Source organism: Eucalyptus grandis, chromosome 4 (genome assembly GCF_016545825.1).
Source record: "Eucalyptus grandis isolate ANBG69807.140 chromosome 4, ASM1654582v1, whole genome shotgun sequence".
Lineage (NCBI taxonomy): Eukaryota > Viridiplantae > Streptophyta > Magnoliopsida > Myrtales > Myrtaceae > Eucalyptus > Eucalyptus grandis.
Window position 1 is genome coordinate 13,582,118 of NC_052615.1, and position 66,661 is coordinate 13,648,778.

At 37.1% G+C, this 66,661-nt stretch overlaps 3 protein-coding genes and 1 non-coding gene across 5 annotated transcripts; all 4 read right to left on the reverse strand.

Moving 5' to 3' along the window:
• Nucleotides 1-36,055: 36,055 nt before the first annotated feature.
• LOC120292919 (disease resistance protein TAO1-like) lies at nucleotides 36,056-38,862 on the reverse strand. 2 transcript variants are annotated; one of them, XR_005550542.1, is made up of 3 exons: nucleotides 38,581-38,862; nucleotides 37,787-38,211; nucleotides 36,056-36,610 (listed from the first exon to the last, which is right to left on the reverse strand). XR_005550542.1 is itself a non-coding variant. In XM_039311476.1 (2 exons), exons 1-2 carry the CDS (start codon nucleotides 37,907-37,909, stop codon nucleotides 36,317-36,319), a joined length of 417 nt encoding a protein of 138 aa, XP_039167410.1. In that variant the 5' UTR covers nucleotides 37,910-38,312; the 3' UTR covers nucleotides 36,056-36,316. The 2 variants fall into 2 exon arrangements, 1 of the variants encoding a protein (XP_039167410.1); XM_039311476.1 differs by lacking the exon at nucleotides 38,581-38,862 and having other exon boundaries at nucleotides 37,787-38,312.
• A 2,018-nt stretch (nucleotides 38,863-40,880) lies between these two features.
• LOC120292500 (disease resistance protein TAO1-like) lies at nucleotides 40,881-43,668 on the reverse strand. The gene is made up of 2 exons (XM_039310715.1): nucleotides 42,566-43,668; nucleotides 40,881-41,393 (listed from the first exon to the last, which is right to left on the reverse strand). The coding sequence occupies exons 1-2, from the start codon at nucleotides 42,710-42,712 to the stop codon at nucleotides 40,881-40,883; spliced, it is 660 nt and encodes a 219-aa protein (XP_039166649.1). The 5' UTR covers nucleotides 42,713-43,668.
• A 1,210-nt stretch (nucleotides 43,669-44,878) lies between these two features.
• Nucleotides 44,879-47,723, reverse strand: LOC104431351 (disease resistance protein RPV1-like). Its single transcript, XM_039310716.1, has 3 exons — nucleotides 47,344-47,723; nucleotides 46,547-46,970; nucleotides 44,879-45,379 (listed from the first exon to the last, which is right to left on the reverse strand). The coding sequence occupies exons 2-3, from the start codon at nucleotides 46,691-46,693 to the stop codon at nucleotides 44,879-44,881; spliced, it is 648 nt and encodes a 215-aa protein (XP_039166650.1). The 5' UTR covers nucleotides 46,694-46,970; nucleotides 47,344-47,723.
• Nucleotides 47,724-49,430: 1,707 nt separating this feature from the next.
• On the reverse strand, nucleotides 49,431-55,658 carry LOC104441098. Its single transcript, XR_005550543.1, has 5 exons — nucleotides 55,583-55,658; nucleotides 53,518-54,045; nucleotides 52,076-53,171; nucleotides 51,664-51,950; nucleotides 49,431-50,148 (listed from the first exon to the last, which is right to left on the reverse strand). It is a non-coding gene; the product is annotated as an uncharacterized LOC104441098 (transcript).
• Between the last annotated feature and the right edge of the window lie 11,003 nt (nucleotides 55,659-66,661).

Sequence of the window (66,661 nt, forward strand, 5' to 3'; positions counted from 1 at the left end):
TGAACCTCAAGCCAACCTTCATGGGTCCTTATGGCTTGGGGTGCATCACCTTGACTTTTGAATTTTTCTAAACCGTTTTTGAGTTAAATGAAAAATTAAGAAAAATAATTAGATGAAAATTTTTAATCTATTGTGAGAATAACAATATATTCTAAAAATAAAAACTAAATAATAAATAATTATAGATGATTGTAGACTCTACCCCTTCGAGAATTTGTGACTTTCAATAAGCTGTCAAAATTATGTGCATACTGAACAGTGGGCATTTGTAAGGCTATTGGTTCATTAACATTATTGTGAAGTGTCTCGGGCCGGCCCTCATGAGCCCAGTGGCTCGTAGATGCATTGAGGCATCTTGGCCTTTGCTTGGGGTCGTGTGCCGTGCAATATGAGGTCCGTAGCCTGCCGTTCAGACCATACAAGTGGCTGGACAGCGAACTTTCAACAGTTTTCTGTTGGATAACATTTTTCTCATTTTATGATGTTTAGATCATCTAGGCAGATGAGATAATGCACTATCATTTCATAGTCAGCAATAGGCCTATACCTTGCGTTCAGGAAAATGATTTTTTTTTTTTAAATCAGAAAATATTGGCTTTTCATAAATTTTCATTTTCCTTTCTGGAATCGGCCAGGAGCAAGCTGCATGCCCATCTTAGTTTATTCTTGTGGTAGAGGAAAAATTAGAAAGAAGCGAAAGTCGAGAGGTAAAAGTAGAGGAATAAAACACAATAACCTTCCTCATTGCAGTTGAGAATTTGGAATCAAGAACCAACAGGAAATATCAAATACTTCCAACTGCAGAAACATGAATTTCTTGGTCGGTCGTGTGCTTGAAAGCACTTCACTTGTTCCAGGCTGACCTAGAAAATCACAAATGATCCCCATCAACGGCTTCATCAAATCAAGCATGGATATTTTCTTGAGCCGTCACTAGAGCGATACCACGTCGAACTTCTCATTGTTGACTTGGTGCCCGTGGCATGGGTGTATTCGATAGGATGCTTTTGAACAAAGCATGTGCATGAGAGGGGAGATACATTGGGACTTCATATCTCGATCCCAACACAGCAACGAACGTAAGTCCTTCGTATACCTTGATCCAACCTCCGAGCTGATCAGAAACCAAAGAGTCTTGTTTCTGTTTAACGTGAATTACTGCACGAAAGCTTTTCTCCAGCTTGATTTGAAATTGCGCTTACCAGATTGTTTTGGTACCAAGGGTACCATTTATCCTGTAGTTTGAGCTTTAGGGCTTTAACGTTGCGCCAAGCCGTTGACAAAGGAATGGCTATATCTGTAGTCCCACTGCTCAAAAAGAAAAAAATTGATCTGTGAAAGTAAATATTTGGTACTATTAATGTCTAAAACCAAAAAAGACATCTTGATGATGAATGAATATATAACTTCCATTATGGTCAATTAATGTTTATGCACTAATTCTACCAATTGTAATACAATCATGATTATATCTCAAATTAATCAAATGTTGTAAACTCAAGATTAAATGCATTGGACCTTACCAAAAAAGAAAGAAAGATTAAATGCATTGGCATGATTTTCTTCTTGTTTCTAACATCTAATACGCCTTACCTATATATCCAAATGAACAATTGGGTCTGTATGAGTTCTTTTAGAATCTGCAACATCGATGATTCTGTGTCGCTTTCTACGTAGTGTTCTGTCGAACCAGGTCACTATTTAAGTGAAACCGCATGATTTATCATTCCCTAGGGATTTTCCATGCCCTTGATTTGAGTCAAGTTCTTGAATCATGAACAATTCCTGGCTATAGTTCACTGGAATATACGAAGGGTCGATGTGGAAAGCTTCCTGCACCTCTTTCCTTCTCAAAGTGACTACTAGTGTCATCATCCGACTAATGTCCAAACCCATCTCTGTCAATCAAATCCTACTTGCAGAGAAAAACTGAGGATTGAGTATCAAAGTGCTGTCAGGCTTTCTTACCGCTCATTTTCCAGCCTCTAAGAATAAATTTAGGAGCTATCTCACCTGTATGGGGCTCGTAGATGGTCTCATAAATAGGTTAAAATTGTCGACGTCTCCAAATTCATTCATTTATGCTTCATCCCAGGCTTTGTTGCAGCCATCAGACTGTCTATTGACAGCGCAAAAGTTCTGTATGTTTCGGTATGTAGTGTCTGAGATCAACCCATGATTCCACAGGTAATCAGCAATACCCGGTTCTCCAGTTTCGTCGTCAAGGAGGGTTTCCTGGCTAGGAAATTTTTACCCAAGAAAAGAGCACTAACTTGGTCCAGTTTAATAGCGGAAATGGATGTGCTTCGACATGCAGATTCGACACTAGTCATCTCACCAATATTCTCTTCAGATTGATGATTGGTAGCACGATCCCCATGTGGCACCCCTCGATGGCCCCTGAACCATTAGGGTCGCCACAGTTCGATTACCATTCTCTTACTTGACCTGAAGGTCTATCAATCCTGGGGTTTATATATTTTAGATTGGTCCTTGCGCAATTTATATGGCGGAAGCACATCCATCAATTCCCCTTTCATTGATTAAACGATGCACACCAACTCAACACATTTATAGGTAATAAGCTGAACACTTTTATCCACATAAAACTAGATGGACATCTTTAGTCGATACACCAAAATACCGTAGTCTTCTATACTCGACTATACTTCAAAAGATGACCGACATCTTTTCCAACAGTCGTATACTTAAAGTCCATTGATCAGTGTCGGCATCCAAAAGTTCCTTCCTCTGTTGTCCTCCTCCTCCTTGTCATATTCAATCACTTAGTCCATCTACTGGTGGCGGTGGTAGCAGAGGTATCTTGACTTAGTCTGAAATGTTAGTCTCCAAACGGGGTGAGTACAACCACTCAGCAACAAAAGATTCAACAAGCTATATCGAGCATAACAATCAGCCTCTAATTTCATACAAGATAGACAAAGCAGGAAATCAAGGGATAAATGGATATCAATATCATGGAATTCTTCAATATTAAAGCAATTGCAATTCTATAAGAATCATATGCTGCATAATCAGATCACCATCATGAAACCCTTCAATGTGATGACAACATATCCAAGATAAAAAATTTCAATAATAGGGCCAAACTGAAATATCATGTTCCGTTCATACACTCAGTCTTATATCCAGACCCCACACATTTATAGTCGAATCATTCATTTTATCATTCATGCATCCAAGCATAACTTACCTTGCAGCCATGCATATGTCATCATACCATATGTGCATACACCATCATGCACTCATCATCAAGTATTCATGCATATACCATCATGCCATAGGTGCATATACAACCATACACTCATCATTAAGCATTCATGCATATCCATGCCGTATGTGCACTTACCACCATGCACTTATCCATATTATATCATACATCCATGCATACATGTTACCATACCATGCATGATTCAATTTCAACTTTTATCTTTCAATTGGGTCACCACATTTTTCTTTCCCGGGACCAGTAATTTGCATCCCACATTTTATCGCTCAAACCCAACCTGGCGTCACGAGGAACCTCTAGCACACACCTCCGGGCATCTCGTACCCCAACTAGCATCACGAGGTATCCCCTGGCACACACCTCCGAGGCTTCCGGCACCCCCACATTCCGGGCATCCCGAAACTCCCGAGGACATCCGGCACACACCTCTGGGCATCCGGCACCCACCTCCGGGCATCCCGACACTCCTAGGGCATCGTCAGCTCACACCTCCGACGGCATCATTAACCCGAGGGTTCAATGGGTAACAAATCGCATTTTAATTCATAAATGCATCATCATATATCAAACAAGATATCTCATGAACCTTTTATCAATCACAATATCCCACCATCAGCATCATCAAGTCACATAGCAATTCGAAACTACACTTCTTATAGAACAATCTCGTAGAAATTTCGAAGCAACAGTTTAATTTCTACAATTGTGCAGTTTTGGTAACAATTCCGAATCAATTACTAAACGGGCTCAGAAAATTATGAAATTTTGACACGTTATCAATGAGACCTAGAGGAAAAAATCTCAAGAATAACACCAAGTCAGATTCTTTGCGTACCGAGGAAAATATCTCGATTTTTCCTAACTATCATTCTGTAAAATTTCCAGATTTGATATTTTCATAGGAAAATTATTTCGATGGTCATAACTTGTTCTTTTTCTGTGAATTTTTGATATGTTGTTCATGAGAATGTGCCCTAAAACTTTTGCTAAGAAGTCAAAGTCGGATTACGGCTAGATAATTACAGAAAAAATTAAAAAAGGTCGTCAGGGTCGCACTGTTTTTCACAAGGCAGTTCACAAACCAAGCAAGAACTCTTCCTATACCTTAAATTTCGACCTCCAACAATTATATCCAGTGTATATACATACACTTCACCACACCACAGCATGATTATCACCGAAACTCCTCATGGTCAGATCTCAAATTAATTTGATTTCACTTGCAAGTTCAAAATCCAGCACTCACACTTCATGAAATTCGAAATCCAGCACATGCACCTCATCCACAACCAGTTTTCTTGATCTAACACCCTCCTACATATCAAAGACTCCACATGCAGCTCAAGTACTCCATTCTCCTCACCTATTTCACTTCTTTTCTAGGCATGACAGCATGCAACAACATAGATGGAAGAACATTTGCTTGCCTTAAACTCTCTCACTCGGTGGCTGTCCGAAAATGGAGGTTCGGGGATCACGGCTTGGCCGGTCGGTGACAGGAACCGGTGGCATCGACGGCGGCTGCACGGACATGGCGAGAGGCGGCCCTTCCTTCTCTTTCCCTCACTACTCGCACACACGCACGAACTCTCCTTCTCTCTCTGCTCAGTTTCACTCTCAAACTCTCTCTCGGTCTCCCTCCTCTCCGTGCAAGCCCCCTCCCCCTTTGTTTAGTTCTTTTATTAATTAATTATCTCCATTTTGCATGTAGGAAATTGAACAAAGGACAAGTGGTCAAAGAGGAAGGACAAGCGTAGGTACAACAAGGACAAGTGTTGGTGGTGAAAGGCATGCTCTCCCCCTCCCCTTTTGGTTCGTGCGACACCCTTGGAGTGTTTCTTGGGCTTGCTTGGGCCCGAAATATTGGGCCCAAGAGTTATTAAAATAAGGCCTAATCCCTTTTAAATAGCGACGCTGAGGATAGAAAATCCAGCTCCAACAACCACAAGATGTTATTATTCAGTCTTCATCTTAAATATGGATTTCTTAGTGATGACTTATTGTTTATGAGTTTTAAAAATGTAATCCAAATATAAAGACAAAAATGGATCATTTAGTCTGCCATCATGAAAGAGCCGTTACTTTGGTCTGAAGTTATACCATATAACGAGTTAAAAGGGTAAAGCTAACCGACAGATATAATGAAATTGTTGAGTCTCCATACTACAATCTATACACTAATTATGTCACTATTTAAACTTGGAACATTTTTTTGACAAAAAAAAAAAAACTTGGCACCTTCTCAATTGTGTTTCTTCTTAGAGAGAGGCGGGCCTAAAGTTTCTTGAGTTTGACTTTCCCTGATCAATAAAACCAAATAGCAAGTCACATAAGGTAATAGCCATTCGAGACATTCAACGAACGAGTCTTAATCGAGATTTAATACACAAAGCGTGGCTGAAACAAAATTACCAGTGTTCCAAGCAAATTGTCTTTAAAAAGCTTCCCGTCGGGCAAGATCTGGAAGGGTCCAATCTCTCGAAAGGCTCCGTACCCGATTGTCGAGGCGCTGGGTCCTCCATTGAGCCATAGAAGAAGAGGTTTAGACTCTGCATCCGATGACGTTTCAACCAGCCAATGGAACAGCTTCTTTTTTCGTTTATGGTCACATGTCCCGAATACTCAGCAAAACTCACGTCCATAGGTTGTCCAGGTAACGCCGTAATCTTGGCATTTGTTGCTTCATCTACTGAAGGTCTAGCAGCGATGGTCGACACCATTAAGTTCAATAACAGAAGGCGAACGATATTCGATGATGCTTGTTTCGCTATGTTTCAGTTGTCTTTTGGTGGGGCTTCTTCTTGATGTTCTTGGTATCCTTTTCCTCTTATGTAAGTGTATACGTTGTGGTGTTAACCATCGACTGAAGATATAAAGTCGTTTGCATGGTTGTGGGTAAATAACAGTATTTTGTTATCTATTGTTAGTAATAGAGGTGAGCAATTTCAGATTCTGTATAGGTTTCATTTGAAACCTAGAACCTACCCATTGAAACATATTCCTCATTTTTTAGAACTTGGCACTTGCCCTACATACCCTAAACCCTGAAATCTACCCTGTCACAAGTTATAGGGTTACATAGGTTCCACTTATATTATTAATTAAACGATTGCAGTGAATTAAAACCTTTAATGACCTCCACTTACTGCTATAATTCATTGACCATAACTTATATTTAGTCATACGAAAAATATGAACATTAAAGAGGTAAAATTCTCAGTCACAAAATGAAAGCTTAGATTATTACTTCCAGATTATACATTCATCATCAAGCAGCATGGAAAATTGGAGGATCACGCAAAGATATAGACCAATAAAAATATTAAAACTTATTCTAGGTTCCAGGTTTCTTCAATCAAGAACCTTGAATCTACCCATTCGAACAAATATCGCATTTTTTGGAACTTGTAGCCTATTCTGCATACATTGGAACCTAGAATCTACAAGTTCCCATCGGTCCGATTCTCAAGTTTTAGGTTCTACTCTAAAACCATGCTCACCCCAATTAGCAACAATATATCATTCTTCTAGAGTTTTAGAAGTTTATAAGTAAGATATTTGTTTTGGCAATCTTGAGCTTTTCTAAGTTGTAAGCACAAGGAATGGTTGAACTAGGATTGTTCCAATGAAGGGCAATTAGTCTTAAGACTACAATGCAGAATATATTACCAGTGAAAGAAAACAAAAAGGAAAAGAAGGAAAAGAGAAGAAAAGAAAAATGGAAAGAAAAAAGAAGAGAAAATAATAATGATAATAAATTCAAAAAAAAATTCACGTTAGTGTCGGCTGGTGTCCACGTTAGCGATTTCTAGCCAAAATTAGCTGGATGAACTCTATTGTCAAATTATCAAAAGGTTTATGACTAATGATAAAATTGAGAGGTTTAGAATTGAATTGACACAAGTGCAATAACTTTAGTAATTTTCTCAGTTATTTTGACGTCGCTAAATCTTAATAGGAAATAGGTGGCTGGTTATATAAATCTGAGCAATCCACTTAGCTATGACAAATCTATTAGCATCACGCCTAATTGAGTTTTGTGAAGCCATTGCCAAGAGATCTAGTGAGATTACTATTCTTGATCTGCAGAGAAAGAAAAAAAAATTGAGTAGAAAAATTTCTCTTCAAACTCATATTTCTTGACCGTATTTGTGCATTAGAATAAGTAAAACATATCTCCTGTGTCCTGACTTTCATTTTTGTCAAGAAAAGACATATGTCCTTATTTCATATTTTGATAAGCAATTGAGGAGAACATGCAGCAGGACGGGATAAAAAAGGGGAACAGGGAAGGAGAAGTTGAGAGTAATAATTAATTAATCACTATACGCTTCACTTATTCTTTTCATAGTACTGAAATATCTTAGAATATTTTTATGATATAACTAGGATGGACAGAGATATGAAAATAATGGTAGCGGGATTTAGTCGGGCAACAATGCAATATTAATAGTACGAAAGCAATATGCTAGAAGACCGATTTGGTCCTCTTATGTCAAAACAAATAGCCAAAATGAAAGCCAGCTCCCTTAATAAACTCTCCTCAATAAAGACCGAGTTTAAAATTAGCAAATTTGAGAACTTCTTCTCATTGTATAATTGATTGGACGATTACAGTTTTAAAAGGTACAAGAACCAGACTTAATAATGAATCAAAACTAAAATCTGACGGCACAAACTTAAATCAAAGTCAAGTGTGAAAGCCTGACAAAAGAAAAGAAACATAAACTTTGATCGAATAAGCTAAATCTGACAGTTTGGTTGAGTGTGTGCTGTTCTTCTTTCATCCATTTATAATCATAAGGTTGTAGGATTTCACTTTCCACATCACAAGACTTGTTATCTCGACCTTCTGGACGTGTCCCTGAGGTTCTGGACATGTTTCCTACACTTTGTCTATGGTTGGTATCAACTTATGGTAGCAGGCTTGGCATTCATGTCAATTTCTTCTCCACGAATGTGAATCTGTTGTTGTCAAATGTTCACTATTGCGCCCTCACCCTAGCGACCTTTGCCGGCTATCACCGTTGGGTCGGTGATCGGCAGAGGGAATAGAAAAATAAATATAAAAAAAAAATAGAAAGAAAAGTAAGGAAAGAAAGGAAAAAAGGAAAAAAAGGAAAAAATATTGCAGAATGCCATTTTATCTCCGGCACGAATTGAATCTCCACATTAGTGATTTCTAGGCAAATTGGTTGGATGGACCACATTAAAAAAAAAAAAAAAAAAAAAAAAAAATCTTCAAAAGATTTCAGACTAAATTAGCTAAACTGAAATGTTTAGAATTGAGTTAGCGGTTACATGATAGAATTCTGACTTTTTGAAAAAAATTCCCCATATATAATATTCCTCTCTGTCAGATGCAGTTTTTTGGATCCATATGCATGGTCAGACCCCAATAATGTGATACCCTATTAATGTCATAGACCAAGTAAGAACGAGTCTAGCAGATGGTCCATATAGTGGATTGTTTACTCGTGATAGTGTGCAACATCGAACCTGAAATATATACGAGAGGTTTTATATCACATTGACCACATTACTGATCTTAGAGTCTAAAATAGATTTAAAACACATTGATCTCGAGAGCTGGCGAAGCAGGAGATAGATAAAGGGAACCCCAGTAACCTTCCCTTTGCTAACTCAAAATTCATCTCCAATGTATGTGTGGTACCAGAATGGGTGAAGAGGATCAGCAACAAATTACACAGGAGTCGACGTTGTTTCAGGAGAGCACTGGTGGCCACTGGCGACAAAATACCGATATCCGACGTTGTATTTTGAAACACAGGCTAAATTCTGCAACTGTGGGTACAAGGACAAGGTATTCGACGTTTGTGCTGGAACGTGGAGCAGGGTGTTGTATATGAAACTCTAAAGATTAGCATCATAAAGAGTAGCTTAATGAATGGTGAATTGCCTAGTTTGAGGACAACCGGCCATTTCGAATCAGAAAATGCAAGCGTTCCATGTCTTCTATTAGAGGAGAGGTGAAGGCCCAACCGTTTGGTATCTTGAAGATTACTCGTAGAAGGTTTTATCACAAATTGCCAAATAGGGCTTCGGCCGCATTGCCTGTCGCAAAACTGATCCGACGACTTATCAGCAGTGGCTTGATTTGCGGAGCCACTACCTTACTGGGCGTCTTACCACTGAAGAGAGAGTACAGCATAAGGAAAGTGATGTTTGGACAAGAAAAGGATTGTCCGACATTGTGTGCTCATAAAATCCTTGTTAACGACGTCATATTCGGTATTCGATGCCTTGTATCATGACACTTGCATTGTATGCTAAGCGAGTTAATCCTACTTGTCTAAACCCTAAGGTGAATCTCCATATCATGAGATCTGTGAACTCCTCATGAATTACCCGATTTGCCTTGTTTTAAGGCCGTCATTATTTATCTTTTTTTTTTTTTGGTTGGCAAAGCCGTCATTATTTTATTCAAATAGCATTAGCCAAATATGGATATATTATCGGTGGAAATGAATGTAGCACGATGTTGACAAACTTAATCGGGATGCAACTTAACATGGTATTTTTTTTTTTTTTGCAACTTAATCTTTGCATTCATCCCTGTTAAAAAAGATAAAGGAAAGCAGACCATGGAGGCAATGGAGCCTGATCATTCTATCATTGCTGCAACTCCTATTAAGTGGCAATCTATGGTACCGAATTCATAAGCGAGTTTGAATGTTCAAAAGAAACTTCTGGATAGTAGCATAGCAGCGGGTACTATACAGTTTAAGAAGGTTAAGCACTCACGCCTTACCGCATGATCTGGACCTATTAAGAAGGCAAAAAAACTCATTAGCCCTAACGTTCGTACTCAAATCCAAGAGAACCTTGATGAATCTGTTTTGCAGGAGACTCCTATCTATGAGGCAAATGGTTCTGCTGTTGGGCCCGGTGGCTGGCCCTAAAAAGCCACCAGGTGAACAATGAGAATAATAAGTTGAACCGCTAGGGGCTGGGCAACCCCACGACAGTTCAAGCACTCGGGGTCTTAGTGACCCATGAACGCCCGATATGGTATTTTTGATGGAAACAAAACATCGGGAATGTGCTTATCTATTTGCAAAGGAAACTTGGATTCTCAGCTAGTTATATTGAAAATCCGTGGGACTAGCAGGAGGTGTAGCACTTTTTGGACTGCTAGAGTGGATGTGAAAGTCATCTATAACTCTGCGGACATGATTGACTCTATTTGTACTTGACTCGGATTTAGGGATCGCTGTGCGTCTCACCTACCTCCATGCTCCTGTAAATTACCAGCTTCGACAACACATGTGGACAGCATTAAGGCATATCGGTAGTTTTAATACCCTGCCTTGGTTGTGTCTAGGTGATTTTAATGAGGTAATGTATCCTTGGGAAAAAAAGTAAGGAAGCGACCTCCGAGACTTATCGCATGCATTCGTTCCATGATCTAATTAATGATTGCTATCTAATGGATCAGGGAAACAAAGGCTGCGCCTTTACCCGGTTTGACAATCGATCGCGACGACATGGTCAAGGAAAGAATAGATAGGATGCTGTGCACTAAGGACCGGAGACTAACCTATCCCCGGCTGAAGTGTTGGCCTTACCAGCCCTAGGATCTAACCATAGTCCTCTTCTTTTGTCTACTGCAGCAACTCAGCAATCCAAAAGGGCAAGATCTTTCTCCTTTGAAGCTTATTGGTTACAAGATCTAGAATGCCGTACCACAATTATTGACTCTTGGACATCTTATAAACCCGGAGAGGCGACGCTCCCCGAAGTTAAAAGCTGTCTTAGTGGCTCTTTTAAAATGGAGCAAATCTAGATTTAGCAATGCCAAGGATCAGATTTATTACCTTAAATACCAGCTTCAAGCTCGACAAATCAGCCTCATGGCCATTACGATAAAGCCGAGATATCGACTTGAAAGAGAAAATATATTTGTTATGGTAGCAGGAACAGAATTTTTGGGCTATGCGATCACGTGTTAATTGGCTTCAATGGGGAGATAGGAACACCAAGTTTTTTCATGCAACCACTATTCAAAGAAGACAAAATAACAAAATCAGCATGTTGCAGGATGATCAACAAACTTGGGTACGTGACCCAACTTCCCTCAAGGAGATGACTTCTAGTTTTTTCAGGACTTTATATACTTCTACAGGGTCTAGAGATTATAGCACAACTTTGAATATTTGTAAGCATGTGGTGACTGCAGAAATGAATGACACTCTTATTGCTGAAGTTACATATGAGGAGGTCCGAAAGCAGTGTTCCAGCTAGGTGCAACTAAAGCACCGGGCCCGATACAGACTTAATGGTCAATTTTATTAGGCACCTTTGGGACATCTTACAAGAAGATATAGTTGCAGCTGTGCAACAATTCTTTCGCACGAATTTTGCTACCTGAATATAACTGCACTTATATTTCTTTGATCCCAAAAATCCCTCACCCAGAACGATTAGATCAATACAGACCTATTAGCCTTTGTAACTATATTTATAAAGCCATTTCTAAAATCCTGGCCAATCGTCTCAAACCCCGATTGCCCAGGAATTGATAGCCCCCGAACAAAGTGCTTTCGTAGGTGGTCGGCAAATCCTGGACAATATTATTGTGGTTCAGGAGGTACTTCATCAAATTAGAATACGAAAAGAAAGAAGCATTTTCAGGCAGTACTTAAAATGGACATGGCAAAGGCTTATGACCGGGTAGAGTGGGACTTTCTTAGAGCATATCTTCTAAAGCTGGGCTTTCATACTCGATGGGTTAATTGGATTTTGCAATGTGTGACTACAATCTCTTAAAGTGTGAAATATAATGGCGAATCTCTGCCCTATTTTCATCCAACCCGAGGTTTGAGGCAAGGTGACCCTTTATCACCGTACTTGTTCATCCCGATGGCCAATGTCTTAACAAGCTTAATCAACAATGCAGTGGCTATTGTCAATCTTAAAGGTATTAAGCTAAATCGATGGTGTCCCACTTTAACTCATTTATTTTTCGCAGATGATGCTATCTTCTTCCTTGATGCAAAGATTATTGAATGTCGAACTTAGCTTCTATCACGAATGAATATTGTTTAGCTACGGGACAAGCTGTTAATAGGAATAAATCCGGTCTGTTTTTAGTACGAGATTGTCCTAGCAACTTGAAAGAGAATCTAGCCAGTGAACTTAGAGTCCCTATATTGCAAAAAACTGGCAAAGTATCTTGGCATTCCTTCAGATTGGGGAAATCTAAGAGTGACATGTTTAAATGGATTATGAGTCAAGTGAATTCAAAGCTAGAAGGTTGGAAGGAAAAGCTTATCTCAAAAGGGGTAAAAGGAAGTCTTACTAAAAACGGTGGTGCAAGCAATTCCTCAATATGCTATGTCGATATTTAAAATCCCTACTTTGCGTTGTGTAAGTTAATTGAAAAGAGGATAGCTAGATTTTGGTGGCAGTCGATTATAGCAAGCAAGGTATACACTTTAACTGGGAGTCTATTAAGAGTAGGAAAGATGAATGGGGTTTAGGTTTTCGCGATCTTTTGGCTTTCAACAGAGCATTACTAGGAAAACAAGCTTGGCGGCTAGCTCAACAACCACATTCTCGCCTAGCAAAATACTTAAAGGATTATATTTTCACTCTCGGGATTTTTGGAATGCCACTAAAGGTGCTAGACCCTCTTGGGGTTGGCAAAGCATTTTGCTAGGCCGAATCTATTGTCGATAAGGTCTTATGGTCTGTTAGGGACGGTACACAAATCAAAATAAAAGAGGACAGATAGGCGGCTAGGGGTGTAATAGGGGCCCCGCTCCCGAGAGATGAACCACGGCCGAGTAGCAGATTTTATTATCTTAGAACAGCACGCATGGAATACTTTGCACTATTATGCTAGAGTTTTGATAGTAAACTAGTCGAAGAAATTCTATCTATTTCTATCCGGCCTCGGCACATGCAAGACAAACTTGTCGGACAAGGAAAACAGAATGGACAGTTTACGGAAAGAGCTGTTATAATCAAATCGGAGCTCGCAAACACGACACAACAACAATCAAGCCTCTTCATCCTTTCAGCCGCCTCACAAATTATGGAATGCAATATGGAAAATCACTACTATGCCTAAATTAAGACCAATCCACGTGGTCAATTTGTAGCAATGCACCTTTGCCGACTAGAGAAAACCTATATCGTCGACACATCATCTCGACCCTACTTGCTGTATGTGTACAACGTAGGTACCCAAAACACCAGCATTTATTTTTGTTATGCCCATGGACTTTAAATGTATGGTTACGCTCAGAAATTGACTTCCAACATCTTCCTACAAGTGTGAATCGAATAGAAAGCTGGTTAGTTGTTGTTATTGAGAAACAAAATGGCTTACCGAGCTTGAAACTATTGCGGCTATTCTTTGGCATATATGGAAAGCCGAAACAACTTCTTATCCCGTCGATTACGTCCCAATGGGAGCAGGTTGTGCAATCGGTGTTAGTCGATGCTTGATCCGATTGGAGACTCGGCCATAAGAGGAAGCGGCGTGGGATAAATCAAAATGATTCGAATCGGCGATGGCATCCACTAGCCAAAGGCTTTCTAAAAGTCAAAATTGATGCGGCTTACCTTTCCCATTGCAACGATGCTTCGGTGGCTTTGTGTGTGCGAGAGATTCCTTCGATGTCTTGCTTGATGGCTTCATGCGATCGTGTACGCATCATCGGCACCGTAGGCCGAGGTGCTCGGCTTAAATCAAACCTTGAAGTTCCTGCTCTCCGGAGAGGGCGAGGATCGGATCATATTGAAGTGGAATATGACTGCTTGACTCTTGTAGACGCCATCAACGATCTTGCCCTAACGCCGTGGGAGCACAGAGGCATTCTTCGTGAGATACGGGATATGAAGCTTTGGTGCCCTAATCTCACAATCGCTTCTGCAATAGGGCAGCAAATTCTGTTGTGGACCGGGCTGCAAGGTCCATCGGGCTTCTCGCTTTCCTCCCATTGGGTGCAACATCCTCCTTCTTATTTACAAGATCTTTTGTATTCGAAATGCCTGCTAATGTAACTTCAACTCTAAGCATATAATATATTTATGTTTCTGACCAAAAAAAAAAAAAAAAAAAAAACTTTGCAGGGGACATGTTGAGATGGGATGGCAAAATTATGATTTTAAGCCAATAGCAAACAGCTTGCCAAATTTGACCAAGACCCAACAAATTCATGTCAATTACTGAATCAAGTTGCATGGGCCCTAGGCGACGACCTTGCTTGGACGTAGTAGACTAGGACCACAATTTTTGTGATATTTTGACATTTTATTAATTAAATTTTTTATTTTCTTGAGACTTCTTCACTAGTTTGATGAATGGCGATAGCGATGATGATGATAGGGATAAGACTTATTTGTCTGAAGTATAGCTATTAGGCATATCACAGGAGAAATTGAGTTAAGGAATCATCAAATGGAGAGAGTGATTCGAAGCATGGTTTGACAATACAATTGCTAATACTTTTATATATAAGCCAAAACATCCGACGTTTATTTTCTTTTTTTCTTTTTTATCAATATGAATATGAGGTTGCTTTCAAAGATTTGGACTTTTGCTTGAACACAAGTTGAGACTGTTGAATTTGAGAGGCTATAGAAATTCCAAAGACGTTGAGAAATAGAAATTTATTGTAAAATATTACATTGCACATATGTAATAGAGAGAATAGAGAGATTGAGTAGAGAAAGCCAGAGGAGAAAATTTTATTTTCACTATATCATCCTATATGACAAAAACTAAGCTCCTATTTATAAGAAAATAATGATGCACTTATCATTAATATCAATGTATTGAATAATACATATATTGGATAGGAGATAAATATTCATTGTATAGGAGATGTACTTAGAATGTATAATACAAATGTACCATAATAAGTACATTCGATAAGATGGATATAATGAATATTCATTCATGTATTTTATAACACTCCCCCTTGAGTATTCATTATATTCATTATATTACGAATGTGCATTGAATGATACTATATCATTAAAAACTTTAAGCTAGAAAAACCCCGAGTGGGACAAAAACCGAACAAAAGGAAAAAGAGTACACAGCACAAATTTTATGATCTCTCCCTTTTATGGATGCATTAATTGCCTCGATAAAAACTTTAAGTCGGAAAAACCCTATGGAAAAAAATGGGATAGAAAGAAAAAATAGTACAATGTATAATTCATAATATCTTCCCTTCAATTAAGTCATATAGCCACTGCTTTGAGTTAGTTAATCTTGCATCTTGTGAACTCGCCGCATACCAATGTCATATACTAATTTCTCTTCGACCAAAAATATATATATACTAATTTCTCAAAAGTTGACGTTGGCAATGATTTGATAAAAGATCTGCAAAATTATTTATGCATCAATTGTCGACTTTCTTGGAATTTGAGTATAGAAAAATTTCGGTGAGATATGCTTGATCCTATTACCTTTGATATATCCTCTCTAACTTGTGCAACACAAGTAATATTATCTTCATATATTATAGTGGGAGAATTTGTAACCGGTATTAAATAACAAGAATTATGAATATGCGTTATAACGAATCTTAACCAAACATACTATCTTCTAGCATCATATAAAGCAATAATCTCATAGTAGTTAGAAGATGTAGCTACTAGCGATTATTCGTAGAACACCAAGAAATAACTTTGTTGTTATAACAAAATAAATAACCGGTTTGAAAGCGAGCCTTATGTAGATCGGATCTATATCATCCAACTAAACCAGAGGTAGTGGAATCCTTGGAATAATATAATCCCAAATCCATGGTTTCTCGAGATAACGGAAATATGTTTAACTCTATTCCGGTGTCTCCGAGTTGGTTCAGAACTAAAACGTGCCAATAAATTTACGTGCCAATACATTGTGCCAAGTACATCAAAATCCAAATTGCATTGAGATATGGTACTTCAGAACCAAATATCTCTTCATCAGATTCTTTAAGACAAAACGGATCTTTTGGGGATTTAGAGACCTTACAACCATAGGAGTGCTCAATGGGTGAGCCTTGTCCATGTTGAAACGTTTAAGTAATTTTTCAATGTATGCTGGTTGATGGACGATTACTCCATTTGATTTATGCTCAAACTCTAGATCAAGAAAAGTTTGATTTTACCCAAATCTTTAACTTCAAATTCCCTTTTCAAATACTCAGCAGTTTTAGCTAACTCTTCTAAAATTCCAATTAAATTTATATTGTCAACATAAATTGCTACAATAGCAAATCAATTTCTGATTTCTTGATAAGCACGCATGGGCAGATAGGATCATTCTTGTATCTTTCCTTAATTAGGCACTCACTTAGGCGTTGATACCACATGCGATTGGATTGCTTTAACCCATACAAAGATCTTTGCAATTTTATTGAGAATAAATTGCAGGGAGTGCATGCATCAAGCATTTTGAATCCCTTAGAAATTTTCATATAAATATCAAAGTCTAATGAGCCATATAAATATGCCGTCACAACGTTCATAAGACTCATTTCCAATCTTTTAGAGAGTACTAGGCTAATGAGAAAATAAAATATAATTATATCCATCACAGGTGAATATATCTCATTATAATCAATCCCAAGTCTCTGGGAAAATCCTTGGGCAACAAGTCGGGCTTTATACGACAACCTCGTTTTTCTCATTTTGTTCTAGATAAATACCCATTTATATCCAACAGGCTTACATTATCAGGATTTGAGTAACGAGTCCAAAAACCTCTCGTTTAGCTACGGAAACTAATTCAATCTTAATTGCTTCCTCCCACTTAGGCCAATATTGCCTTTGACGGCATTCAATAATAGATTGTGGCTCACAATCATCATCCATAATTTTATGAGCAGCGAGAATGCAAAAGCATCATCAATGATGATTTTATTTCGATCCCAAATTTCATTACAGTATGTAATGGAATTCTCAATATTCCTAGGGTTGGTGTTCATTTCATGAGTTTTTGCATCTTCAAGAGTAATAAACTCTTTGGGAGCAAGCACTACACTAGGCTCTTCCGGAGTGGATTCTTGATTCTTTCCCCTTCGTTTTCGAGGAACGGTATCTTTGATCATATTGGTCTACCACACTTCAAGTGTGGGGGATTTTGATCCAATTTAGCCTATCTTTTGGCGACAGCTATCCTAGCTGGAGAATTTACGATTGGAATATGAGACTCATTACCTTAATAGCATTATTAAATGCGTCGGGAAGTCTATTGACTATAGCACAATGCGCTGCACCTCGTTTTCGCACTTTGGAGTTCTAAGGTCTAATTAAGATAAAATTTTCCCATTCTAGAAGAAAATCTTAACTGGTTTTGTTTTGCAATCATGGAAGTTGTAGATGTCCTAATTGATGAAAACATAGTCTCATCGAAATGACAATCTACGAATCTAGCATAAAATGATCACCGGTAGTTGGTTCCAAGAACCTAATAATGGATGGCGAATTAAACCCAACATAAATGTTCAAACGGCATTGGGGACCCACTTTCATTATTTTTGGTGGTATTACGGAAACCTACTGCATAACCAAAGATGCATAAATGCGAAATATCTGGTTCATAACCAAGAACATATTTAAAGGGGGATTGTAAGATTAACAATGGGACGCAATCTTATTAGGGCTGCCGCATGCAAAACTACATGACCCCATGTTGTATCGGTAAGATTCATTCTCAATAATAAAGTGCATGCAATGATTTGGGTATGTTTAATCAATGATTCTACCAATCCATTTTGAATATGAACATATGCGACCGGGTGTTCAATCTCGATTCCGAGTTAAGCACAATAGGTATCAAAACTCTTTGGTGTAAATTTACCAACATTATCCATCCTTGTACTTTTAATTGAATAATTAGGAAATTGTGCCCAAAACTTTATAATCTACGCAAGTAAACATGCAAATGTGACATTACGCATAGATAATTGACAAACATGGGACTATCTACAGAATGCATCCACTAATACTATAAAATATCTAAATGGTCCATTTGATAGTTGTATTGATCCACAAATATCACCTGAATTTTTACAAAAATAAAGGGGTTCAAGATTAACCTTTGTTATAGAAGGTTTGGTAATGAACTTTCCTTGTGAACAAGCCTCACAATTATAATCTTTGGATAACAATACATTTGTATCTTTTAAATGGTGAAATTTTGTATTATGAATTATTATACGCATCATTGAAGCGCTAGGGTGACCAAGGCCATCATGCCATAGTCCAAACGATAAGGGTTTATCAATCTCCAAGATCTGGTGGCGTAGGTTTCAATGGCCTTAATCATGACACAATACAAACCTATAGAAGAAGTTTCTAGCTTATCATGGATGGTCTTTAGGCCTATCTTATAAGAGGTAATGCCACTATGGGTGCATTTGGTTGGGCATTTAGAAAGCCCCTTTAGGCCTGAAAGCCCCTTTGGAAAAAAAAAAATAGGGTGTTTGGTAACCATTTTTCAATGAGCTTTGGGTTGAAATTTGGCTTTGGGAATGCTGAAAGGCTCCATTAATAAAATTTTGTGGAGTTCTTTTTTTACCCTAAAAAAATCAGAAACCCAAATTTACCCCTCTCTAAAAGAACAAAACAGGGGTTTCTCCTTGCAGCTCCGTCCTCATGCTCACACTCCAGTCCTCACGCTCACTCTCCCGAGAGCCCCACATGCCAACCAGATCTACCAATGCTCTAGCACCTTTAGATCAACGAAAAATCTGGGTTTGTTTCCTCTGCTCGATTCTTCTCCTCATCTGGGTTTGTTCCTACTTTGATCTTTTGAAACGGAGGATGTGGTAGCTCACAATTCAACTCCTCCCTCCCTCCCGAAGCGACCACTCGGGCCATCGCCTTCACTCGATTCCCTGCATCCTCGCACGTTTTCCCCTACTTGCGGGTAAATCTCTCGAATCAGCCAACGAAAAATCTGGTTCAAGTAGTGGCATTCTCCTCGCACAAATCTCAACCTCTCAATCGCTTCCCCGAGGTAACGAATAATTTTAAACTCTCTCTCTCTCTCTCTCTCTTTCTAGCATCTCTGTTGCTCTCCGTCTCGAGATCCGTTTGCTTTTTTTTTTTCTCATTTTCGTTCTTAGGTTAGATCTTCCCGTCTCGTAAATCTCTCGGATGTGATTATCTGCTCCTCATTCGTTAGATCAATCTATTCCTTTTCCATTTCTTCTGATTCTACGCCCGCGATAGATCAGCCCTATTGTCATTTCCAAGTTTACGGAGTGTTCGCCTTTGATGCTTCTAGAGATTTGTGTAGATTGCATAGTAACAATTGACTTTCCTCTACTCGATTTTTCTCCTTATCCGGGTTTGTTGTGGGGTATAAGGGGGTCAAGAAAATTACAGTGGCGAGTGTGCTTTCAATCAAAATGAGAGCATAGATTCATGGCATTTCGGTATTCCTTTGGCCACTTAATTAAGTTTTCTGCGATTGGCATATTTCTCTTTGTTTTATTTACTTTTGCTTTTGTTGGGTGTTCCTCTGCTGAATCCTCATATTATTTGCTGCTTTGTAGAGCTGATCGACCAACAAAATTGAGTTCATCTATTATATTCAACAAATGTTAACTATTTGACTCCATTTATTCCGGTGAGTTTTTTATGTTTGGGCCTTCTGGTTGCTATTGCTTTGCTCCTCTCATTCCTCACACATTGTCAGTTTTAAACTTTCAAAAGGATATTTCCAAATGCAGTAAAAGAATTTAGGACTATCTCGTTTAAATGTCCATTGATTAGAATCCTATTCCTTTTATTCTAGCTCGTGGTCTCTTGCTATGTTTGATGGCTATTCATGAATGTCTCTGTGCATTGCTTGTCCGCCCTAACAATCAATCCTTGTTAAATGAAGATGATTAAGTTAATGCTGCCTTATTCAGATTGTTAACAGTAAGCATGACACATGAGCTGTGTGTTTTCCATTGAGTTTGTCTTCTACTGCTACAATTTAGGCTAGTGATCCTCACATTTTATATCGGCTAGTTTCATGCTCTATTTTTTATGGATAAGTGGTGTGACTGTTTCTTTTTTATTTCCATGTCTGCACAATTTGTCAATTAAACATTTGCTTTTTCACTCCAAATGTTGACTCATAAGTTGAAGTCGACATCTTTTAAAGTTATTTTCTCTTGACTACTCACTTTTTAATTTAACTTGAGATTATGAATATCTAAAATTGAAAAAAAGCAGTTCAGTGTGGATTGCATCTGTTGTTTGTTGTCTTTAAACTGAAATTGCAGTTTTTAATGTTGCATTTATTAGTAGATGGCAAGTTCATCAAAGGAAAAGCCATTTTGGAGCCCTGAAGATGTTGAAACATTTTGTAAGTTGTGCGTTGAACAAATTGACAATAGCAATCATCTTGCAAACAACAAAAGAGAGGGATGGACGGTTATAACTAAGAAGTTTGAGCACCTAATGGGCAAAAAGTATGATAAAGGTCAAATGAAGAGTAAGTGGGATAATCTTAAAGAAGATTGGAAAAGATGGAGGACATTGATCCTAAAGGAAACTGGATTAGGATGGGATCCAAAAAAGAATACCATTGATGCAAGTGATGAATGTTGGGAGAGGAAAATTCAGGTTTTTCCTTCTTTTATTAATTTTTTTGTAAGTTCATCTTTTTCTATAAAACTCACGAAAATGTTTATTACAACAGGAAAATCCTAAGGTTAGAGCTTTTAGAATGAGAGGCATACATCTGGATCTTCAAGTTTTATTAGATAGAATGTTTGGAGATAATGTTGCCACCGGAAACATCACATGGAATCTTGCACAAGACTTATATATTGATGAGGATATTGTGGCCACACAATTCGACATCGGTGGTTCGGGCGGATTTCTTTAATGACCCGAGCCCCACTTGTGTAATATTGTTCGCTTTGGACATTGAGTCTAACGGCTTTAAAACGCGTTATACGGGGGCAGAGGACCATCCCTCGGGCCTTCCCTCTCCCAAGCCATAAAATTGTCCGCTTTGGAGGCACGGCCCACCAGCCCATCCTCCCTCACGGCTTTGTTTTCAACACAGCAAAAGTGTACATGAAACATGTTACACAGATTAGAGGGACCCAAGCCTTATAAACTAGCCCGGGACTCCCCCTAAGCGATGTGGGATGGGAGACATGCCCTTAGTCTTGCCCGCGTACTGCCAAGGCGATCTCAGTCCATCCCTCCGTACTGTCACGCCCGATCCCAGGCACACACATCATTCTACAGTCGATTTTAAAATGCGATATCCCGAGGACTACATATCGCCGACCCTTCTATTTTTATTACGCATGCGGAAAGCAATTATAAATCCCAGGACAATAAAACAATGTGATAGAAAAGCGGGCTATAATTTTCATATTGAAATTCACAACCATACTTTTATACAAAGTATAATTCAAAGAGCTTAACAAAACTATACACGATTTTCTAATTTCACTCAAAACAGGATTCCCAAAAGAGGATGGGACCTCGGTCCCCATCCGGTCGTACTCAAGATCCCTTTACGGATCATCTTCTTATTCAAAAATCTTTCTCCTCCTTAGGTTTCACTTCGGTGTTCTCCTCCGATTCCTCCTCCTCGGGTTCATCTACGAGGCCTGAAATGTTGTCCCCAAACCGAGATGAGACTACGTCTCGCGAGTTCTACCCCACTAAGGCTCGATTAGTAAACCATTATACTATAGGCTGCCTAAACACGCACAGGTCAAAGGACTTACCTTGGCCTCGGATCCCACCTGCAAGTCAGTACAATTCATAATAGGCATCCAAGCAATCATATCACGGATCGAAGCATCGATCAAATCGACCTAGTCGATTATATGCCAACAAGACCACTCACGGTCATTTCCATTCAGTCAATCAATTCACAACATCAAATCAAAGCAATGATCAATCGACCTAGTCAATTACATGTCGGCCTGACCATTTCCCGGTCATTCAAGCTATTGCTATTCAGTCCTAACCGATAGAACCAATCACCGAGCCACGTGCATTCTCCGAGGTGACATACTTCGTCATCGAGTCACGTGCATTCTCCGAGGTGATATATACATCTAGTCACCGTGCCACATGCATTCTCCAAGGCGACATACTTCGTCACCGAGCCATGTGCATTCTTCGAGGTGATATATACATCTAGTCACCAAGCCACATGCATTCTCTAAGGTGACATACTTCGTCACCGAGCCACGTGCATTCTCTTAGGCGACCTCTTCGCCAAGATGACATATTCAATCACTGAATTCACGTGCAATCTCAGGTGATATTCCAATTCACCGAGCCCACGTATTTTCTTTCAGGTGATAACCAATACCCAACGATTTCTCAATCAAATAATTAACAATCAACTCAATATGAATAACTCCTAAAAATTCATAATCCAATCAATTCCATACAAATTGCAACTCAATTAAATAAACGGACTGCGCCATGACGATCAGCACGAGATTTCGGTCATCGGCCATTTCAATCTTAATTTCTGAAAATTAATTAATTAATTAATTAATTTCGAAATTTAATTAACAAAAATATTAAAAATTCAATTTAGCTCAAAATAAAGTCCGATTAAATAAACGGACTTCACCACGGTCATCAGCATAATATTCCGATCACTAGTCATCCCGGTTGAATTTTCGGAAATTAATTAATTAATTAATTTAATTCTGAAAAATAATATTTAAATACCAAAAATTCTACTTAGGCCCGAAAAGCCTAATTGAAGCCCACTAAGGGTCGGGAAAAATCCCGAGATACTTTAATAAATAGTAGACCACGTCTACTTGCTAAATGCACACTTAATTTGTCTAATCCGCATCACAATTGACTAATAAACACTAATCTATTCTAATCGACCACCTAATTATACTTAATGAAACCTAACCAACCCTAAGCATAATTAGCCAACTAAGCAGGGATTAGTAAGATAACTCACCGGAATCGCGCGCAAATTGGATCAATCCGACGGGGACGACGCGAGGAACGATAAACTCCAAAGCGGGCCTCGGTGGGTTGCTGTTCTTGGTTGGCCGGAGCTAGTCCGGTGGCCAAAACAGCGAGTGAGGCCGGGAGGGTGAGAGGGGGACGCCGGGAGGCTGGGTGGAGCTGGGCGGTGGCCGAAGGTGGCCGGACGAGGCGGAATGGGGGCTTGCGAGGCTGGAATCGCACGGGGAGGGGCGGCAGCAAGCGGTGGACGCGGTGGCGTGCGCGGATGGCAGGACGAAGGCCTAACGGCGAGCTGCGGCGGTGCGTAGGCAGCGATGGTGGCTGGCTGCTGTCTCGGCTTCTCCCGCTTCTGGTTCGTTGGTTTGCACGAGGAAGAAGGGAAGAAGAGAGTTCGGTCACGTGGGGAGTGGGGGAGAAGAGAGAGGAGAGAGAAGAAGAGATAAGAGAGATAAGAGATAGGGATGTTTGAAAAGTCAAAGGAGAGAGAAAGAGGCCAATTTGAAATTGGCAAGGGGTAGGCGGTCGGTGGGGAGGGGGAATCGCACGAGGGGAGGGGGAGAGGAGAGAGAGAGAGAGAGAGAAAAGAAGAGAGAGGAGAAAAAGAAATAAAATAACCTAATACTATTAGCCTTATTTTATTATGTTCTTTTCTTTCCCTTTCTATTTTCTTTCGGTCTTCAATTTTCGTCCGATAATTTCTTTCCTAAAATTTTGGACTCGTCAATAATTTGATGGGCGATGAGACAGGATCCTAAAAATGAATTGTGACACACTCGAATATTCGATTCCCGAAACCAATTTAAATTTCATGGTTAGAATCGATCGGACGTGATTTTAGTCCAATCCAACCAATTAAGTAGCTTTTAGGGATTTTACTGCAGATCCATCCTTAACGGCTTCACTCAATAGGTTAGTTAACTCGTGAATGATCGATCGGAGAAAAGGACCATAGGCACGTCGACGAAATGTCCATTTCACTTTATCGAAACGAGGTCGAATTTCAAGATGTCACACGTACTGCCCGAGTTTGGATCGTCACATTCTCCCCCTTAAGACATAGCGCCCTTCTTTGTGGCCCCACATGCGGTTGGGAGTCGGCTATGATAGCATTTGTAATGACCCAGCCCCACTGTGTAATATTGTCCGCTTTGGACACTGAGTCATCACGGCTTTAAAACGCGTTATACGGGGCGAGGGCATTCCCTCTCCCAAGCCATAATATTGTTCGCTTTGGAGGCACAGCCCACCGCCCGTCCTCCCTCACGGCTTTGTTTTCAGCACGGTAGAAGCATACGTGAAATGCGTTACACAGATTAGAGGGATCCAAGCCTTATAAACTAGCCTAGGACTCCCCCTAAGCGATGTGAGACGGGAGATATGTCCTTAGTCTTGCCCGCGTACTGCTAAGGCGATCTCAGTCCATCCCTCCGTACTGCCCCCGAGTCTAGGTCGTCACATTCTCCCCCTTAAGGCACATCGCCCCCGTTGTGCCCCCACATGCGGTCGGAGTCGCTCGATACCATTTGTAACGACCGAGCCCCACTTTGTGTAATATTGTCCGCTTTGGACACCGAGTCCCCACGGCTTTAAAATGCGTTATGCGGGGGCAAAGGACCATCCTTCGGGCCTTCCTTCGCAAGCCATAATATTGTCCGCTTTGGAGGCACGGCCCACCGCCCATCCTCCCTCACAGCTTTGTTTTCAGCGCAGCAGAAGTGTACGTGAAACGCGTTACACGGATTAGAGGGACCCAAGCCTTATAAACTAGCCCATGACTCTCCTCTAAGCGATGTGGGACGGGAGACATGCCCTTAACCTTGCCCGCGTACTGCCAAGGCGATCTCCGTTCATCCTCCGTACTATCACAGGTGCAGGGCGTCACATTTACTGATGATAATATAGAGGGCAATGTGAGCGGAAAGACTAGTGAACAACATCAAAGTGATAAAAGAACGTCGCAGAGTTCAGTGAGGCAATCTCAAGGAAAAAAAAAAAGAAATTGAGTATGGCTGATAAGCTAGCAACGCAAATGGAGTGGATTTATTCAACTATCGAAAGTAGAAGTTCTGCAAAGAGTTTGATCCTTATAAGGAACTCATAGAGATGTTGAAAACTATACCTGAAATTAAGCAAGACCAAGAGTTATATTTTTTTGCACTAGATTATTTTTCAAAAAAGAAAGATAATAGGCAAATCTTTATGAACTTGGATGGTGATAAAAAAAAAAAAAAAAAAAGTCACATGGCTCAAATATAAGTTCGCACAACGTAGGGCTCATTAGGATATTTGCTATTTATATTTTTCATGTGTAATGTTATTGTAATGTGATACATATTTGCACTACTTATTTGTATTAGTTGGCGAAACATATTTATGCTATATTATCATACTTGTTTCTAATTGGTGTTCTTCTTTTGTTGATGAATGATCTAAATAATTTGTTATATCTCTTATTCTAATTCTATTTTGTTACTTTAATCAGTTATAGATGATTCTCTTGAAAGGGAAAACCATGAAAAAGAGGAAGAAGAATTTTAGCAACTTTGTGCAGTTGCACATACTTGCGGTGTTTATCAGGCAATATATGATGAAAAAATACCATGCATGACCTCATCATATATAGGAAATACATGGTTAAGAGAGTTGATGGACATGGATGCTAATCCCGAAAGATTTTATCGAATGTTTAGAATGGATAGAATTGGACAAAAGAACCTTTCAAGTGAAATAACTTGGCACAAATGCACATTTAAGTATCATAACTTATGAAAAGTACACTTAAGTGCCACATTCGAAGAAAAACGGATCACTTAAGTGCCACTCCGGCCAAAACGCTGACATGGCATTTTTCCGGCGAAGCAAGTGCAAAAAGACGCCATTTTGCATGCGACGATGGCCAAATAATACAAAACGGCGTCGTTTTGGGTTGATGTGGTAAAAAATAATATAAAAATTAATTAAATTAAATTTAAAGATAAATTTACTTAAAATATGAAAAATAATAATTTTAAAATTAAATTTAGTTAATATATAAAAAATAATTTTAAAATTAAATTTAGTTAAAATATTAAAAAATAATTTTAAAATTAAATTAAGTTAAAATATTAAAAAATAATTTTGAAATTTAAAAAAAAAAAAAATTAAAAAGGGGGAGCCCTCGCCATCGTTGCGTCTTTTCTTTTTTTTGCTTTTTTAAATTTTTAAATTATTATTTTTAATATTTTAACTAAATTTAATTTTAAAATTATTTTTTTAATATTTTAACTAAATTTAATTTTTAATTTAATTTAATTATTTTTTATTTTATTTTTTATCACGTCAACCCAAAACGATGCCATTTTTGCATTATTTGGTCACGCCAAAGATGACACCTGCTTTTGCACTCGCTTTGCCGGAAAAATGCCACGCATGCAATTTAGCCGGATTGGCACTCAAGTGGTCCATTTTGCTCCGATTTTAGCACTAAAGTGTATCTTTCATAAGTTATAACACTTAAGTGTCACTTTCTGCCAAGTTATGGCACTCTAGGGTCCGCGTCTCGATAGAATTGTGTTTAAGAATTTAATGTTAGATTTAGTGACACGATATGGTTTGCAAGGATCTAGAAATATTGATGTTGCAGAAATGTTATGATTGTTTCTTCATATTTTAGGACATAATATAGGTAATAGGTTAGCACATGAACGCTTTCGGCATTCTGGGAAAACCATATGCAGGCTATTTAACTTAGTTTTGAATAAAGTATGTGAAATGGGAGCAAATTTGATCCAACCATCCAATCGACAATTCAAGGAAGTTTCAAAGAAGATCATGAATAATATAAGATTTTTTTCCACATTTTAAGGTAATTACAATTATACAATAGAAAATATGAATTAAATATAAATCAAATAATATTGTTATTCTTGTTTTAGAATTGCAATGGAGCTATAGATGGTACTCATATTCCAGCGGTGGTACCTACGAGTGAGCAGTTTCGTTTTATTGGTCGAAAAGGAACACCGACGCAAAATGTGATGGTCGTGTGTAATTTTAGCATGGAATTTACTTATGTATGAGCCGATTGGGAGGGAACAACTCATGATACTCGTATCTTTTATGAAGCTATTAGGAGACATGATTTACAATTTCCTTATCCTCCAAAAGGTTCGTTAATTAATGGTTTTTACACATTAATATATGTATGTGTTATATGTCGATTAAATTTACAACTTTTTGTGTACGTAAATATTATTTGGTTGATGCTGGATATCCAAATCCCACGGGTTATTTAGGGCCATATAAAGAAGTGAGATATCATTTACCTAAGTTTCAACGAGGTCCTCAACCAACGGGTTATAAAGAAATGTTCAACCGTGCTCACTCCTCACTACAATTAGAAATTGAGTGAGCTTTTGGCGTATTGAAGAAGAAGTGGAAGATTTTAAAGAGTATGCCAAGTTATCCATATACAAAGTAAATGAAAATTGTGATAGCAACGCTGACTTTGCACAATTATATACGAATAAATGCCATGAATGATACACATTTTATTAGAGTGGATTTGAATCCCAATTTATATACAATGGGTCCTAATGATGTAAATGGGGAGGGTAATACTTCAAATGATAATATAACATATGATATGTCACGTTTACGTGATTAAATAGCTATGAATTTAAAAGTAATTAAAGATATTTGTAATTATCAAGCTTCTTTCCTCAAAGCATATGTTATTATGTTTTTATTGTAATGAAGTATTTTTCTTGTAATTGAAAAGAGAGAGCACGTAAATTTTTTCCATTTGATGTTTTTTAGCAAAAAAAAAATGAATTTCAATTTTAATAAAATTGTTTATAGAACATCTTTAACATTGTTGTCAAATATAAATTAAAAAGTCGCAAACATTATTTTTTTTAATAATTTTAAAAAATAAAAAATAAAAATATTTAGATTAATCATCAAAGGGGCTTTGCAAATATGTTTTCTACTAAACAACATTTATCTCAAAGTTGCATTATAAAGCAGAATTTACCAAACAGTCTTTACATTTCCTCCAAAGCCCTTTAGGCTAAACTGTTTGCATTTTCCCAATAAGCTTTTCAAATGCTAGACCAAACGCACCATATATTCCTTATCTTGCTTATAATACTCTCAATATGGGACCCATTACGGCGTACATTTTTTAAACTGAGCAATTCTTTTTGATCTACTGCTTAGAAACGCATCCTTAATACACAGAATAGTGCCATTTGGCAAAACAATTGTGGCATTCCCGAAACCATCAATAATAGAAACCTGACTTGATATTGTATGGATATTTGTCTTACACAATGTCATACTCGAGAAAAAGTGTCTACTATGAAATATGGTATGTGTTGTATACCTGCAGGAAATTTACTCTCCTTCCTTGGTTCTAAGTCTAGGTCCATTCATGGTATCAAGAGCCATGGTTTCGTTTTTAATATTATCCATTCCATGCGCTTGACAGGTGAATCCAGAGCTGAGAAGATCTCTTCTCATCATGTCTACAGAACCAAAAATCCTCGAAGCACCAGTTTCTCTTACATCTCTTACACCTTCATCTTCATCTTCAACACCTCCCGAGTTTCGTGTCTCTAATGCTTCTAAGATAGACTATCTTTATGAAGTCTCTCTTAGTGATGAAACCAAGATTTCTGAAACCCAACTCCCCTTATGAACCCTTATTCTGCCTTTGCAAAGCCAAACTCATCATTTTCACCCATCCGCTCCATCCGCCAGCTTATTCACCAAACCCCAAAGCAAGTAAAGGAGTGTGTCCAGTCCTCCAAATTCGACCAGCATCCTATTCCCCCGAAAAGGAATACTTTGTTACTCTCCATCCCTCCAGAATTTCCCGGACAATGGGCTCAACAGGGATACACTCATGTCCATTATGGAGCTATTCGTCTTGCTCTAACCTTCCACGGTCGAAAAGGTTTGCCGGTTGTGGCAAGAATAGCATTGCTAGACACCAGGTTTTTACAATACCAGCATGCTTGCATTGGTACTGTTCAAACTACTTTGAATGCGAGAAACAGTTTTTGTCACCCTATACCCCAACTTCAACATCACCCTTTCAGATCCCCAGTTACTTTCTTTCATGAAAGTCCAAGTTCAACTTACTTGGAGCCCTCAAACTGCTGACTCTCAGTAGCTGCAACACTACATTACCGATGGTTTATTGAGTGCGAACCATGCGCTTGATCTCAACTTCAACAACGGTAATGAAGATGCCTTGTTCATCTCCATGCGGAATGACCAGGCATCCTGTATCCATGTCCTAGACAAATCCCAAAGGATACGTTGGCCAAGCTTCTTCCGGAGACTTGGATTACTAACTACGAAAAGCTACATCAAAACAACAAGCCTTTCCGGTCTACGGACTCGAGTTCGTAAGGAAAAAAGATGGAACTGTTTCCATCAAATTTGGCAAGGAAAAGGAAGAAAGTTCTTCTATCTTCCAAACCCTTTTTTATGATTGAACCATGTGTTCCTCAATCCATTTTCGAGCCAGATCCAAAAAGCATGTTCGACACTTTGATAGTGATGGACATCCTGTTCATTACTATAAAGACAATTATGGTCATTGTTTTTGGGATCCTTTCGCAAATGTTCCTCTTGTATAAATTCTCTGACGAGGTAGACCCTTTTGCAAAGTCTCCACCTCGACGGAAAAGGCCAAAGGATAAAATATTCCAAAGGTACTTAGACGGAGATTCATCTATTGATACTCTTGAATGCGACAAATACCAATTCATGGTTTCTTATGCACCGCCTCCACCACCGAGTCCGGTACTACAATCCAAGCCCCATCGGATCCACCAAAATCACCACCACCATCTCCTCCCCCGGAAAAAGCAAGTCCTCTCTCCATTCTATAAGCCAATCCTTAAGTGGGCTAAGAAGCATTCTTACCCCCTCGAAGTTCCGGAAGAAGCACCACCTACTTCTTCCATCGCTATGTTGCGGGATACCGACTTTCCTCCTCTTGTCAAGGAAGGATCTAAACTCTCGTTCCCCGCTTTCTGAAGAGTTTATTGATCCTCATGGCAGATATCGCCATGTTCCTAAAGTTCCTACTCCCACCGATGTGGATGAACATGGGAGACAGAAAAAAACCTCTCCGCCGGAAGCTATTCTAAATTGGCAATCGAAACTTTGTTAGCACAAAACAATGCCTTCAAGGCAATTGACTCCAAAATTGGAAATGTGCAACAAAATCTCCGAAGGTATGATGAAAGTACCAAAAGATACTTTCTGAATTCCGAAAAGGCTTCACGCCTTGGAATCGGGACAACATCTTGGGTACCATTATCTCGAAAATCCAAAGCCGTAAATAGAGAAGCTCAAAAACCAAATCCAGCTTCTTGAAGAAGGAAGGTTCGACCATTTGATCCATTGGCACCTCTGTTAAAACCGGGTATTTACCCCCACCACCACAAACATCCATTTTTGCCACTATTCCAACAGACCCTTACGAAGAGAGCCGGATATGGCGGACTTACGAAATCGCCTCAAAACCTGCGAAGAAAAAGGGGAAAGAAAAAGTACCACCTACGGGATCAAGTTCCGTTGTCATAAGAGAAAGGCCCGAACAGTATGATGCTATCAAATCCATTAGAATCTTTTCTAAAGGATTTAGGCACCCAGAACCCGACTCGTTATCCAACAGCCTAAAAACCTTATCCTCCCAATCCGAAAAACCAGACTTTGCTCCCGGTAAAGCAAACTTCTAATGATATTGAGTCGAATCTTCAGTATCATTTTCCTCCTCCTCATCCTTCTCAATTCCTACAATTGATACCCTTCCCATTGCACCCGCACTTCATCGATATTCATGGCTGACCCACCGATGATGACATGGAATCAGATTATTCGACATAGAAATGGGTCGACAAGCAATCCTATTCAGCATACTTCCATCGCATCAAAACAATTCTTCACCATTGATGATATTCCTTATCGAAATGGCCGACAAGGCTTGAAGAATTTCATACTTGGCTGAATACCCAGTCCATTACCAACCATGATATGAATGACGTCTTGTACAACTTCGTTACAAGATTCACAGGAAGCTTGAAGCTCGGTGGCAATCACTTTCAGAACAGACCGCATTCATTTTCCGATGTCACCTAATTTCAGCCATGCCATCACTCTCTTATATCATGTCTTTGTGGGAAAACCCGTGATCTCATAGAGATAAAAAGAAGAGAGTTTTTTGAAAGAAGATGCTGCTCCTCCAAAGAAATATCTTGATAAGCATTTTAAATTAATGCTTCAAACCTTTTATCAAGTTGGAGCAAACCCAAATTTGAAGCATGTTTTCCTTACTTCCATCCCAAAAGAACTATCCCAGATGGTTGAAAGATCATTCTTTGGAAAACAAAGGCGGGTATAAGATATTCCCTTGGGGGAAATACAGCAAGAAATCCATCTATGCCTAGAAGAATTATGCTTAAAACGCAAGATGGTGCAAACATACATCACAGATGACAAACGCCTCGAATCGCCTTGCTCCCGTCGGAGCTCAAAATTAAATGCTCCAAGAAAGACTGTGATGGAACGTGTGGCAAGTACTCCCGGAAGAAGAAACACTACAAGAAGTTTTGGATAAAGAAATCCAAACATGGCTCCAAGCATTTCCGGAAAAAGAAGAAATGGCGATACCTACGCAAAAGAAAGGATCGCACAAGCCACAAAAAATCAAACCATTGCTACATTTGCAATCGAAAGGACATTTTGCCAAAAATTGTCCTCAAGCGAGAAAAGGTCGAATCATCTAATCCATCATATTGAAAACGAAATAGGTATTTCTCTTGAAAATGATGATATTGAATCCTTATTCTCTGGCGATGAAGAACCATCCGAACAAACTCTTTGTGCCATTCCCTCTTACCAAACTTTCGGTGAGACCGAGTCGACTCGAGTCCGAAGAAATTTTCCACATATCACCATCATCCCCGGAACCAAACCGGACATATTTTCAAGTCAAACTCATTGTCCACACCTCCCCGTAAAAATTCTCACATCAAAGTTTGCCAAACCTATCACCGTTATTGCTCTCATTGACACGAAGCAAGTTGTTCAATTCTAGACACTAAAATTCTTCCTGAAGAATTCTGACTCCTTACACCCGATACTTCAGTTCTGCGTCGGGAGATACTTTCTCCACAAATGTCATAATCACTCAGAATCGTCCAGCTTCTTCCCACAATGTTCCATAACTGCAAAATTTTTGGATCTAACCTTCCCAATAAAGATCGATAATTGGGTGGGACATCATGACTCAAATTTCTCGACTTCGTATCATTCCGGAAAAGGTCTTAGGTATAAAGATCAATTCTCTCGAGTTTGTCAATATCCAGAGACTCTTTTCCATCCCCGGCATCTCTCGGTGTCTCTAGGCTCGAACTAAAGGGCCGAGTGGTTTCCTCGCTAAAAGGTTGTCCCCGAAGGGCTTGAATGGGGTTGTTCGCCCACCGTGGGATGCATACCTGCAGGAAATTTACTCTCCTTCCCTGGTTCTAAGTCTAGGTCCATTCATGGTATCAACAAACATCTTTCTTTTTCTTAGTATTTTTCCATTTGCATTTATGTTGACGATTTCAGGTGTCAAGTATCATGAAATTTGTATGTTAGTTATAAAGTCAAATAAACATTCAAAATAATAAATCATATGAGAAAACAATAAAAGGAAAACAACTAGAAACGAAATTATTAGAATCATAAAACTCGAAGTCCAAGTTATCATCCACCAGTCAGATGCCTCATCAAAGTAATCAGAGGTCCTCAAAGAAATCAGAAACATCCAATGATGCATTTGCTACTTTAAGAGCAAGAGGAGTCCCACCAACAGAGATATTGTTGGCCTCAATAGTGGTTATGACAATATAATTGATTTCAATGGCATGAAATTCACCACACTTGCCCGAATTTTTTAAAGATGCCTAACATGGATCAACAAAATGCTTTGTCATATGATAAATAAGTGATGAGTGCTTAGTCATGCCACAGCGATGGTTAATCCTTTCATTAGTCACATTCTTTGGCTTTTTATTTTTATTTTTTGCCATGATTCAAGCCAAAGTTAAATTTCCTATGGTAGTTAAATTTCTTACCATCATTTTTAGGATCATGATTCAAGCCAAAGTTAAATCTCTTAAAATGGCCAATATTTTCCTTAGAGTTAGCGCGTGCTTCAAACAATGTTTTTGAGCCAGCAAGTCTAAGATCATGATTTTTAGCAGAAATTCATTAGTTTGCTCAACAGTGAGGAGCACGGAAATTAATTCAGAGTATGTGACAAACTAACATTGCTAGTATTACTATTGCAATACAATATTCGAACATGAAAGGTGAAAAAGTTTTCTCTAACAATTTTGCATCGTGAGCTTGATACCGGATAACTCAAGTCGGGAAACAATATCAAATAAAACAGAGTTATAGTTGGACACTAATTTAAAATCTTATAGTTTGAGATGTTGCCAATCATATTGTGCTTGAGAGAGGATAACAGTCTTAATATGATCATTCCTATTCTTCAATCTCCTCCACAAGGTCTAAGGGTCTCAAACGGATAAATATTGAGTCTGTAGGCTCTCATGCAAATGCAAATGATGACGAATAAAAATCAGTGCATTTGCTTTATCTTTTGCATTTGAGATTCTGTTTTCTATATTTGCATTAGCGAGACCTTGCCCTTAGAAGTGCATTTCTATATCAATGCACCGGGATAGATAATTCTTTTTACTCACTTCCAAGAATATGAAATTTGAGTTTTTCAATATTGTCATAATTATTACAAAAATAAATCATTAAATTAATTAGAAAGATTTATAAATACCCACCGCAACTTCAGGAGCAGAAGGACACACATATTTGAAATTGGCTTTGGGAAATAAAAATGAAGAATTGACAGGAAAATATGAAATATAAGTTGATTAATGAAAACAAAGAGAACACTTACCTTACAAAAATTACTTACTCAGTTAGTTGCGTTGCAAATATATAATAGAGAGAATAGAGAAATTGAGTAGAGAAAGCCAGACACTAAAGATCGTAGAGAAAGCTGGAAAAGAAAATTTTATCTTCACTATATCACCTTATATGACAAAACTAAGCTCATATTTATAAGAAAACAAATATGCACTTATAATTAATATCAATGTATTGAATAATACATATATTTGATAGTATAATGAACATTCATTGTATAGGGAAATGTACTTAGAATGTATGATACAAATGTACCATAATAAGTACATTAAATAGGATGAATATAATGAATATTCATTCATGTATTTCATAATAAAATTTAAGTAGTTTGGACTTCCATAATGGCCAAGAATGGGGCTATTCTACATAGGATGCAATGTTCTGGGATTTGCATTACGTGGTCAAAACCTAATAATCATAGGCCCAAAAAGTTCCAACAAAGTTCTAAGAGGCCTAACAGCATATGTATCCTTTGTTCATCGAAGTAGAGGCCTGGGCACATGAAATACTCCACGACCAAAAAAAAAAAAAAAAAAACTATTAGCATCACGGATCAAATAAAACACAAACCAACATAATGAGGATTTGCTAATCCTACAAGCTTTTTTTCAAGCACTAGAGTGGGAGATCATCATTTCGAGCTACTTGTTTCCTCTTGCTAAATTTGTTGCAAGAGCATCAACATCCCACTCCGTCGCTCCTTCCAAGTGGATAGATAAGGCAAGTGTAGCAAGGGACTACAGTGTTCGATTAAAGACTTTTCAATGATTCCAATCTTCAAGACCTCGAATTTCAACCAATCTCGAACAGTCCTATACTTTGAGGTCCTCAAGATTCTTGAAGTTAGATAAGCTGGAAAGGTCCAAAACTTCAAGAAATCTGAAATTAGTAACTATAATATCCTCAAATCGAAGGGCAGCTGTCCAACACAACGCAAATTGTCACAGCTTCTCAATTTCAAGTTCTTTTAGACAGCGAAAGCAACCCAAATATGAGCTTTTGCTAGTGATAATTGAAAGTTCTAGCTTACAATATGGGCTAGAAATGTTTAGACCACTTTTAAGAATGGTGGGATGGACAGTGTATGTAAGGGGAAAACATAATTCCAGATTTATTAAATTCACTAAGTTGGAGATCTCCAAATCTTTTTCCGAGACTGTTGAGGAGAAACATACACTTACCAAACTATGTGGAAGCATTGGTACATTCTCCACACGAGTTTTTGTTAATTTCAAAATTCGCAAGAATGGTAGTCTCACGATATCACTAGGAATCATTTCTAGCAGCCGGCAACCCTCTCCATAAATCATCTCAAGTTTCCCTATCATCCCAATGGCATCAAGTAACTTTTGCATGCAACCGTGGTCAATCTTCAACACTTCTAAGCTCTTTAGATTGACAATGCTATTTGGCAACTCAATGCTTGTGCATGAGACATCCAACTCAACTAAATATTTCAGCATTCCAATCAAGTCGGAAAGTTTCATAAGCATTTCACACCCCTTTAGAATTAATTTTCTAAAGATAAAAATGCAAAAAGCTCAAGAGTTTCTTTCAACCTTCCGCAGTACAAATCAAGGACCTTCAATCTTGTAGTCACCTATCCAAATAATTATGTATATCCAACAAGTTTAATTTATATTAATTTTGCAAAACATAACCAAATATATTCACCAAGCAAGTACTTCATAAAAATGACTTTATAAATACTCTAAACATGCATTACTAACTTAAGCCAAAATCGCTCTTCGTCACACTTCTTTCATTTCTTCCAATGTTGTTCCCAACAACAAAAAAAAGAAAATGAATCTATTCTTAAATTACCGCCACATTGAAAAATAAAAGACAGAATTATGACCAACACTACTCTCATAAACAATAACATCTACAATGTTATGGGAAAACATAATTTCAGCTTTTTTACTCACTAAATTAGAGATATCCAAATCTTTTTCTAAAACATGTGAGGATAGACATAGACTAACCAAATTCTCTAGAAGCATTGGTACATTCTCCACACGAGTCTCTATTGATTCCAAAATCTGCAAGGATGTTAATCTCACAATATCACTAGGAATCACTTCTAGCTTCTTGCAACCCTCTCCATAAATTTACTCAAGTTTCTCCATCATCCCACCGGCATCGGTAACTTTTGCATGCAACGCCACCAATCTCCAACACTACCAAGCTCTTTAGATTCACAATGCTATTTGGCAACTCTACAATACTTGTGCAAGAGACATCCAACTCAACTAAGTATTTCAGCATTCCAATCGAGTCGGAAAGTTTCGTAAGCATTTCACACCCCTTTAGAATTAATTTTTCTAAGGATAAAAATGCAGAGAGCTCAGGAATTTCTTTCAACATTCTGCAGTACGACAGATCAAGGACCTTCAATCTTGTAGCCACCTGGCAAATGATTATGTATATCCAACAAGTTTAATTTATGTTAGTTTTGCAGAGATAAGTAAATATATCAACCAAGCAACCATTCCACAAAAATAACCTTATAAATACTCTATATATGCATTCTTAACTTAAGCCAAAACAACTCTTCATCACACGCATTTCAAAGTTGTCCCCAACAACAAATAAAAGAAAATCGATCTATTCTCAAATTACTCCCACATCAAATAATAAAAACAGAATATAATCAACACTACTCTTACAAATGATAACATCTAGAATTTTATCGGAAAACATAACTCCAAATTTTTTAGACAAACTAAATTGAAGATCTCCGAATCTTTTCTAAAACATGTGAGGATAGATATAGACTTACCGAACTCGTGGAAGTTTTGGTACATTCTCTACACAAGTTCCTGTTAATTTCAAAATCCGCAAGAATGGTAGTCTCATAATTTCACTAGGAATCACTTCTAGCATTCCGCAATCCTCTCCATAAATTTCCTCAAGTTTTTCCATCATCCCAATGACATCAGGTAACTTTTGCATGCAGCTGCCGCCAATCTTCAACACTTTCAAACTCTTTAGATAGACAATGCTATTTGGCAACTCCACAATGCTTGTGAATGAGACATCCAACTCAACTAAGTACCTTCAACATTCCGATCGACTCAGAAAGTTTCGTAAGCATTTCACACCCCTTTAGAATTAATTTTTCTAAGGATAAAAATGCAGAGAGCTCGGAATTTCTTTCAACATTCTGCAGTATGACAGATCAATGACCTTCGATCTTGTAGCCACCTGTCAAATGATTATGTATATCCAAAAAGTTTAATTTATGTTAGTTTTGCAGGAGATAAGTAAATATATCGACCAAGCAACCATTCCACCAAAAATAACCTTATAAATAATCCAAATATCCATTCTTAACGTTAAGCCAAAACCACTCTTAATCACACTTATTTCAAAGTTGTCCCCAACAACAAATAAAAGAAAATCCATCTAATTTTAAATTACTCCCACATCAAATAATAAAAGATAGAATATAATCAACACTACTCTTATAAATGATAACATCTAGAATTTTATCGGAAAACATAACTTCAAATTTTCTAGACTAACTAAATTGAAGATCTCCGAATCTTTTTCTAAAACATGTGAGGATAGATATAGACTTACCGAACTCTGTGGAAGCTTTGGTACATTCTCCACACAAGTTCCTGTTAATTTCAAAATCCGCAAGAATGGTAGTCTCATAATATCACTAGAAATCACTTCTAGCATTCCGGCAATCCTCTCCATAAATTTCCTCAAGTTTTTCCATCATCCCAATGGCATCAGCTAACTTTTGCATGCAACTACCGCCAATCTTCAACACTTTCAAACTCTTTAAATTGACAATGCTATTTGGCAACTCCACAATGCTTGTGAATGAGACATCCAACTCAACTAAGTATTTGAGCATTCCGACGAGTCGAAAGTTTCGTAAGCATTTCACACCCCTTTAGAATTAATTTATCTAAGGATAAAAATGCAGAAAGCTCAGGAATTTCTTTCAATGTTTTGCAGTACGACAAATCAATGACCTTCGATTTTGTAGCCACCTGTCAAATGATTATGTATATCCAACAAGTTTAATTTATGTTAGTTTTGAAAGAGATAATTAAATATATCGACCAAGAAACCATTCCACCAAAATAACCTTAAATACTCCAAATATCCATTCCTAACGTAAGCCAAAACTACTCTTCGTCACACTTATTTCAAAGTTGTCCCCAACAACAAATAAAAGAAAATTAATCTATCCTTAAATTACTCCACATCGAATAATAAATGAAAGGATATAATCAACACTACTCTATAAATGATAACATCTAGAATGTTATTAAAAACATAATTTCACATTTTTTAGACTCGATAAATTGGAGATCTCCGAATCTTTTTCTCAAACATGTGAGGATAGATATACTTACCCAACTCTGTGGAAGCTTTGGTACATTCATATCACAAGTTCCTGTTAATTTCAAAATCCGCAAGAATGGTAGTCTCATAATATCATTAGGAATCACTTCTACATCCGGCAATCCTCTCCATAAATTTCCTCAAGTTTTTCCATCATCCCAATGGCATTAGGTAACTTTTGCATGCAACTCCGCCAATCTTCAACACTTTCAACCTCTTTAGATTGACAATGCTATTTGGCAACTCCACAATGCTTGTGAATGAGACATCCAACTCAACTAAGTATTTTAGCATTCCGACGAGTCGAAAGTTTCGTCATTTCACACCCCTTTAAAATTAATTTTCTAGGATAAAAATGCAGAGAGCTCAGGAATTTCTTTCAACATTTTGCAGTACGACAAATCAATGACCTTCAATCCTATAGCCACCTGTCAAATGATTTTGTATATTCAAACTAGTTTAATTTATGTTAGTTTTGCAAAGAGATAATTAAATATATCGAGAAACCAACATTTCCATCAAAATAACCTTATAAATACTCTAAATATCCATTCCTAACGTAAGCCAAAACCACTCTTCTTCACACTTATTTCAAAGTTGTCCCCAACAACAAATAAAACAAAATTCATCTATCCTTAAATTACTTGCACATCGAATAATAAAAGAAATGAATATAATTAACACTACTTTATAAATGACAACATCTAGAATGTTTTAAAAACATAATTTCACATTTTTAAGACTCAATAAATTGGAGCTCTTGGAATCTTTTTCTCAAACATGTGAAGATAGATATACTTACCCAACTATGTGGAAGCTTTGGTACATTCATATCCCAAGTTCCTGTTAATTTCAAAATCCGCAAGAATGGTAGTCTCATAATATCACTAGGAATCACTTCAGCATCCGCAATCCTCTCCATAAATTTCCTCAAGTTTTCCATCATCCCAATGACATCAGCTAACTTTTGCATGCAGCTGCCGCCAATCTTCAACACTTTCAAACTCTTTAGATTGACAATGGTATTTGGCAACTCCACAATGCTTGTGAATGAGACATCCAACTCAACTAAGTATTTCAACATTCCGATCGAGTCGGAAAGTTTCGTAAGCATTTCACACCCCTTTAGAATTAATTTTCTAAAGGATAAAAATGGAGAGAGTCTCAGGAATTTCTTTCAATGTTTTGCAATACGACAGATCAATGACCTTCGATTTTGTAGCCACCTGTCAAATGATTATGTATATCAAACAAGTTTAATTTATGTTAGTTTTGCAAGAGATAATTAAATATATCGACCAAGCAACCTTTCAACCAAAATAACCTTAAAATAATCCAAATATCCATTCCTAACGCAAGCCAAAACTACTTTTCCTCACACTTATTTCAAAGTTATCCCCAACAACAAATAAAACAAAATCAAACTATCCATAAATTACACACACATTGAATAATAAAAGAAAGGAAATAATCAACACTACTCGTATAAATGACAACATCTAGAATGTTATGGGAAAAACATAATTTCACATTTTTAGACTCGATAAATTGAGATCTCCGAATCTTTTTCTCAAATATGTGAGGATAGATATACTTACCCAATCTGTGGAAGCTTTTGGTACATTCATATCACAAGTTCCTGTTAATTTTAAAATCCGCAAGAATGGTAGTCTCATAATGTCACTAGGAATCACTTCTAGCATCCGGCAATCCTCTCCATAAATTTCCTCAAGTTTTTCCATCATCCCAATGGCATCGTGTAACTTTTGCATGCAACTCGCCGCCAATCTTCAACACTTTCAAACTCTTTAGATTGACAATGCTATTTGGCAACTCCACAATGCTTGTGAATGAGACATCCAACTCAACTAAGTATTTCAGCATTCCGATCGACTCGGAAAGTTTCGTAAGTATTTCACACCCCTTTAAAATTAATTTATCAAAGGATAAAAATGTAGAGAGCTCGGGAAATTCTTTCAACATTTTGCAGTACGACAGATCAATGACACTTCGATTTTGTAGCCACCTGTCCAAATGATTATGTATATCAAACAAGTTTAATTTATGTTAGTTTTGAAAGAGATAATTAAATATATCGACCAACCAACCTTTCCACCAAAATAACCTATAAATAATCTAAATATGCATTTCTAACTTAAGCCAAAACTACTCTTTCGTCACACTTATTTCAAAGTTGTCCCCAACAACAAATAAAACAAAATTCATCTATTTTTAAATTACTCCCACATCGAATAATAAAAGAAATAATATCATCAACACTACTCGTATAAATGAGAACATCTAGAATGTTTTAAAAACATAATTTCACATTTTTAGACTTGATAAATTGAAGATCTCCAAATCTTTTTCTAAAACATGTGAGGATAGATATACTTACCCAACTATGTGGAAGCTTTGGTATATTCATATCACAAGTTCCTGTTAATTTCAAAATCCGCAAGAATGGTAGTCTCATAATATCACTAGAAATCACTTCTAGCATTTGGCAATCCTCGCCATAAATTTCCTCAAGTTTCCCCATCATCACAATGGCATCAGGTAACTTTTGCATGCAACTGCCGCCAATCTTCAACACTTTCAAACTCTTTAGATTGACAATGCTATTTGGCAACTCTACAATGCTTGTGAATGAGACATCCAACTCAACTAAGTATTTGAACATTCCGACCGACTCTGAAAGTTTCGTAAGCATTTCACACCCCTTTAGAATTAATTTATCGAATGATAAAAATGTAGAGAGCTCAGGCAATTCTTTCAACATTTTGCAGTACGACAGATCAATGACCTTCGATCCCGTAGCCACCTGTCAAATGATTATGTATATCAAACAAGTTTAATTTATGTTAGTTTTGCAAGAGATAATTAAATATATCGACCAAGAAACCTTTCAACCAAAATAACCTTAATAAATAATCCAAATATCCATTCCTAACGTAAGCCAAAACCACTCTTCCTCACACTTATTTCAAAGTTGTCCCCAACAACAAATAAAAGAACATCCAACTATACTTAAATTACTCACACATCGAATAATAAAAGAAAGAATATAATCAACACTACTCTTATAAATGATTACATCTAGAATGTTATGGGAATACATGTGTTCAGATTTTTTAGACTCAATAAATTGAGATATCCTAATCTTTTCTCAAACATGTGATGATAAATATACTTACCCAAATCTGTGGAAGCATTTGTACATTCATATTATAAGTTCATGTTAATTTCAAAATCCGCAAGAATGGTAATCTCATAAAGTCATTAGGAATCACTTCTACCATCCGGCAATTCTCTCCATAAATTTCCTCAAGTTTTCCATCATCACAATGGCATCGGTAACTTTTTCATGCAACTGCCGCCAATCTTCAACACTTTCAAACTCTTAAGATTGACAATGGTATTTGGCAACTCCACAATGCTTGTGAATGAGACATCCAGCTCAACTAAATATTTTAACATTTCGATCGAGTCGGAAAGTTTCGTAAGCATTTTACACCCATTTAGAATTAATTTATCGAAGGATAAAAATGTAGAGAGCTCAGGGCAATTCTTTCAACATTTTACAGTACGACAAATCAATGACCTTCGATCATGTAGCCACCTATCAAATGATTATATATATCAAACAAGTTTAATTTATATTAGTGTTGCAAAGATAAGTAAATATATCGACCAAACAACCATTCAACCAAAATAACCTTATAAATAATCCAAATATCCATTCCTAACGTAAGCCAAAACCACTCTTCTTCACACTTATTTCAAAGTTGTCCGTAACAACAAATAAAACAAAATCAAACTATACTTAAATTATTCACACATCGAATAATAAAAGACAGAATAAAATCAACACTACATTTATAAATGATAACGTCTAGAATGTTATAAGCAAAACATGATTTCAGATTTTTTAGACTCAATAAATTGGAGATATCCTAATCTTTTTCTCAAACATGTGAATATAGATATACTTACCGAAGTCTGTGGAAGCATTTGAAAATTCAGATCACAAGTTCCTGTTAATTTTAAAATCCGCAAGAATGGTAGTCTCATAATATCACTAGGAATCACTTTTAGCATCCAGCAACCTTCTCCATAAATTTCCTCAAGTGTTTCCATCATCCCAATGGCATCGTAACTTTTGCATGCAACTGCCGCCAATCTTCAACACTTTCAAACTCTTTAGATTGACAATGCTATTTGGCAACTCCACAATACTTGTGAATGAGACATCCAACTCAACTAAGTATTTCAGCATTCCGATCGACTCTGAAAGTTTCGTAAGCATTTCACACCCCTTTAGAATTAATTTATCAAAGGATAAAAATGTAGAGAGCTCAGGAAATTCTTTCAACATTTTGCAATACGACAGATCAATCACCTTCGATTCTTTAGCCACCTGTCAAATGATTATGTATATCAAACAAGTTTAATTTATGTTAGTGTTGCAAGAGATAAGTAAATATATCGACCAAGCAACCATTCAACCAAAATAACCGAATAAATAATCCAAATATCCATTCCTAACGCAAGCCAAAACCACTCTTCTTCACACTTATTTCAAAGTTATCCCCAACAACAAATAACACAAAATCAAACTATACATAAATTACACACACATTGAATAATAAAAGACAGAAAATAATCAACACTACTCGTATAAATGAGAACATCTAGAATGTTATGTGAAAACATAATTTCACATTGTTTACACTCGATAAATTGAAGATCTCCAAATCTTTTTCCAAAACACGTGAGGATAGATATACTTACCGAACTCTGTGGAAGATTTGGTACATTCATATCACAAGTTCCTGATAATTTCAAAATCCGCAAGAATGGTAGTCTCATAATGTTAATAGGAATCACTTCTACCATCCGGCAATCCTCTCCATAAATTTCCTCAAGTTTTTCCATCATCCCAATGGTATCGGTAACTTTTGCATGCAACTACCGCCAATCTTCAACACTTTCAAACTCTTTAGATTGACAATGCTATTTGGCAACTCCACAATGCTTGTCAATGAGACATCCAACTCAACTAAGTATTTCAGCATTCCGACGATTTAGAAAGTTTCGTAAGCATTTCACACCCATTTAAAATTAATTTATCGAAGGATAAAATGCAGAGAGCTCAGAAATTCTTTCAACATTTTGCAATACGATAGATCAATCACCTTCGATCCTGTAGCCACCTATCTAATGATTATGTATAGCAAACAAGTTTAATTTATGTTAGTTTTGCAGGAGATAAGTAAATATATCGACCAAGCAACCATTCCACCAAAATAACCGTATAAATATCCAAATATCCATTTCTAACGTAAGCCAAAACCACTCTTTGTCACACTTATTTCAAAGTTGTCCCCAACAACAAATAAAATAAAATCCATCTATTTTTAAATTACTCACCACATCGAATAATAAAAGAAAGAATATAATCAACACTACTCGTATAAATGAGAACATCTAGAATGTTATGTGAAAACATAATTTCACATTTTTAGACTCAATAAATTGAAGATCTCTAAATCTTTTTCTAAAACATTTGAGGATAGATATACTTACCCAACTATGTGGAAGCTTTGAAAATTCATATCACAAGTTCCTGTTAATTTCAAAATCCGCAAGAATGGTAGTCTCATAATATCACTAGAAATCACTTCTAGCATCCGGCAATCCTCTCCATAAATTTCCTCAAGTTTTCCATCATCCCAATGGCATCAGGTAACTTTTGCATGCAACTGCCGCCAATCTTCAACACTTTCAAACTCTTTAGATTGACAATGTTTTGGCAACTCCACAATGCTTGTGAATGAGACATCCAACTCAACTAAGTATTTCAGCATTCCAATGGAGTCAGAAAGTTTCGTAAGCATTTCACACCCCTTTAGAATTAATTTATCGAAGGATAAAAATGTAGAGAGCTCAGAATTCTTTCAACATTTTGCAATGCGACAGATCAATCACCTTCGATCCTTTAGCCACCTGTCAAATGATTATGTATATCCAACAAGTTTAATTTATGTTAGTTTTGCAAGAGATAAGTAAATATATCGACCAATCAACCATTCCACCAAAATAACATTTATAAATAATTTATATATGCATTCCTAACGTAAGCCAAAACCACTCTTCATCACACTTATTTCAAAGTTGTCACCAACAACAAATAAAAGAAAATCGATTTATTTTTAAATTACTCCCACATCGAATAATAAAAGAAAGAATATAATCAACACTACTATTCTAAATGATAAAATCTAGAATGTTATGGGAAAACATAAATTAAGATTTTTTTGACTCGATAAATTGGAGATCTCTAATCTTTTTCTCAAACATGTGAAGATATATATACTTACCGAACTCTGTGGAAGCATTTGGTACATTCATATCACAAGTTCCTGTTAATTTCAAAATCCGCAAGAATGGTAGTCTCACAATATCACTAGGAATCACTTCTAGCATCCGGCAAACCTCTCCATAAATTTCCTCAAGTTTTTCCATCATCCCAATGACATCAGGTAACTTTTGCATGCAACTACCGCCAATCTTCAACACTTTCAAACTCTTAAGATTGACAATGCTATTTGGCAACTCCACAATGCTTGTGAATGAGACATCCAGCTCAACTAAATATTTTAACATTCCGACCGACTCCGAAAGTTTCGTAAGCATTTTACACCCCTTTAGAATTAATTTTTCTAAGGATAAAAATGTAGAGAGCTCAGGCAATTCTTTCAACATTTTGCAGTACGACAGATCAATCACCTTCGATCCTGTAGCCACCTGTCAAATGATTATATATCAAACAAGTTTAATTTATGTTAGTGTTGCATGAGATAAGTAAATATATCGACCAAGCAACCATTCAACCAAAATAACCAAATAAATAATCCAAATATCCATTCCTAACGTAAGCCAAAACCACTCTTCCTCACACTTATTTCAAAGTTGTCCCAACAACAAATAAAACAAAATCAAACTATACTTAAATTATTCACACATCGAATAATAAAAGACAGAATAAAATCAACACTACTTTATAAATGATAACGTCTAGAATGTTATGGGAAAACATGATTTCAGATTTTTTAGACTCAATAAATTGGAGATATCTGAATCTTTTCTCAAACATGTGAGAATAGATATACTTACCGAACTCTGTGGAGCATTGGTACATTCATATCATTAGTTCCTATTAATTTCAAAATCCGCAAGAATGGTAGTCTCATAATATCACTAGGAATCACTTCTAGCATCCAGCAATCCTCTCCATAAATTTCCTCAAGTTTTCCATCATCCCAATGGCATCGTAACTTTTGCATGCAACTGCCGCCAATCTTCAACACTTTCAAACTCTTTAGGTTGACAATGTTATTTGGCAACTCCACAATATTTGTCAATGAGACATCCAACTCAACTAAGTATTTCAGCATTCCGATTGAGTCGGAAACTTTCGTAAGCATTGCACACCCTTTAGAATTAATTTTTCTATGGTTAAAAATGTAGAGAGCTCAGAATTTCTTTCAACATTCTGCAATACGACAGATCAATGACCTTCGATCCCGTAGCCACCTGTCAAATGATTATGTATATCCAACAAGTTTAATTTATGTTAGTTTTGCAGGAGATAAGTAAATATATCGACTAAGCAAACATTCCACCAAAATAACCGTTTTTATAAATACTCTATATATGCATTCCTAACGCAAGCCAAAACCACTCTTCCTCACACTTATTTCAAAGTTGTCCCCAACAACAAATAAAAGAAAATCTATCTATTTTTAAATTACTCCCACATCAAATAATAAAAGACAGAAATATATTCAACACTACTCTTATAAATGATAACATCTAGAATGTTATGGAAAAACACAAGTTCACATTTTTAGACTCAATAAATTGGAGATCTCCGAATCTTTTTCTCAAACATGTGAGGATAGATATACTTACCGAACTCCGTGGAAGCATTGGTACATTCATATCATTAATTCCTGTTAATTTCAAAATCCGCAAGAATGGTAGTCTCACAATATCACTAGGAATCACTTCTAACATCCGGCAATTCTCTCCATAAATTTCCTCAAGTTTTTCCATCATCCCAATGGAATCGGTAACTTTTGCATGCAACTACCATCATCTTCAACACTTTCAAACTCTTTAGATTGAGAATGCTATTTTGGCAACTCTACAATACTTGTGAATGAGACATCCAACTCAACTAAATATTTCAACATTCCGATTGAGTCGGAAACTTTCGTAAGCATTGCACACCCCTTTAAATTAATTTTTCTAAGGATAAAAATGCAGAGAGCTCAGGAATTTCTTTCAACATTATGCAATACGATAGATCAATGACCTTCAATCTTGTAGCCACCTATCAAATGATTATGTATATCCAAACAAGTTTAATTTATGTTAGTTTTGGAAGAGATAAGTAAATATATCGACCAAACAACCATTCCACCAAAATAACTTATAAATACTCCATATATGCATTTCTAACTTAAGCTAAAACCACTCTTCGTCACACTTATTTCAAAGTTGTCCCCAACAACAAATAAAAGAAAATCCATTTATTTTTAAATTACTCCCACATCCAATAATAAAAGAAAGAATATAATTAACACTACTCGTATAAATGATAACATCTAGAATGTTATGTGAAAACATAATTTCACATTTTTTAGACTCGATAAATTGGAGATCTCGAATCTTTTAATTAAACATGTGAGGATAGATATACTTACCCAACTATGTGGAAGCATTGGTACATTCATATGACAAGTTCCTGTTAATTTCAAAATCCGCAAGAATGGTAGTCTCATAATATCACTAGGAATCACTTCTAGCATCCGACAATCCTCTCCATAAATTTCCTCAAGTTTTTCCATCATCCCAATGGCATCGGTAACTTTTGCATGCAACCGCCGCCAATCTTCAACACTTTCAAACTCTTTAGATTGACAATGCTATTTGGCAACTCCACAATGCTTGTGAATGAGACATCCAACTCAACTAAGTATTTCAGCATTCCAATCGAGTCAGAAACTTTCGTAAGCATTTTACACCCCTTTAGAATTAATTTATCAAAGGATAAAAATGTAGAGAGCTCAGGAAATTCTTTCAACATTTTACAATGCGACAGATCAATCACCTTCGATCCTTTAGCCACCTGTCAAATGATTATGTATATCCAACAAGTTTAATTTATGTTAGTTTTGCAGGAGATAAGTAAATATATCGATCAAGCAAGCATTCCACCAAAATAACCGTATAAATACTCTATATATGCATTCTAACGTAAGCCAAAACCACTCTTCGTCACACTTATTTCAAAGTTGTCACCAACAACAAATAAAAGAAAATCCATCTATTCTTAAATTACTCCCACATCGAATAATAAAAGACAGAATATAATCAACACTACTCTTATAAATGATAAAATCTAGAATGTTATGGGAAAACATAAATTTCAAGATTTTTTTTTGACTCAATAAATTGGAGATATCTGAATCTTTTCTCAAACATGTGAGGATAGTTATACTTACCAAACTCGTGGAGGCATTGGTACATTCATATCACAGTTCCTGTTAATTTCAAAATCCGCAAGAATGGTAGTCTCATAATATCACTAGAATCACTTCTAGCATCCGGCAATCCTCTCCATAAATTTCCTCAAGTTTTTCCATCATCCCAATGACATCGTAACTTTTGCATGCAACTGCCGCCAATCTTCAACACTTTCAAGCTCTTTACATTGACAATGCTATTTGGCAACTCTACAATGCTTGTGAATGAGACATCCAACTCAACTAAGTATTTCAGCATTCCGATCGAGTCGGAAACTTTCGTAAGCATTGCACACCCCTTTAGAATTAATTTTTCTAAGGATAAAAATGCAGAGAGCTCAGGAATTTCTTTCAACATTATGCAGTACGACAGATCAATGACCTTCGATCCTATAGCCACCGTCAAATGATTATGTATATCCAACAAGTTTAATTTATGTTAGTTTGCAAGAGATAAGTAAATATATCAACCAAGCAACATTCCACCAAAATAACCTTTATAAATACTCTATATATGCATTTCTATTTAAGCCAAAACCACTCTTAGTCACACTTATTTCAAAGTTGTCCCAACAACAAATAAAAGAAAATCGATCGATATTAAATTACTCACACATCGAATAATAAAAGATAGAATATAATTAACACTTCTTTATAAATGATAACATCTAAAATGTTATGGGAAAACATAATTTCAGATTTTTTAGACTCAATAAATTGAGATCTCGAATCTTTTCTCAAACATGTGAGGATAGATATACTTTCCGAATTCTGTAAGCTTTGGTAATTCATATCACAAATTCCTATTAATTTCAAAATCTGTAAGAATGGTAGTCTCACAATATCACTAGGAATCACTTCTAGCATCCGGCAATCCTCTCCATAAATTTCAAGTTTTTCCATCATCCCAATGACATCGTGTAACTTTTGCATGCAACTACCGCCAATCTTCAACACTTTCAAGCTCTTTAGATTGACAATGCTATTTGGCAACTCTACAATGCTTGTGAATGAGACATCCAACTCAACTAAGTATTTCAGCATTCCATCGAGTCGGAAAGTTTCGTAAGTATTTCACACCCTTTTAGAATTAATTTTTCTAAGGATAAAAATGCAGAGAGCTCAGAATTTCTTTCAACATTTTGCAATACGACAGATCAATGACCTTCGATCCTTTAGCCACCGTCAAATGATTATGTATATCCAACAAGTTTAATTTATGTTAGTTTTGCAGGAGATAAGTAAATATATTGACCAAGTAAGCATTCCACCAAAATAACCTTATAAATACTCTATATATGCATTCCTAACTTAAGCCAAAACCACTCTTCGTCACACTTATTTCAATGTTGTCCCCAACAACAAATAAAAGAAAATCGATCTATTCTTAAATTACTCCCACATCGAATAATAAAAGACAGAATATAATCAACACTACTCTTATAAATGATAACATCTAGAATGTTATGGGAAAACATAATTTCAGATTTTTTAGACTCACTAAATTGGAGATCTCCGAATCTTTTTCTCAAACATGTGAGGATAGATATACTTACCGAACTCTGTGGAAGCATTTGGTACATTCTCATGACAAGCTCCTGTTAATTTCAAAATCCGCAAGAATGGTAGTCTCACAATATCACTAGAAATCACTTCTAGCATCCGGCAATACTCTCCCAGAAATTTCCTCAAGTTTTTCCATCATCCCAATGACATCGTGTAACTTTTGCATGCAACTACCCGCAATCTTCAACACTTTCAAGCTCTTTACATTGACAATGCTATTTGGCAACTCTACAATGCTTGTGAATGAGACATCCAACTCAACTAAGTATTTCAGTATTCCGATCGAGTCGGAACTTTCGTAAGCATTGCACACCCCTTTAGAATTAATTTTTCTAAGGATAAAAATGCAGAGAGCTCAGGAATTTCTTTCAACATTCTGCAATACGACAGATCAAGGACCTTCAATCTTGTAGCCATCTGTCAAATGATTATGTATATCCAATGAGTTTAATTTATATTAGATTTGCAAAACATGAGCAAATATATCGACTAAGCAACCATTCCATAAAAGTAACTTTATAAATACTCCATACATGCATTCCTAACTTAAACGAAAACCACTCTTCGTCACCCTTCATTTCTTCCAATGTTGTCCCCAACAACCAATAAAAGAACATAGATCTATGTTTAAATTATAACATTCCTTTCCAACTTCGTCATCAAATTAGCGATTTTGTCCTTACCACGAGTACTTATGGCTGTAAACTCTACGATTGTTCCTATGTGAATATATCTTCTAAATTTCAATATAGAAAATAATTTCACATGTTTTCTGACTATAAACTAATTTATATTTGCACTTTACTTTTGTTTTTGTGCATTTCATTTATTAAAATAAGGGTCGTATTAGCTTTCACATAAGCTCAGAAGAGTATAATGTTCATTTAACAGTATTGATGTTCAAAATAAATCAGTTTGCAAATTCAAATTTATTTGCCAATTTTTATTGGTTTGTTAATTTCTCTCCATCGTTTGCTTTTTCTTTTGCATCGCATCCTTTTATATTATAGATGGCCACTACTTATATTTCACTCAACTTTAAACATTTATTATTTGTGACAACTAGTTGGGGATTAGGGAACTCCAAACAATGTGAACGTTTATAAATTGTTCTTTAAATAGTAATGTTAGTCAATAGATATTAAGCGATGACATTTATTCCATTAGACAATCTAACAACCCTACAAATTATAGAAATCACGAAATATGTATGAATATCTAATCAAGTCATTACATTTATTTATTGTGCAACCCAAAAATGTAGTTACTAGTAACATAGAATGTCCAAATTACAATACCCTTTAATCATGCAACTACAATCAATTTGAATTGAAGAAAGCCATTGGAGAAGAATTGGCATAAATGGTAAAACAGCAATAACATAATATCAATGTAAACCTATAAAATGCAATGCAAATTGATGACCATCAACCAAATCATAACATCTTTTTTCTTTTTTTGGTAAGTTAATTGTTTGATTAGGTAAAAATGAAAATGCAATTTGAAAAATCTGCACAAGTTAAATTCTCTCCATTAACACAACAAAATATCTATGAACACAATATTGAATCAACAAATAAAAGTGGTCAAGGGTACCAGTCTTTTCATTGACCAAAGTATCTTCACCGGGGATATACAAGTGGCATTATCGCTTGAATGAATCTTCGACATAAATGAAAAGTAAATGTTTGATTTGATGTTTTTCTAGTGAAAACACAACGGTTAAGTTTCAGACCTATAGAATGAGGGATTGGTGTCATAAGCCTTCTTCAAGACCAAGAGTTGTTTTATGAATTAAACCAATAGACTTCAATAAAATAATAATAATAAAGAGATCAAGGATGACGATCAACGATCACGTGCGACACAAGAGCTGGTGTGACTAGAAGAAAATATAACATGTTATCCCAAATTATTTGCACACATACATACCTTGAGTTGAGTCCAACCACCCCAATGTTCATCTATTGAGCTCTTCCCCATAGTTTAAGGATGACTAGATTTTTGGGCAAAAGTTGGTTGCCTGCATTTCTTTTGGACAATCATACCAAGTAAGCCATCTCAATTCTAAAAGAGATCCCCAAAATCTCCGGAGAGAGTGCAATCAGACAATTTGAGAAATCTAATATTTGGCACTTCGATAAAGTCTTTTGATGTCAAAACATAGTCTTGGAGAGGCACCTAGATTGATTATAGTACGCTGCAACAGTTCCGGTTCCCTAAATTGAGAAAGAGCCGGTTCAATTGAGGAGTTCCAAATAGAGCCCAAAATAAAGGCAAAACAGACCAAGGAAGTTTTCTACAATGAAAAAAGAATACAAGGGTGCACTTAGACTAATACTACCTTCTTTTGCTGGACAATATTCATACCACCTTGCCAAGCCCACCACACTCGAGAACCCTTTGTGGGGTCTTTGCAATTTTCTTCATACATAATGGTCCTACCTAAGTCCTTAAGCTGATCATGCATCCATAGTTCATTCTCCTCTCCAATCTTCACTAAGGACATTAAAAGCAGAATATCAATCCCCTCACTTGGAAAAAAATCCACAGTCATCCCACATGTAATATGCATAGCTCTTATCTTGTCCAGCTAGAAAGCAAGCGATATCAAGAAATATTTGTTGTTGCAGATGATCTAATGCCTGATAACTCAACATTAACTTTTCCTTCACATCCCTATGCTGACAATAATCCATCTTTTTCAATGTATCTTGCCACACCGCTTTCGTTTTTCCATATAAATACGAGCCAATCACTTCGATAGCCAAAGGAAGCCCTCCGGCTTTTCTAGTAACTTCCATAGATAGACTCAAGAATTCATTTGGAGGAGAGTTGCTTCTAAAGGTATGCTTGCTAAAAAGTTGAAGAGCTTCCGGATTGTTGAGTTCCTTAGCCTCATAAATCAAACAATGTCCAAATTGATCTTGGAATCCATTTAAAACACCTTTGTCTCTTGTTGTGACAACTATTCTACTTCCCAAACCAAACCATTCTGCCTTTGCAACTAATGCCATAAGTTGGCTTCTATGATCTACATCATCAAGAAATATAAGAACTTTCTTTCTGCAAAATCGATTTTGGATCATATTCATCCCATGATCAATGCTACGAAGTTCATCTCCTATGTCACCACCGATATCAAAGACTAATTGCCTCTGCACGTTAATAGATCAGACTCTCGGATATTTGAAATGAAGCTGTGATTCTCAAAATTAGTAGATAGCTTGTGGTAAACAACCTTGGCAAGAGTTGTCTTGCCTATTCCACCCATCCCGCAAATTCCAATGAGCCTTATATCCTTATAGTTGACATCCAATAAACCTACTACTCTATCCACTGAGTCGTCCATTCCAACTAAATGATCGGATATTCGAACAAAAGACACCTTAAGCTTAACCAACACTTTCCGAGCAATCAATTGTGCAAGTTCTCCATGGCTGTGTTAGGACACACAACATAATCAAGTGAATTATAAGATTGGTGGCAAACTTGTACACTTGCAAGATCAAACATTAACACGAAGTTATGCAGATTGGACCCAACGAACAAAAGAATAAATACATGATTCTCTAGTTCTATTCAATCTAATTCGATAGGTTATAATGTTTATGTCAGATGGTAATCCTCGAGTCTTGAGACAATGGAGTGTAGAATTGCATGCAATATCCATCACAATTTTTGGTCTAGAACTAAGAAAAAATTGTGCTCTTCAATTCATAATCCACATTCAAGCAAAAGAAACAGAGATAAAAGGGAAGATGGAGTTGAGTGAGTTAAAATTACCCTATGCTCTTGGTGTCCCATCCCTTGATTCCAGTAACTTCCTTAAGTGCCTCCATCCAGCGCTGCACAATCTCAGCACCGTGTTTTTCTTCCCGCAAAGTTAGAGCATCCCTATACACTTTGGTTTCAAGCTTCACGTCGAGGGTTCCACATCATAGAAAATGGGCATAACCTCTAGTTTGTTAGTTTTCCTACACTCCATCATGTGTTCCAATTCACGTAGGCACCAGCTACTAGAGGCGTAGCCTGTGGAGAAGATGGGAATGCACATTTTTGAGTCATTGATGGCCTGAAAAATCTCGGGACCGATCTCTTCCCCAATGTCGATCCCTTGCTTGTCTATGAAAACACTGATACCCTTATCCAGCAAGGTATGATAAAGATAATCTGTGAAGGTAGTGCGAGTATCCAGTCCTCGAAAACTCAAGAACACGTCATACTCAATTCCCGGATGAGCCATGGCATGTGAATCCAATTTCCGAAGAAGAGCTCCTTTTTCTTTTCATCTCAGCTGCGTCTGCTAAAATTCTGAAAGCAAATCACAAAAGAATTGACATGCTTTAATAGGGGCCAACGAGCGATGGTCAGGTAGGTGAGCCAAGCTCAGTTTCCATTTGTCCTGTCGCGGCATTGATTGAGAGAAATTGCAGAGATATGATTAAAGGATTAAGAAATGTCCTAAGCCCCACAAGTTGACTGGTGAAATGGGGTGAGAACCAAATGAAATGTCCGAGATATGAACTCTACAAGTGGAGTCCTGGGAAATGCAACTCCAGTAAGTTCATGTTAGTTCGAGACCTGTGAAATTGAGTTTCTGTTTTCCGATAACCATGGCCCAACAGAGTCAAGTCAAAGTCTAAGTAAACCGAAGATAAGGAAGGCATGTTGACGTTAGTGTATTGCTCTAGAAAAGTTATATTAAATCAAATGTGATGAATAATTATTTTTTCTACTTTTTGGTAAAGTAATATGTCTAATTAATTTTAAGGGAGAGGGAGGAGATGGAAATTTGTGATTATGTGGTTCAACCACTAAGCTCCATGTTACCTTACTTTCTTAATTATTGATAGATGTAAGTACATGCATTGTTTGGTTTCACAAATGACACATAATGCTCATGGTAGCTGAGTTTTCTTAGGACTAGTTTGGTGCTTTCTAGAAAGCAAAACCTTTTTACTATCTTGGTAAGATTTAAAATATTTATTCAAATATAAAGTGCAAGATAATGTGTTCTTACAAATCAGAATCACCATTAATCTGCACAGCGATGATGGCTGGCCTGGGATCCACTGGAGTCAAGTCACTATAATTAAGAAACACGTGTACCTAAAAACGGGAAAAGAAAAGAAGAAATGGCCCTTAATGAAATTAAGATTTCTGATATATAGAAAGAAGGGAACTCAAGTGTAACTTATTCCCCTTCTTATTATATATCAGAAATCTTAATGTCAATCAAGTAACACTTGACCAGATGACAATCCAAAAGAGAGAGAGAGAGAGAGAGAGTTGCACCTCGATCTTGAATAGCGTCAGATGCAAACCAACTATCCTAAGACGCTTTGACTGGCCTGATCTTTAGGTCATGAGCAACGTGATGCTTTTTTTGAGTTACTTTATTGTACTCCTAAGAGTAAAAAGCAACAAGAAAATAAATCTGAAAAAGCTGGATTAGTGACTATTTTAGGTGCTCCTTAATTTTATTTAGATATGCATTTCTAAAAACAGAGTGGAAGAATATAAGATTATGAAACTTTGTTAATTTATATTCATTTACGTCCAATGATTGGTTTAGGTAATTTTTTATTGAATTAAAGTTTACGTATAAGGAAACTTAAAATTATTATCAAATTTTTTTAAAATTTGATTATGCAATCCATAACCCGATCTTAATGCCTACAGATCGAATTATCAACTATACACACTGTTCAAAATAGGAATTTCCTAACATGGAGATGCCAAAAAATTTTAAACAAATCAAGATCATTATCAAATAATATCAAATTAGATAATCAATAATTGCAAACACGGCAACGAATAATTAAATCGAATTGGTTTGAGAAATTACCTAGTTTGAAGTATTTGTTTCTGAGAATCGGGACCAGGGCGGGGAGCTTTACGTCGACCGGTGGAACGTCAGCCAGAGCAGGATGGCGATCCAGCAGCATATTCCAGACAGGTTCGCTAGAACAAAAAATGCAACGGTAAAGGTTTGTTGGTCGGCCTCGGCTTGGCGGCAACGGTGTGGGTTCGATCAATGCTAGCCTGCTCTATGCAACCTGCGAAAGGAAATGAAACGTAGCAGAGGAAACAAAACAGCAAGCGGTGGCGTCAAGTGGAGCCAGGATGCCACCTGGAATCACCGGAAACCGCCTGGGACTGCTGCTGCGGCGTTAGAATAAGCCGGCAAGCCGCTGTCGCGGCTGCAGTTGCCGCAGGATGTGCTGAGCGCGACGAAGAGAGCCGGCAAGCTAGGTAGAGGCGCGACGATGGGTCAGCCAGCAGCGGGCGCGGTGAATGGTGAGGGGGCGGCGGCGATGGGCAAGCCGGCAACAAGGTCTCGAGAATTCCGAAGAGAAAGCAAACCAGACCGCCGGACGAAACCAGCAACGACACCGAGAAGTTTGGCAAGACCCAGCCTAACAGATCCACATCTCACACTTCGGCCTTCATCGAATAGATGAATGGCTTCAAGATTTCACCCATACCTCAACAAGTTTCAATCTCCTAGCCACAGTACTCTGGCAGACCTGGAAAGAGAGGAACAACACAATTTTTCGCCAACAGAAACCGAACCCAAAGAAAATCATCAGCTTAGCCAAGGCGAAGAATCTCTGCTTTACAAATCAGGCGAACTCAAAGAAGAAAGCGCATGGTGACGAAGGCTCGTTACCTCAGATCTGAAATAAGCCAAAAGTGCAAACGCCCTAAGATGAGACCAGCTGTTCAATATTGGAGAATTTGATCAACGAGGCGTCCAACCCTTTCGGCTTCAATTTGTTTAAATTCAAGTCTTTTCTACTCAGACTTCCGAGCTATTTAATATATTTCCATTTCGACAAAAAAAAAAAAAAGACAATCAAATTGTTTCTTTTTAGTGTCTTATTTTTAGACTTTTTACTTTTTTCTCTTTCTTTTTGTCTGAACAAATGGCAGCCGTCCTCTCAATTGTTGCGTGTCTTAACGGTTGTGAGGAAGCTCGTTCCAATCGAATTTTTACCTTTTTTTGTTTTTTTTTTTCTTTTTTAATCTCACCTTTCTTGTTTTAAAATAAATATATATTACTTTCAATATTTTATCTCTCAAACCTGACATTCCGATATTCTTTCTTGTTGACCGACCAATCCTAACCTAGATTGGCTCTCATCTTTTCCTTTTTAATTTATTGTTTTCCTTTTGTCGTTTCTCTCGATGTTTACGACCGTGATGCATTAATGATGATGTGCTTGGTGTCGACTCGAGCGTGCGCTGGGGTTTTTTCTCTTTTTGGGTCGAAAAAAAAGGGGAAGGGGAGGTGATTCGAGTCTTTGGGGCGAGAAAATTCTTGGTCCGGGACCGCCACGTCACCGTGGAAAAAGGGCGCCACATAGGAGAAAAAGTGAAAGGGAGAGAGCGTATAATATCCCCGATTTTCGTCCTTTTCCGGCTTCCCCATACACGTGGGCCAGAGGATGGTGGTCCCGGACCACCCAATATTTTTTCCTTTGGGGTAGGTTCTTGGAAATTTACTGTGGAGAAAGACAGATGTGGAAAAGAGTGGTTAGGGATATTATTATAATATCTTAATTTTTGGGAGGTGATTCCTTTAGGGCAGGTTCTTGGAAATTTACCAGAAGAAAGGACCGATGTGGGAAAGAGTGGTTAGGAATATTATTATAATATCTTAATTTTTTGGGAGGTGATTCAAGTCTTTGGGGCAGGTTCTTGGAAACTTACCGTGGAGAAAGGATGGGAAAGAGAGGTTAGGGAAAATAATATCTTAATTTTTTGGGCCGAAGGGAGAGGAATAGGGGAGGGGAAGGGGAGGCGATTCGATCTTTTGGGCAGGTTCCCACCAATGTGCGCGCGCAATTTACCTCCCGGAGAAAGGACATTTGTGGAAAACGGGTTGGTTATCGCGTGGGCTTCAAACGGCCAAAGGATAGGGAGGGGAAGGGACCCGTGATTCGGGTGTTTAGGCGCAGGTGAATCCCGTGGGAAATTCCCTTGGAGAAAGGGTGTTCCATTTCGGATATGGAAAAGGTCCTTAGTGATTAGGGATATAATTATAATATCTTAATTTTTTGGGCCCGAAGGCCAGAGGAATAGGGAGGGGAGGGATGGGAGGGCAAGGGCAACGATCTTGCATTGTTCCCACCAATATAGGCCCTTTGATTGGGATGGAAGAATCTCAGCCATTGAAATGGAACCAATCTTGCCTGATGTGGTTGCGAAGACATTCCTGCAATGTCCTTTGAAATTTTTGTCCATAAAATTATTGTCCATATCCCCGAATTTACTCTAATGAATTAAATTTTTTCACCTTGGCACCTCTTAGTTCTCCCATTTATAAATTTCGGCCACTTGGTGTTTTATGCACTTGGCAAGAATTTTATGCTCTTATTGGCTCAATCCAATTTATTGAGGAAGTTTGACATAATTCACTTAAATCTACTCGCCCCGTCCAATGTAAATATATGGATTAAATAATGGATGAAAAATGCAACGAATATGCAAAATGCAATTGTTGATTTTTCATTAGAGATCGGGGTCAATTTCTAAATTTTTAATGCAATTAACAACTAATTGGATTGCAAAATTTTAGATATCAACAACATATATGCTACTAATACATTTTACCCAAAGCAAGTTCACTACAACTATAGTGGCACCTTCCACTAAAATTTATCCCTTTTTTAATGCATTTATTGTGACATCCCGAAATTTCTAAAAAAAAATTATCGAATGAAAAATCGGAGATTGGAAGAAAAAGAAAAATAATAATGATATTACTATTATTCTTTTTCTTCTCTCTCCCTCTTTATCTTCCCTTCACACTTCCTCTTCCTTCGGCCGAAAGTCTTATTCTTCTCTTTTCTTCTCTCTCTTCTCCTTCACGTTTCCCTCTTTCTATGGAAACTTTCACCCCCCTTTTTCTCCTCTTTTCTTCTCTCTTTCTTCCTTTTTCTCCCTCTCTCTCTCCCACTTTTCCAGCCCCTCACCTACGCCAACTCTTCTGCTGCAATTTCCCTGCAACTTCCCCTCCATTACTTTATTCTTTCTCTCTCCTCTTCCCCCTTTCTCCTCTCGACAACATCCCCTCCCTTCTTCTTTTCTTTTTCTCTCCCGTTCTCTCTTTCTCTTCTTTCCCCCACGCATACTCCATTTCTATCATAGCACCCCCATCTTCTTTCACCTCCATTTATTTGCTTTCATTTTCTATAGCTTCATCATCCACTCGGCTCACCATCATCCTCACCATTGCACGCCGTCCGCTCAAGCCGAGCGCCCTTGGCCTTGAGCTCAACTTCAACGAACCGTCGCCATTCAAGTTGCGAGCCTTATGATTTCGTAGCCCTTGCCACCGTTGTCGCGCTCATGTCGTCGGAATTGCCGTTGAGTGAATTTAGCTCATAATCCTTTGATTAGTGCCTAAACTTGCTTAGGATGTTGATTAGGTTTAAGAATGGTTTAAACTAACTTAAGTATGGGTTAGTTATACGTTAGAATGGTTAGACTAGCATTAGAATGATTAATGTTAGTCTAATTTGTGAGATTAACACATTTGAGGATGATTTGGGTGAAAACAAAGGCTGTTCTTCATAACTGGTTCCTGGATGTCATCTTCTTTGTAATTTTTGTAGATTAAAACCAGTCAAGAATCTACAGCCGACGTCTTCTAAATTTTTAAATTTTTTTAAACATCCTAAGATACAACATATATTTTTCTTAAGATTTTTAGGGACTCAAAAGCAGGAGATATTAGCTCCACCATTTTCAAACAGAACTGCAATTTTCGCTGGAACTAGTGACCTTTTAGGATTCTAGGGGATTTTATTGACTCTTGTAGTTCGAATTTTAAAATGGTTTATGCATAAAAGTTGTTTTTCACCTCTTTTAGTTCAACATACACAAATTTCAAATCAAACGGACATGTTTAAGACTTCAAACCAAACTGATTTCGAAAACTGACTTTCTGAGAACGGACCTAATTTTAGCGCTGGATTGAGTGAGTTACTGGGCCGAATCCAAAAGGATTTGGGTCTTAGTGTCTTCATGAAAAATGTTCATTTACATGTCCTTTACAACATATTCAAATTTGGGAATTTTTGAGCTCGAATGGTTAGGTTTCTGGATTTAAACTTGGAGACGCGTGAAGGCCCGATTTCTGTAAATTAGGATTGATTTTAGTTTAATGATGGTTCTTGATGCTTTTCTTTCTTTAATTAATGATTTTAATGACTTGTGGATTTAATTTATTAGTTATTGAATTCTGGAATTTCACTATTCATGACGCATTGTTCATGAGTTACTGTTCACGCGACACTGTTCACAAAACATTGTTCATGTGCACTATTCACCCGAGAATGAAAAGCGGTCTAATTTCATGTGTATTAATTTTATGAAGTGAATGGATGTAAATACATAGGCATCCGCATGAATTGGGTGATGTTTTGTGCAATAATATGGTGATTATAAATTGTTGGTATTTAATTAGAAAATATCGGGTGTCGTTTTGAATGCCGAAAGTGTTTTTAAATACTATATCAAATTGTGGGATTTTAAAAGAGATGACACAAATTTTTCTGATTCGATCTAACCGTGTCCCACACACGATTATTTTACCATGTATTTCTAATATTAAGAAAATAGGCTGGGATCACCATTTTAATTGAGGTATTTGAGTGCAATGCACGGTGTCCCGAGCCAAAATTGAATGAATGCATGAATGATATGAGATGCCGTCACGAGCCTTTATGGCCGAACGATGCTCATTCGGGAATGCCCCAAGTCAATGGATGACGGTCGTAGTGGAGGTCCGGGCCGATGCTTATATATGGAATGTCGTCTAGATGTAAACGTTGCCGTGCTCAATGGTGCGAGACGATACCTAGTTATGCCGAAAACAATTATCTCGTTGCATTGACTGGAATCCATGTAATTGATCGATTTGTGTTGTGTGGTGCACTAATGTGCAAGAACGCATGAGAATCATGGCATCTTTAGTTCTAGTCATGCATGAGTTGAGCAAATTGTGTATGGCATGCACACATGAACCGATAACGCATTTCACACATGCTTCCATTGTACTAAGAACAAAGCCTTGAGGGGTGGCCCGACTGGGATGGCGGTTTGTCCGCGCCAATGCGGGGCCCAAAGAGAACAATACTGGGCTAGGATGAGGGATGGCGGTGCGTCCGCGCCTACCCCATACACGCGTTTGTGTGGCCATGGCCAGTAAGATTGCTTGTAACACAATTTGTATGTGATTGATGAACTACATCATCTAATGGCCATGTATATTGCGTGTACTATGTTGAGTTATGATGTGCGGGTATGGCATACTGTAAGGTTGCATGCGAACCGACTATTGATTGTTGGTTGTTAATCTTTGATTTGTTTGTGGGACGGTTATGAAGAGATACCTCGAGTTGAGTTGATGTACTAATCGGGGATTAGGGAAGAACTTCGCTGAGATTTGCATCTCACTGTTATTAAATAACATTTTCAGGTCCCCAAAGGTGAAGAACCCGAGCTTGAAACGGAAGGGTCGGGAGCATAGGTGGCTCAAGAAGTTCTTTATGAGATAGACCTTCTGTATAAGCTTGAGGTGTTTATGAAAGTGTACTTGATTTGAAATTGGTTGTCCTACTTTTCTATCTCATGTTTGTTGTTGTCAGGGGATTAGTTAATTCACTTCCGCATGTGCAATAAAATGAAAAGGGTCGGCGACGAGTCCTAGGAACGTCGCAAAATTCTATAGACCACCGAGGAATGTGTACGCACTCGAGGTTCGGGGTAACATTTACCTTGAGAAACCTAGGGTTTTTTATGCATGTAAGTACTTTTGTTTGAACGTAAGTGTTGGGAAAATAGTAATCTCAAAATAAAAAAAAATCACTTGTAAGGTGGTTTAAGTCCAAGGAAAGAGTATAAACAGCTCCTTTTTCTTTTTATCTTAGCCACACCTCCTAAATTTATGAAATAGATCACACCACGTTTGGATTAATACTTTGAAAAACCCCAAACTAGTACATTTGTGACAAATTTACTCCAAATTATTTTTTTTTACCATGAAAAATCTCAAACTGGTACACCTGGCAAATTTACCCCAACCAACCATAAAAAAACCCTAAACTGGTATATTTATGACAAATTTACCCCAAACTAATTTATTTGACCGCAAAAAACCCCAAACTAGTAAATTTGTAACAAATAAATTGAATTAATACCACAAAAAATCATAAAAATTGTAAACAGTAAAAAACGGAGCGAAAAATCCTAAATTGGTATATCGATTAACCGACCATGTCATTTAACTTAATAATTTGACAGTAAAATTTAACAAAAACTAACATAGGGTAAATTTGTCACAAGTATATCAATTTGATAAATTTATCAAAGGTATACAAATTTAGGGTTTATGGTGGTCAAAAATATAGTTTAAGTAAATTTATCACGATGTATCGGTTTAGGATTTTTCAAGATTTTAACCCAACCACGTTTTATGGTGATTTTACAAGACCGAGATGATGGAAAACACGTCATGATGCCTTTCAAGGAAGTTGCAAGAACTATGTGTGGGACAGTGGTCAATGAGCGATGGTCATCTAGGAAAATGAGAAGTGACAGAGACATGATTGAAGGAAGGACTGAGAAATGGCCCTAAGCCCAACAAGTGACCGAGCGTATGGGGTGAGAATCAAATGAAATGTCTAAGAAATGTAGACACATGGAGTTGCATATCATAACCCAACAAGAAAACAAAAAATAAAAGGGTAATACCTTCAAATTTTAATTATCATTTTTTTTTTAATCATCTATAAACTTCTAGTAGCATTTCTCAAAAATGCCTTAACATTACCGACTTTAATTAGAATGACTTATCTACTTTTCTCCATTTAAATTATCAATTAGTTGAGTCACTAACTCTTATATGAATTACTTACCAAGTTTATTTTTTTAATTACCAACTTTTCTTATTTTTTGATCAATTTTTCATTCACTGTTCTTTATTGTGCCTTAAATTTACTAACTCTTATTTGTCAATCTTTTCTTTGATTAAGCTTTCAACCAATTATCAGATCTCATTTGACTTAGCTACCAACATTTTTTTGTTTTTTTATTAACTTTTCCATCGAGCAACTTAATCTAGAAAAATTGGGAAGTCACCAAATAAATCGGGGTACTTTTCTATGTAATTGGTAAATTTAGATGTTGACAATTAAATAGAATTTGCCAAATAATAAGAGAATTAGTTCATCAGTCAAAAAGAAATTGGGAAAAAAAATAGGCTTTGGCTGCCAATTTTAGATCCACGAGGGGCTTTCCAAGGAGGACGCTTGAAAGGTAAGTTATGAAGGTTTAAGTGCAAAGTATAAGCAAAATCTAATTTAAATTTGACTGATCATTCGATTTTCTTTTCAAGCACATAAATAATATACTTACTATTTGAATCAATAAATTTGCATTTGCCTTTTTTTTCCAGTATTAGGTTTTCCTGGTGATGAAAATTTCTGAGTCCGTCCCTAACTTTCTCCATCATAACACGAGAATAAAGCAAACAAGATAAATCCAAGGAAATCTCAATCGTAGAAGGAAAAATTCACAAAACTAATCTTGAATCCTGAAGGCCAAAATATATTCAGAATCGGACAAAACTGGAAAAGATAGGGTCCGAAAAGGATTCAACCAGGTCCGCAGGCGCTTGAATGTCTTAGGCTAGTTCCGTCCAATGATCAGCAGGGCTCGCTGACGCGGTCACGCGGTGGACCTTTGGACTAGTCACTAGCATGGCGCAGCAGTGGAGCTAACGTGGGACTGATGTCAAATCAGAGCGACTCTGATATGAGGCAGGACGCTATCACATGAAACTAAATCAGGATAATCAAGTCGCCTATGAAAAACCCATTTGTAAGCACAATGGAGAAGTTATTGTACTTGGAGTGAAAACATCTATCCAAGTGAGAGGTGAAGATGCGATTGACTCCTAGTATATACTTAAAGGTGTGGTTTATTTCATATGATTTTTCGGAACTGTAGAAACATGAAAATGCTCACGTAATAGCTTTACATTCAGAATTATCGGCATTAGCTTCCACTGTTAAGCCCAAATGAAGGATCGATGTGATCACAAGCACATAAACGATATACTTACTATTTGAATCAATAAATTTGCATTTAGCTTTTATTTTCTAGTATTAAGTTTTTCCACTGATGAAAATTTCTGAATCCGTCCCTAATTTTCTCCATCGTAACATGAGTATAAAGCAAGCAAGATAAATCCAAGGAAATCTCAATCGTGGAAAGAAAAATTGACAAAACTAACCTCGAATCTTGAAGGCCAAAATATAGTCAGAATCAACAAAATCGGAAAAGATGAGGTCCAAATAGGATTCAACTAGGTCCAGAGGTGCTTGAATGTCTCAGGCTAGTTCCGTCCAAACTAGGTCAATTTGGTATCCTAAAATCGAGATCTCTAAAAGTGTACGCATTAGTAATTAAAATAACATAATATAAGTATTCATTAGAAAACCTTCATTCAAAATCAAAACAAATGACATGAAATCACATGGGACTTAGGATTAGATGCAACGAAAGTTTAGATAGTTATCTAATCCTAAGTCGGCATACAAAATGTCATACAATTTAAATGACATTATGAGATGATTCATGATTCGTAATGATATGCTTGGGAATTCTAAGTATGATGAACACTTTTTGTGAGATAATTTAGTGTGCAAGATGAAACTCAAATGACATGACCTAAACACGTATGCAAATCTTGTAACATGCGGTTCAATCATCAAGAAGGCATGATTGTAAGATTTGATCCTTAAATGACTCAAATAAGCATGGAAATGTGCACATATGACAAGTTTCATTTTAGTATTAAGTTTACAGAACAAGCATGATTTCAGCCATTATCAAGATATGCATAAATCCTACCAAAAATCTCACATATAGAGCATACAGTGATGAAGATTTCTCATTAAGAATCGAAACTCAATTAAGATCATATGAATCGTGGCAAAAATGGCAAGACAGATCACACTATATGTCCAATACATGTTGCTGCAATACCTTTTACTATAATGCATACATTTGATTCACATTGTCAAAGTAAAAACCTTATAAAGAATACATCAATTGAATATATATATCATATATATATATGTTATTTATTTCAACTCTCATGAAGGATTTGAGACCAAATAAGTGCATTTATGGACTCAATTTCACCAAAACAAATCTCAAACTAATATAGGACAGACATCTATGTCAAGATCTAAGCAATTTTGACATAGCTAATCATTTCTAAAACTTTTGAAAAAAATACAGGACATAAAAACACCTTTATGAGAAACTTTCATGGAGGAAAGTTATTTTTAAAATTGACACAAAAATCAGCACAAAAATAGCAAAATCAAATATCAATATGGAACAAATTGACCTAAGCCTAGATTTAAGTAGATCTGACCTAGTTGAACACATCCAAAATCATGAAAAATTAAAAAAGATGCATGACGTGATTTGGAACAAAACTCATTATAAAATTTGTCAAAAAATGATCATAAAAGTCAGCACAAAAATAACAAAGTCAGAAGGCGGAACCGGATCAGAACTAAAAAAAAAACCTAAACTACTGCAGAATCGTTAATCTTCAGAGGTGTTTTTGAAGGACCAAACAATGGTCTTTTTGGGCGTGCAACCTATCATTTCAAACCTTGGGATGTTTATTATCTAATCCTAAGAAGAATCAAGCTAAAATGAGGTCGTTTCGAACCTCGTTTTGGCCAAAATAGTAACCTATGTATAGGCCTACAAAATCACAGATTAGGCTTAAAAATCATAATGATCATTCAAATCATCAACAACTCATTGCAGCATTTATACTCATCAATCTTAAGCATATAAAAGCTCATAATCTTGAATTCTAACCCCGATCGACTAACTCGATTTCACTTCATCGGATTCGAGTTTTGAATCGTTACCTTTGTCACAATTTTCGTCGGTTTCTATCGCGATTAGTTGGATCAAATCATTGGATCACGATCGGGACTCTAAGAACCTAGATCAGGTCACTACAGTTTAGATCAAGACCAATCGAACCACCGGCTCAAGGAAAAAGCAAGAACCAATCCAAAACGGACCGGCTTGACTCGCCGAAGATCGGGCCGCCAATGAAGATCCGGTCACCAATCCACTCTCCTCTGTCCACAGCAAGGTGAAACACCTCTGCTACAGCATATCATCAACAACTCAAAGACTTGGGAGCTTTGGCAATCGCCGGTTCAAGCCTAGAATGAAACGGTCCAAGAGATGAACAAAAACTTAGAGAGAGAGAGAAGAGAGAGAGATAGTGATCTATTTGGGGAAGGTTTTGGAGGGAGAAATGAGAGAGAGAGAGAGAGGCTGAGGAGAGAAAAAATTCATGCAAATGAACCTTCTTCGTGAACATAGAAGAGATTTCACTTATATACTCCCACATTAAGTAATTTTGGTTGTCGATTCGACCCTATGGCCAAAATCTCGATCCAACAATCAAAAATCAATTTGAAGGCTCCATTATGATCTCAAGGTGTTGTGTAATTGATCTAGTGGTTTGATTTGCAAAAACCCTAGCCAAAATCGGAAATTGCGTTAAAATGTCTAATTAGGGGTTAATTTACAATTTGACGAAATTCGAGAACCAATTTGTAAAATTTTGGGAAATTGAAGGTGTAGAAATGAAATTAGGAGTGAAAGAGTTCTAGAATCGATGACCGAGGCCAAGAACCGGCGGAAGGGGCCTAAACCGCCTAATCCCACCAATGGCCTGGTCGGCCTAGACCAGCGATCCAGTTTGGCAGGATTTTGACCGGTTCTTGACCAATTTGGTCCGATTCCTATTGTTTTGTCCACTTGGGATCCTTATAGATCAAAAATTTATGCAATTTGACCCCTA

What these genes read in the sequence shown, in the direction of transcription:
- LOC104431351 (XM_039310716.1), bottom strand. Translation starts at nt 46,693, where the DNA reads ATGATGGAAAAACTTGAGGAAATTTATGGAGAGAATTGCCGGATGTTA. An exon ending in CAATGCTTCCACGGAGTTCG is followed by an intron (nt 45,380 to 46,546) that starts GTAAGTATATCT and finishes ATCATTTGACAG; the next exon opens with GTGGCTACAGGATCGAAGGT.
- LOC120292919 (XM_039311476.1), bottom strand. Translation starts at nt 37,909, where the DNA reads ATGGAGAGGATTGCCGGAATGCTAGAAGTGATTTCTAGTGATATTATG. An exon ending in CAAAGCTTCCACAGAGTTCG is followed by an intron (nt 36,611 to 37,786) that starts GTAAGTCTATAT and finishes ATCATTTGCCAG; the next exon opens with GTGGCTACAAGATTGAAGGT.
- LOC120292500 (XM_039310715.1), bottom strand. Translation starts at nt 42,712, where the DNA reads ATGATGGAAACACTTGAGGAAATTTATGGAGAAGGTTGCTGGATGCTA. An exon ending in AAATGCTTCCACAGACTTCG is followed by an intron (nt 41,394 to 42,565) that starts GTAAGTATATCT and finishes ATCATTTGACAG; the next exon opens with GTGGCTACGGGATCGAAGGT.